At 38.0% G+C, this 72,089-nt stretch overlaps 4 protein-coding genes across 4 annotated transcripts in view; all 4 read right to left on the reverse strand.

Moving 5' to 3' along the window:
- The window catches only part of LOC137745215 (GTP-binding protein BRASSINAZOLE INSENSITIVE PALE GREEN 2, chloroplastic), a 5,000-nt gene extending 166 nt beyond the window's left edge, over window positions 1–4,834 (reverse strand). The window contains exons 1-4 of the mRNA XM_068485130.1: window positions 4,638–4,834; window positions 3,177–4,532; window positions 2,342–2,505; window positions 1–391 (exon numbers count right to left, since the gene is read on the reverse strand). The exon at window positions 1–391 is cut by the window's left edge and continues 166 nt beyond it. Of these exons, the coding sequence (XP_068341231.1) occupies window positions 41–391; window positions 2,342–2,505; window positions 3,177–4,532; window positions 4,638–4,752 (1,986 nt within the window). The 5' untranslated portion in view covers window positions 4,753–4,834 and the 3' untranslated portion in view covers window positions 1–40. The remainder of the gene's footprint in view (window positions 392–2,341; window positions 2,506–3,176; window positions 4,533–4,637) is intronic.
- Window positions 4,835–27,103: 22,269 nt separating this feature from the next.
- LOC137745522 (glucan endo-1,3-beta-glucosidase-like) lies at window positions 27,104–29,120 on the reverse strand. The gene is made up of 2 exons (XM_068485484.1): window positions 28,984–29,120; window positions 27,104–28,168 (listed from the first exon to the last, which is right to left on the reverse strand). The coding sequence occupies exons 1-2, from the start codon at window positions 29,075–29,077 to the stop codon at window positions 27,222–27,224; spliced, it is 1,041 nt and encodes a 346-aa protein (XP_068341585.1). The 5' UTR covers window positions 29,078–29,120; the 3' UTR covers window positions 27,104–27,221.
- Window positions 29,121–35,797: 6,677 nt separating this feature from the next.
- LOC137744467 (uncharacterized) lies at window positions 35,798–39,576 on the reverse strand. Its single transcript, XM_068484273.1, has 8 exons — window positions 39,474–39,576; window positions 38,328–38,594; window positions 37,846–37,925; window positions 37,401–37,674; window positions 37,011–37,314; window positions 36,808–36,883; window positions 36,212–36,613; window positions 35,798–36,025 (listed from the first exon to the last, which is right to left on the reverse strand). Exons 1-8 carry the CDS (start codon window positions 39,574–39,576, stop codon window positions 35,798–35,800), a joined length of 1,734 nt encoding a protein of 577 aa, XP_068340374.1.
- Window positions 39,577–39,591: 15 nt separating this feature from the next.
- LOC137744468 (uncharacterized) lies at window positions 39,592–40,328 on the reverse strand. The gene is made up of 2 exons (XM_068484274.1): window positions 40,014–40,328; window positions 39,592–39,915 (listed from the first exon to the last, which is right to left on the reverse strand). Exons 1-2 carry the CDS (start codon window positions 40,326–40,328, stop codon window positions 39,592–39,594), a joined length of 639 nt encoding a protein of 212 aa, XP_068340375.1.
- Between the last annotated feature and the right edge of the window lie 31,761 nt (window positions 40,329–72,089).

Below are 72,089 nucleotides of genomic sequence, written 5' to 3' on the forward strand. Positions count from 1 at the left end.
GAAAATAAGGCAGAACAATCAAGCTTCTCTTTTCTTCTCTTCAAATGGATACCTCGGAAAGGGAATCTGCACTCTCCATTTGAAGCTTTTTCCTCTGAGCTTCAAGTTTACTCTGGTTACCAATTGCCTCAGATATTGCTTTCGGTAGCCAAAACCCGGGTCTCTCAAGAGATGGTGCCCGATCAAGAACTAACGGCTCTCTCAAAGTAATTTCAATGCCATCATATGTCCACAGCGTCAAGGTTGCTTCCCCCTTAAGACCTAAGGAAAACCAACCTAAACCAGCTACTGCAATATCGATGCTATTCACATCCCAACTTGCTCCAGACACTTTGATTTCCTTCTCTTCCCATTTTCCCATCTCAGCGGCACGGTCTGCGCCAATTGGAGGCTGCAAAAGTATAAGGCAAGGTCCAGTGAGTAAAAGTACAGTAAACCAAAGGAGCCGTTGCATTTTGCAAGAACATGAAACTTAGAGATTTCATTGTTTCTTGAACATTCAAGGGGAAAAAGAAACTGATTACTTAGATTAGGGTAACTAACAATAGTACTAACAGGGGCTTTTCAATTAATGATTACCAATTAGAGAAATAAATTTGATTATTAATTAATTGGTGGGTTTCTGAGGATGCTACTGTGCATTTAACCTTTCCATGATACCGGATGGTTGTTTTATAAAACTAATTATGTATTAACATAGCAACTCGCAAAAGTAAAACTGCAAAACCTTTCAAGAGACATTCCACATCAACAACAACAACAACAACAAAGCCTTATCCCACTAAGTGAGGTCGGATATATGAATCCTAGAACGCTATTGTCCTCGGTTTTGTGTCATGTCTTCCGTTAGATCCAAGTAGTCCAAATCTTTTACTAGAGTCTCTGTCCAAGCAGGCAAACTGCAAAGAGGTGTTGCAATTTTCTTCTTGCTTCAATGCCAATGTTAATCCAAGACAGTCAGACAGAAAACTCAACAGGAAATTAAATAAAAATCCCCTCACAAAACTTTTTTTTATTCAAAAACTCTTAGACGACTTTCTTTATCATTAAGGGCATCTTTTATTATTATTAAGGACATTTTTTTAATTTTAAAACCTCATGAAGTGCAACTCCCTTTTTGTTTTTTGTCCTTATAATATAAAAAGTGTCCTTAATAATAAGAAAAGTTGTCTAAAGTGTTTTTCGATGAAAAAAAGGTTCTGTGAGGGACCTTTTTTTAGTTATCCCAAAACTAAAACAATCATTTCTTCTTTATAGTCCTATACACAAAGAACGGTTGTGTTGTGAAATAAACTCGATCATACTGTTAATCCCGTAATGTAGTTGAAGTTCACCAAAACGTAATTACCAAGTGGAAACTGAAACTTTCTAGGCAAACATTGATGCATTGTATATGAAATGACAACAATGAAAGCCAAAAGAGACATGTTCATTTATCAACCTAAGTGAATTAAGAGGAATATTTAAAATCCTCAGAAACTAAAATGAACGCAACCTGCAAAGCTGACTGTTTTAGGCAAATCAATTGAAGTGACAAAGATAAAAACCTAACAATCCAGTCATTTATCAACCGAAGTAAATTATGACTTTACTATGTTCACACTCTCGCAAATATCAATATCACAGGAACAGATGGACTGCAATTACAAAATGTGGGGAAAATAAAAATCTTTGAATGTCAGTGTGATTACCACTTCAGGAGGGCTGTTTCGTGGCCTAATTCGTTAGGACAGCTAATAGAGGACACTCCTCTACAACTGTGGGAGAGCCTTGGAGTTGACAAAATTGCAAACATTTTTTGCATGCCTGGTTCAGCACAACTCAACAACCAAACCAACCTAATTTGGGAAAAAATTGGCTCTTATGCCAGGACAGGAATTGAAGTACAAACTTCCTAAGAACATACAGGAAGGCTTAGTTTCCAAACAATAATATTAATACATGTTCAATCAGATTCATGGTCAATGTTACATATCCAAGATGAGGAACCATTGATGACTACAGGGTAATCTAGAATCTTCAAAGGATTCAGAGCACCAGTCTATTCTGTGGAAATATGATTAATGCTACAACTCCTCACATCCAAAAAATCTGGTCAAACATCTTCTAGAGTAAAGACTAGTTCCTATAACTGCTGACCAAATTTTAAAGGATGAATCACACTCAATATTGTTCATACACAAAATGCATACATAAAATAAAATTTCAGTAAGGATCATTTTATATTACTGGCAGATATCAAGATGATATCATTAAAAATTTGGATCCAGAATCAAATCGAATTGAACTATGCGATAAAATGCAAAATCATGACAATTATCCAACTGGGATAAAGAATTACCTGCAACCTAATACCAACATGTTTCCTCCATGTCTCATCAGCATTTTCTGTCTTCCCCATATGTAAAGAAATATTTGGTGAAGCCCAAACTGTTAAATAAATTGTTTCAACAGAAGCTTGAACAAGATCTAGTCTCAGTAAACCACCAATATGTATGGTTTGTCCTGCCTGCAGATATCAAACATATGATTAGTAGCACTTAGATTTGATCATTAGTCCATTCTCATGAATCGAAAAACTACACATGTATGGATAGATTATAAGGGCTTTCTTTTCATTAAAAAAAAAAAAAACTTTAAAGTAGAATATAAATAGATTATTGAACTGATAACCTCCAACTGAGATTATAAGCTAGTATCTGTTGTAGAAGTAAACAAAAGATCCTGACATCGACTGAATTGTTAAAAATCCTTTTTGTGGAATTTGAGCCAAGAAATAAGCATGTTCTTCAAACTTGCATTTTAAGATAATTTGAGCAAAAAAAATCAAATGAGGCTCCACAAACCATTCATAATCTGCAACTATAACAAGAAACCTGAAAAAGTAAGTGCTTACGAATAAGGTCAAGTTTACATGTCCTTCGATTATTGCAGAAAATTGGTGACCTGTACCCAATAGGTTATTGAATATGTTCATTTGGTATTAAGTATAACCAATTATTAGACTTTCAACAAGATTTGCCTCAAAATCAATTCATAACACTTGCACGAGGTCTCAACATTTATCCTATAGTAGCTGTAGTCAAATATGTATAAACAAACAAATGCACATAACAAATACATGCGTATTTAAAAAAAAAAAAAATCCAGAATACAACAAAATGGAAAGAAAGAACTTGCCTTTATCCTATAAGTCCGAGGACGAAGCTCCTTCCGTATTTCAACCATTTTCTGTTCATCCCTATTCAATCTCATGGACACCAAATATGGATGCAGAAGTCCTGGAGTGTCAAACAACTTTGCCATAGCTGACAAGATCCCTCCAACTCTCAGGATCCCTAATGTTGTCCCAGGAACTGGAGCTTCCGTGAGCTTTGTGACTTTTGCCCCTTCTTTCCTTGCTAGTGCATTTATGAGAGTGGACTTGCCAGCATTTTGAGCCCCGATAACCCATACATTCCCTCGAGGGCCAGCCAATTCTTTGAGGAAGGATAACAGATTCCTGACATTCAAATCCTTATGAGAACTAACCATATACACCCCACTTAGTTTAGGTCCTCCTCCAGCCTTAGCACGATGGCGGACCCATCTATCCAATCTAGCAGGCGAAACTTGTGATGGGAGGAGATCAACCTTTGTGGCCACAAGAACAAGCTTTGGCAGTCTTTTCCTAAGCTTAGGATCATTTTCAGTTCCCTTTAATGCTGCAAACAATGACTTTGCTGCCCGTTTAGGAAATGATCCATCAAAATCAACACAATCAACAACCATAACCACAACAGGATTGGCACTCGCAGTAGGTTTAATCAGCCGGGTTGCGATCAACCTATCAAAATCAAAATCAGGCATTAAGTTTTCAGCTGCTTGGTTCTTCACCTGCCCATAATTTCTTAATGAATGACATCGGGCACACACCGTAACCTCTTCTTTCTCTTTCTGAGCCTCTCTAGCCATTCTCTTCTTTTCCGATTTTGGCACCTTCTTCTTCATCTTCTCTATAGTTTCCACTTTGATGTTACCGTACCCAACTCCCGCTGGAGTAAAACCATCCAAATCCAAATCATTTTCTTCCTCCCCCAACAACTTGGCTTCGAATTCATCGGAATCCCACTCAAACTCATCCCCCATTTCCAATTCACTATCTTCTTCACCACTTTCTACAAACTTTCCCTCGATTTCATCCACAAACTCCTCCTCCTCCTCCTCCTCCTCTTCTTCTTCGACATCGAAGTCTTCAAATTCACCCTCAACACCCTCCTCACCATCTGACAATTCTGACACATTAATCTTTCTTTTCTGATAAAACCCAGGAACATTTGGGTCCTTATCTTGCATAAACACCCCACACCCAGGGCAAAACGGTCCATTCCTCTCATCCTCATCCCTTCCCTCACTCAAAAATGGGTTCCCAATTCCACCACCTATCCTTGGTGTAATCTTCCCATTTACTTTCTGGGTCGTTTCAGTGCTCTCTTGCTTCTTTACAGCACAACTAATCAATGAAAATTTGTTGCCTTTATCTAAACTGAATCCTACCAAACCCGAAAACAAGATAAAAAGATTGTGTTATTTAAATTGTAGCTGGAAAAGGAGAAGTCGGAAGGGAAATGGAGAGGAAGGGTTTTGTTAGGGTTTACCTGCTGAGAGGTGAGAAGGTTTTGGATGGAGGTTGCCGCCATTGTTGAGATTGAGAAGCTTCAGGCTGAGCTTTGTTATTGAAGGAAGAGCTGCTGTAGATAACAGAGTCGTCATTTTGTTGAAGAGGAAGGAGGGAGGAGGGGAATTTGCTCAAAATTATCTTCAAGGAAGGACAACGCCGGGTTCAGATTGCCAAACGCTCCTACCGGGCCGGGTCGGCCATTTTCAAGTTGGGTTACTCATGTTATGTTAAATTGTCCTTACTAACATCTCCGGATCTCTTTCACTAAATCCACTAATTTTGAGGATTCAAGCCGTTGAAATTTAATCCAACGGCTACAAGCAGGAGGTCCCTTAGTCCCTTTAAAAGTTATAATAATTGTAACCGTTGGATTAAATTTCAACGGCCTGAATTTCCATACTTGGTAGATTTGGTGAAAGAGATTCGAAGAGGATCCCTTTCCTCTAAGGAGGACACCCATTTTTCTCAAATGAGAAATGCTAAAAGGAGACTTTGACTTTCAATGGGCTCTCTGCAACTACATGTTTTTAGCACAATATATTGTAATGGTGGCAATGGAATTAACGTTAAACTGTGAGGTGGTAGCGAGTCCATGGAGATTTTTTTGAGAGACTCCTTAGCATTTCTCTATTCAAATTGTTTGGACCCAAACCACAGGGCTTGGGCTGAACATAATTATGGGTTCAGCCCAGTGCAAAGATCTCGCCCCAGTTCATGTTTTTTAAGAAGTCCAACCCAGGGAATGGCCGAGTCCTAATAAGTGAAGGACTCTTTGGAAGCCAGTTTAGATTCAGATGAGTCCTAATAGTCCAGATAGGACTCTACTTTGACATAAGGAGATCAACATGAAAATCACCACTGTAAATAAGAGAGGTTCTGCAACATTCAGAGGACTTTCAACATGACAAACAAATCTGCCCTGTGCAATTTCTCACTTTACACGAAACTCTTTCATCTTTGAGAAAATACTAACCTTCCCAACTTCATCAAACACATCTTCAGTTTAGATCAACAACACTGTGGTTAACAACCGACGACATTTTCAGTTTGGATTAATAGCACTAGAGCACTAGAGTCTATTGAGGAGTACCTTCAATTTGGATTAACAGCATTACTTCAAGTTTGGTAGACTATTTATCCAATTCTCTATCAACAAGGAGTCTTTGAGTTCTTGTTGGAAGAGGTCAACTCATTAGCCTTTCGGCGAGTTGATATGTTACTGGGTTATGTTGTTTGGCACAATTGAAAACCAACCCATTTTATGATTCGATATACTTAAGTGCATTTTAGAGTTCGGTATTCTAATACGGAACCACATTTACAAGCAACACTCATCTCCTTTGAGTATTTGTGTTCATACAATCCGATACCGATTTGGTGCACTTATATTTTCACAAATATAATTGAAAAAGCCGAGCATGGTATAGACGATTCCTGAACTTTGCAGTGGCTGACATCCTTATCTTCGTACCCTAGTATCTAAAGGCTGATAGGAGTTCCTTCCTTGGCTATGTTCGTTTAGATATAGAAGTCAGCATTGCAATTGATACCACCACCACATTCATTTACTCACCAACTGAGCTTGGTCGACAAGTTGGCACGGCCACCATTCAACTGAATGATGTAGTTAGCTCATTAGCTATTCGGCAAGCGCGCCATGTAAGCTAAATAGTTTTTAAGGTCAACACAAATATATTACAGTCAAAGAAATCTTAACTTTTATAATTTTTCTTGTTAAAAATCATATTACTATTTTAAGTTATGCATGTCATAAGGAATATAACAGAAGCGTTGTGGGTTGAAGAAAAGCTTGTCTACCAAACTAACTTGCCACTCACTTTAAAATTTTATAATTATTTACTAATTTATGCATCTTTCAATCAGTTTTTAGTTTCGGATTGTATTATTCATAATTTTTATATAACCATACACTTACATACTAAAAGTACTATAAGTGCATTTTATCGACATACATATTATATTATTTTGTGTCTTGTCTCATGTATATATGTGCTATATAATTAAAAGCATACTATTGTTGTAATTAGTGTCTCTTCTTTTAATAGACTTATGGCATGTTTATGTATTCAGAATGGAGGTAGAAGAAAGGGAATCGAATTCTTCCGTAGGTGATTCTGGTGTTTACCAAATTTTTGGGATGCAAACAATTAGTGGGCTCCATCCAAAATTAGAAATCAAACTCCTGATATTCCTGGAATCGAACTCCTGACTTTGATGAGGTATTTGAATTCTGGAAGAAAGCCAACATTCGGAATCATAATTTCGACCGAAACTACTCTTTTAGATTCAACCCTTTTCATTTGCCTCCTGCAATTCAACCACCCAAAGCGCACCCATCCCCACTCCTAAACCAACGCATACCATCGCAACACCTCCCAGACTACCAATACCCATCACCAACCCACCCAAAAATTTTACCCAACAGACCCACGACAACCGATATATATATATATATATATATCTGTGTGTGTGTGTGCGCGCGCGCGTGCGTGTGTGTCTACACTCCAATTCTGATATGAGTCCAAAGGGGTATAATTTATGGGATTACCAGAAAGCTTAGGATGTAGTTTTATGTTTCCAAAACATCCGTTATTCTCACACTTGGTTCATCCAATTTCGTCTCAGAACTCTGAAAGAGATTCCTAACTGGTTTAGAACATGGTTTATTGTTTGGGGACCAAATTTGGATTATTTGCCCCAAGTAATTGTTGATTCTTTTCTAGACAATTTTAGTAAAGAAAACATGGATTATCCTAAAAAGAGAAAGTTGTTTCTCTGGTTCATGATATTTTATGAACTCCCTTGGATCTTGAAATGGGACTATGGTTTTGTTGACGATGATGATGGTGATTGAAATTTCGTTCCCCAGCTTAAAAGAAAGCTCTTTGTCTGTTGGTGAGATAAGTTTCACTAGGACCATCTTAAGCCAGACGTTTTTAAGGCCATAAGAATCTTGCCTGATGTGCAGTGTGCTATTGAACATTCTCAATCAACCCCTGAATCATCATCATCAAAGATTGAAAAACTTAAGTCTTTGATCGAGTCTAGGCCATCTTGTTCAAAGAAAGATCTAAAAGATAAAGTTCTCAAAATCCTTGAGCTGGACGGTCTAGATGACGAAGAGATGAGATCTGAAGCTGTGTCATCTCAACATAACATGGATGAAGACTACGGAGATGATAATGAGGACGTCTGCTACGGAATATATCTTCCTATCCATCCAAAGAAATAAAGCATGAAATGCTTTTCTCTGAATAAAGATAAGATAAGATGCTGTTTGAAATCTAGACATCAGCTTTTATTCCTTTTTGAATAGTTTTCCTATGGTTCCTGTAGCTGCTTGTTGATATGTGCTTTTTTTTCAAGAATCTTTCTAATGCTCCACATGAAGCCAAGTCATTGTCATTGCAAAAAGTGAAGATGTCGCTTATTATTGTAGGCTTCTTTTTTTATGCTTCACTACCTGTGCGACACCTGGCTTTTGAGTTTGCTTTTAGTTTTCTATTTATAGAGCCTCCGAGCTCAGTTGTAGGAGGACGAGAAAACTTTCACTTTGTAAACTATATTATTGAGTGTCTAAGTGTTTAAGTGTTGTCTCTATTTTCGACTTTGGTGCTTCCTTGTAAATCTCAAAAATTAATAAATTAATGCAAGTTTGCTTTTCACCTTATGCTTATTTTATCGTTTTTTATTTCAGTATGTACTTATCCTTTATTTTATCTTTATTTTAATAAATTAATATATATATATATATATATATATATATATATATATATATATATATATATTCTCTGTCTGTTTATAGACTTAATAATAAATTTAAACAAGATTAAACATTTTCAACTACTCTTATGTCTCTGGGCCATTTTTGGTATCAGAGCCAAAACTTGCTAGTTATAGGGCTCTTTTTTAAAGTTTCTAATTAACCTATACCATTAGATCAAGATACTCTGCAAAAACTTCTAACTAAGGTGGGAGGAAGTTGTCAGCAGGCCGGATCGCCGTGTGAAGCCGTAGTGAGGCGTAGGTAGTAAGTTTGTCAACACATCACCTAGGGAGCAGAGAAGTAGAGAAACTTTTTTCTAATGACTGGTTTACTTAGATCCTTGAGTAAGAGGACTGTAGGTAGCAGTAGTGGTTCTAATAGTAGTAATAGTTCGAGAATAATGAGGGTTAAAAATGTTGAAGAAGTAACCATCTTGAAAATAGAAAAGGATTTAGAAAATTGGAATATCCCTAAAGTCCCAACTTGTGATATTTATCAAAAGGGAAGATTTGAATTTAAATCAAACTATTTAAAACGGTTGAAAAACCCATTTCCTTCACTGATGCTAGTGCAAACTTCCAACTACTCTTTCAACACCAAATAGATCAACATATGCAAAAGGGTCACAACTATTTGCATATAGGTCTAATACAGGTTGCGGTGAAACCGTTAACTAGAACAAGATTAGATACCTCAATTCTACTTTGTTTAAGGGATAAACATCACAAATTTTTGTTAATTCCATGTTGGGATTAATAGAGTTTTCTTTAAGTGAGGGGCCAATTTACTTTAATTGTTACCCGAACTTCTCAGTGTTGTTATCCGACCCCGAAGTCTTAAAGACCTTTACCTTAAGTAGGGATACTCAAGGGTATGATATGGACCCTGATCACAGAATCTCGATGTGATTTATCAAATTTCATATAAGGTTATGAATACCATTGTACCGCGAGCCAAAGTCATGGATAGTAAAGGACAAAGCGTTTTGTTCCAAGCTAATTTAGAAAAGGCACATACTGTGGTACCCAAAATGATTAGGTGGAACGAAATTACTCTATCTGAAAGAGGGAGATTGCAGAACACAATTCCTCCTCAGCCCATCCAAAACAGATAACCTAGCCGTATTAACCAATATGATGATGGAGATGTAGAAATACATTTTAACAATGATAGGTTAACCAGGCTATGTTTAGGTCCTTGAAGAAGTGTTGATTCCCTTAGAAAAACATTTTAAAAACAAATTCCTTTAGGAAGACAACACTAAAAAAAAGCTCGTATGAGCAAGACCATGAAAGGACTTTCCTAGAAGGCCTTAGAAAAACCCAAGAACAAGTGCATTACCTTTTCTATAAGGTTGAAAATATTAGAGCCACAACTCCTTCTATGAACTCTAGAAATCTACACTTACAACCAAAATTTACATGGGACGATGTTGAATCAAACATTTGTGTAATAACAAAATTTGAACAAGATAGAGACTTCATTGAGAAATATTATCTTAGTAAAGAGAATACTCTAAAAAGAGAATGGCTAGAAAAAGCCTACAGCCCAGAAAGAAGAACTTTCCTGAAGAAACCTTATTATACTTTCATGATAGAAAAAGGGATTAATACAAGATTTTTTCCTTGGTATGAATTGTGTGCTAAGAAATACAACTTTCCTGAATACACTCAATGTATAAGCACTTTAGAAAATCCATTTAAGAAAGAGAAGGAAAAGAAGAAAGAGCGATACATCCACTAGAAAAGTCCATCCAGATCAATTCTAAAGGAACAATTGCCTCTCCTTATAGAGAGTCTCTTGATAGAGGTCATGAAGCCTCTTTAAAAAATGGAGTTGCTGCTATGATACAGCAAAACAATTATACTGACCTGTTCCTTCAATCTTTAGGATAACAAGCCTCTAGAATAAAGAATTCACTAAAGACAAATGATTATCTCGAATCTAGAATTTGGAACCCTAGAGAACCATGAACATCTTCCAATTCTTTTGAAGGAAAGAAGAAGGTTGACCAACCAATGTTTAAACCAGCTCCCGAACTTAAATATTACACGCTTGGAAACAATGATAATTTTATTGATGCTCTGGTAAAGAGGTTAAGTTCAATAAAATTATCAAAGCCAAATGTCTTAGTTATTACTGAAACCTAAATTGCTAATTTGTAAGAGCAATTTGACGAGTCAACCCTAGACCCACAAGTGAATAGGATAAGACAAGGACACAAGGTTATGAGAACACCTATCTTGAATAATTATTATCCTAAGCCAACCCTTATAGATCTCCAATTTGAAGATAATGATATGAGTGAAAATGTTCAGTATGATGGAAGATCAATTGTTGAATGGAACATTGATGGACAAACAGATTACCAAGTAAATTATACTATAAGACATATGATGATGTTCTCATTCGCTAGTAAATTACAAGGAAATTCTGATAGCATCATTGCACATGCAATACTAACAGGATTTATAGGTCAAGTGCGTGGATGGTGGGGTTTTCACCTAAGCAAAGAAGCAAAGAGACAAATCCTTGCTGCCACAAAGGTAGGAGAAATCAATGGGCAGATAGTAGCTCAAGAAGATGCGGTGAATACTTTAATTTACACCATTACCCTACATTTTGTTGGCTCTACTGAGCTACAACAAGATAGGTCTAGAGAACTCCTAATGAACTTAAAATGCCTGACTTTATCTTATTTTAGATGGTATAAAGATGTTTTCTATGCCAAGGTCTTTCTTAGATACAATTGTAATGCTAATTTATGAAAAGAAAAGTTTCTTTTTGGATTACCTGGATAAGAGAAAAATTTGGAAGAGTTATACCTTATGATAGGTATACCTATGGAAAACTTACCTCTGAAATATGTGTTGAAATATTAGCACTTTATAATGATATAAAGCTGAAAAGGCAACTTGATAAGCAAAGAACCTTAGGGTAAAAAGAAATGGGAGATTTCTGCGAACAATTTGGCTTTGAACCTAGAAGTCAATCTTCTTCAAAGAAACCCCTTAGGAAAACCAAAAAATTTCCCATAAAATACTCGGAAGAAAATCCCCATAAATCATCAAAACCTTATAGGTCATTTCGTAAGCAAAAATTCCAATCTCATAAACAAAAACAGGGGGAGAGAATGATTAGATATAAAAACCTTGTGTTTGCTATAAGTGTGGAAAAGTTGGACATATGATACCTTAATGCCGAATGAAAAAAAAACTTAATAATCTCAATCTAGATGAGGGTTGAAAGAAGCAATTATGCCAATTAATGATAAATACGACTAATTTTGAAGAAAGTGATAATTAAGTAGCAGTTCTTGAGGACGAATAGCTATTTACAGCATCAACGGATGAAAACAGCACGGAGTCAGAAGATGAATGTGCCTGCAAACTAAATCTATATGCTAACACCAAAGAAGAAAGTCTGATTCTGGACTTAATAGATAGGCTAGAAGATCTTTTAGAAAAAATAGAAGTTTTGGAAAAGTATTTAGATCTGGCAAAAGAAAAGAAAAAGCCTGAGCCAAGTGAGAGACAACCAATTGAAGCCTACAGCTTCAAAACAATTGTTGATAGAATAGTTGGAAAAAACAGCTAAGAAAGAACCCATATTAGCTTAAATGCAGCATGAAATTAATACTACAAAAGAATAAATTAAGGGATTAAAGCATATAATTCAAATTCTTGAACTCTATCATTTCTCGCCTCAAGAAGAGGTTCAGAGTAAAGGCAATGTGATTGAAACTGAAAGTGAGTTTCAACGTCTGATGGATGACTTCACAAAAAAGAAGAAAGATAAGCCACCAGAGTATGAACCAGAATTGTTGTTTACTAATCCGAACAACAGTGTCTCAACCCTGAAGTATGTTAGTAGCATATACAAGGTAGTTTTTTAAAAGTGGTATTCTATAATTACCTTTGTTCTTAATAAAACTTTCAGGTTTTCGATTGACACACTCATTGATTCAGGAGCAGATTTAAATTGTATAAATGAAGGAGTTGTACCTATATAGTACTTCTTAAAAACTTCTCAAGGTCTGAGAATGCAACTGATCAACTTGTGAAAATTCAGTATAGGGGTCAGATGTCGCGGTCATTCAAGATGAGATTTGTTTCGAAACCTCTTTTGTTATGGTTAAAGGACTAAGCCTTGCTGTGATTTTAGGGACTCCTTTTATCAACATGCGTTACCTGTTCAAAGTTTCAGAAGAAGGAATTGAAACTGAAGTAGAAGGAACAAAGGTAAAATTCATATTTTCTATGGAACATCAAATGTGGTATGTAAATGTCATACAAAAGAATATTCAAAACAAAGAAAATTTTCTTTGTTAAAAGAAGAAATGCATTTTAAGATGACTGATGAACAAGTCACTACGAAGATGGTGAAAGAAAAGATTAAGTCCATACAAAAGGAATTTGAAAAACAGGTCTATGCTGAAATTCCAATTGCTTTTTGGGATCGCAAAAGGCATATTGTCGAATTACAGTATGAGCCTGATTTTGATGAAAAAAAATTCCTATCAAGGCTCGACCCATTCAGATGAATAGCAAATTGATGGAGATTTGTAAGAAATAGATCAATGAACTTCTTGAAAAGAGGTTAATTCGAAAAAGCTACTCTCTTTGGAGTTGTTCAACATTCTATGTTAAAAATGCCGCTGAACTATAACGAGGAGCACCTAGGTTAGTTATCAATTACAAACCTTTGAATAAAGCTCTTAGATGGATTAGGTACCCTGTTCCAAATAAGAAGAATTTGTTAGATAAGCTAAATCAAGCGGTAATATTTTCAAAATTTGATATGAAATCTGGAGATTGGCAGGTTCAAATTGTTGAAAAAGGTAGGTATAAAACCACATTCGATGTCTCATTCGGACGCTACAAATGGAACGTAATGCCATTTGGATTAAAGAATGCTCCTTCAGAATTTCAAAATATAATGAAAGACATCTTTAATCCTTACTCTACTTTTACTATTGTTTATATTGATGATGTTTTGGTTTATTCTAATTCATTAGAACAACACTTTAAACATCTAAATATCCTTTTGAAAGTGGTGAAGAATGCATGTCTAGTAGTCTCAGCTCAAAATATGAAACTCTTTTAAACCAAGGTTCAATTTTTAGGGCATAATATTCATAAAGGAATAATTTTGCCTATTGTTAGGGCTATCAATTTTGCTGATAAATTTTTGGATGAAATTCTAGATAAAAACAATTGCAACATTTTTTGGATAGTCTAAATTACGTACGTGACTTTTACAAGTACTAGCTTAAGATAACAAGCTGCTTTATAAAAGGCTAAAGAAGAATCTTGTTCCCTGGACCGAGGAACAAACTCGAGCAGTATGACTTTTGAAGAAAAAGGTCAAAGAACTCCCATGCTTAGCTTTGGCAAATCTAGAAGCATTCAAAATAGTGGAAATCGACGCTTCTGATGAAGGTTATGGATGAGTTTTGAAACAAAAAAATGGCCTTTAGTTCACTTCAATTCTGGTGTCTGGAAACCAGCCCAGAAAAAACTATTCAACTGTTAAGAAGGAGCTTTTATCCATAGTCCATGCAGTTACTAAATTTGAAAGTGATCTTCTTAACAAGTGGTTCCTGATCAGGGTAGATTGTAAGGCTAGTAAAGTTATATTGTTGAAAGATATTAAAAATTTAGCATCAAAATAAATTTTTGCCAGGTGGCAAGGGATATTGTCAGCATTTGATTTTTTGATATTGAACATGTTAAGGGTGAACGTAACTCTTTGCCAGATTTCTTAACTCGTGAATTTTTCCAGGGCACATCAAAGAAAGAAGGAGCAGAATCTAGCTCTCGCTAAAATAGGCTCTACCTCAATCTAGAGAGGTTCTCGTTCGTCCTCCCAAAATCCAAACCCAATCTCATCTGCTCTCCTTTATAACGACGGCAGGAAAAAGGCTTTAGCTGACAATCTTATTAAATGGTCCATGGCGATTCCTCTAATGAACATAGAGGATTTTGATCTATTGTTATCTCCAAGACAGGTTGGTAAAAAATACCACTGAGATCATATTTGTCCATTTCTCAAGCCAAGATATTGGTACAAATGACTTCTAATAGAGACCAAATCAGCCGATGTTGTTCACATATACATGAGTGAAACAAACAACATGATTGCGTTTTCAAAAATCCTGATACTGAAAGTTATATTTTTAGAAGAACGAGGAAATAACCTTTATCATATGTGTCTACATTCCAACCCTAATATGAGTCCAACAGGGTATAATTTCTGGGATTACCAGAAAGCTTGGGATGTAGTTTTATGTTTCCAAAACATCTGTTATTCCCACACTTGGTTCATCCAGTTTCGTCTCAGAACTCTGAAAGAGATTCCTAACCAGTTTAGAACATGGTTTATTATTTGGGGATCAAATTTGGATTACTTGTCCCAAGTAATTGTTGATCATTTTCTAGACAATTTTAGTAAAGAAAATGATGATTATCTTGAAAAAGGAAGTTGTTTCTCTGGTTCATGATATTTTATGAACTCCCTTGGATCCTGAAATGGGACTATGGTTTTGTTGATGACGATGATGGTTCTTGGGATTTCACTCCCCAGCTTGAAAGAAAGCTATTTATCCGTTGGTGGGATAAGTTTCACTTGGACCATCTTAAGCCAGACGTTTTCAAGGCCAGAAGAATCTTGCCTGATAGGCAGCATGCTATTGAACCTTCCTGATCAACCCCTGAATCATTATCATCAAAGACTGAAAAACTTAAGTCTTTAATCGAGTCCAGCCTAAATTGTTCAAAGAAAGATCTAAAAGATAAAGTTCTCAAAATCCTTAAGCTGGATAGTCTAGATGACGTAAAGATGAGATCTGAAGCTGTGCCGTCTTAGCATAACATGGATGAGGATTATGGAGATGATAATGAGGACAATTGTTATGGAATATGTCCTTTTATCCATCCAAAGAAATAAAGCATGAAATGCTTTTCTCTGAATAAAAAGAAGATAAGATGTTGTCTGAAATCTAAACATCAGCTTGTATTCCTTTTTGAATAATTGTCCTATGGTTCCTGTAGCTGCTTGTTGGTATGTGCTTTTTTCATGAGTCTTTCTGATGTTCCACAAGAAGCCAAGTTAGTGCCATTGCAAAAAGTGAAGATGCCGCTCATTATTGTAGGCTTCTTTTTGATGCTCCGCTGCCTGTGTGACACCTAGCTTTTGAGTTTGCTTTTAGTTTTCTATTTGTAGAGCCTCCGAGCTCAGTTGTAAGAGGACGAGAAAACTTTCACTTTGTAAACTATATTATTGAGTGTCTGAGTGTTTGAGTGTTGTCTCTCTTTTCAACTTTGGTGCTTCCTTATAAATCTCAAAAATTAATAAATTAATGTGAGTTTGCTTTCCACATTATGCCTATTTTACCTTTTTTTTATTTCTGTCTATACTTATCATTTACTTCATCTTTGTTTATAATTCATAATTATTGTGTTGTTATCTTTATATATATATATATATATATATATATATATATGTTGTAAAATCGGCGGTGTGTGCAGTGAAATAAATAAAATAAGACACAAAATTACGAGGTTCCTCTACAGTTAGTGTGACTGGAGTACGTCTTAGAAGCAGCAATGGAGCTTTAATTATAATTTGGAATAATAAGAGTACAAAGATAACTCTCTTTATTCTCTCATCTATTTTCCCTCTCTCTGCTATGATCCTTGTGGCTTATATATATTTGCTCTCATCCTCAACATTCCTTTTTATAGGCATATATTTAAGAAAATGATAATGCTTGCTGCTTTGCTACCAGCCAAGCTACAGCTCATCTAAGTGGTTGATTTAGTCATCCATTATATAATTTAGTGGTCAGCCACCAATGTTAATAACACTCCCCCTTGGATGACCACAAGTCTTCGATTGACTTGTTAAAATCTTGATTTGTTTTGGATGCTCCCCTAATTTCAAATCCTTTAGGCTGATGTTTCCCCCCAAGATGATATACCTTTTCACTTGCCTTATCTATAGTTTTGAGATTGGTGAAATATGGTACAAACCATATAATGGGAGTCCTTCCAAGTCTCTGAGCAAGGAGAGTTGCCTAAAGAGGTGCTTTACTTGTTGTTGACTTTCCACAGGCTTGGTCTTGAACTGGGTTGGAGGTTTCTTGAAGGGTCGGCGAGGCTTGGTCTTGAATGAAATGGACCACGAATGGTTTCACGTGGTGGATGATCTTCCAAAACATCACTTCTTGGTGACTCAACCATGCTTCGCAGCTTCAGTGTAAAGAGCCAACATCATATCAACTGTTCTGAGGTATTTGTTGAGGAAATTTGTGACCTAACAACAGTTGAAGATGAGTACTCGAGAGTAATGCTAGGTAAGCAATCAGGTAAAGGTTCCACGTAATTAGTTCTAGGTCGGAAGTTTGATTTTAGGTTTCAACTAATTGCTCTCTTTCTCTTTGTCTTATAGATAAGAGCATGGGTAATAGAAAAGACAGGGAAAAAACATGATATGAAATACTCTTGCTCTCAACCCTGATGATATATGATACTTTTGCTTTTGAAGGAAAAAATATAAGATTTTGATGCTGGTGTAAACCTTTTCAATCGAAAGGGGTTTCTTGCTGAGGAAATAAGTTTGGCATTTTTGGGGGACTTGGTTGAAGAGGCATCCTAAGAGAGAATGAAGACTGAATATGTTGAAAGGTTTTATTGCAGATGCATTCTCGGCAAGGAAGATGAGCTAGGCGTTTTTGGAGGTGTGCCTTGCCATGGAGGATGAAGGTTGACATATATAGGGGTTTCCCAATACCAGGTAGTGGTGCGGATGTGGCCTTGTTACCCACGCTTGTCAGCAACAGTGATGTAGTTGGAATAGTGAACTTTACACATTTTAACTTTGCCAGAGATATTTTGATAGAGTTGTCCTTGATATCTGGAAAGTTGAGATTGCGTCTGAGAAATGTTGACAAACTTTATTCAGGAAAATCTGGCTTTTGAAATTAGGGGAGTGGTGTCTCTTCGATTTTTGAACAAGTGGCCTTGTTGCTGCTACCTGTATAATTTTTCCCTTCTTGCACTTTTGAGATTTTATCTAACCTCATTTTTCCTTCATCATTTCTGAAAATGGCTTGCCCACTTGATCGTCATTTTGATTTGAATGTTGTGGAAGATGCAGACATGTCTTCTCAAGACAACATATGGCACCCATCCTTCTTATCTGCTAATGGTCTTCTTACGGTTGGGGGCTCAATGATGAAGAATGACATAACCGCTATAGTGATAGCTAGGAATCTTCTCACTCCCAAGGATAACATAATACTTTCAAAATGTTCGATGAATTGGATGTTCAAGACTCTCTACTTTCAGTGTTCAATGTGTGGGCTCTGTTTCCAATTTGGGCCAACACCTACTTGCTCGAACTCGCCAAGTTGAATCATTCATGGCTGAGGTGGAAAGTCTTAGACAAGAGATCAGAGGGCTCAAGCATGAGAATAGAGAGTTGCACATGCTTGCAAATAATTACTTAACGAGCATGAAAAGCTTGACCAGTTGCAAGAATCCGAAAGTCGGATTCAAAGTGACCATTAGAGGTTTGTGGCTTTATTCCAAAGGCACCTATTTCCTTCGCCATCTGGAGTTTTACCAAGTATTGAGGCTCCAAATAATTAACCTCTTGTTTGTTTGTTTTAACTGATGTGTATGCACATGTCTGTAATTTCTTGGAGATGTCAATAGATAAGCTTCATTTCATTCAGTGTATTGTGTTAAATACAATAAAGCATATATTTCACTAAGATGTGGAACTTCTGGGTATTGTGTTAAATGATCTTTCTTAGTGTCTAAATATTGGTTAATCATTTGAGTATTCAACTCATAATCTTCAATCCATATAGTTTTTTAATATCATAAACATCATGGATAAGATTCGTGTTGGCATGTTATTCGATTTGCAGCTCGAGATAATATTTCTCTCAACACTTTATAATTTTTCTAGACTCTTTAGGAGTCCTAATAATATCAACTCTTGCAAGAGATTTTAGTATGTTGCAACAATACCATAATGATAGTACTCACTATAGCAATTTATACCATCCATTGATATTGAGTACATAATTTACGTTTTACCATTTCGGGGCTTATTTCAAGCAATTTGAATCCTTCAGAAATTTTCTACACTTCATGACACATTACCCTTTTAGAACTTATACAGAGCAATTTGCTCTCATGTATACTTGAGGGATTTGACATATTCGCCATTCATATGAACTTATTTATAGGAGTATAATTTCAGGTGTCAATTAGTAACTTTGTGTCATATCATGTGAGTGTATTTCACTATATTACAAATGCCCATATGTAATCTCATTGGTTCAACACATCTTATTTATGAGGTTCCTTTACAGTTAATGTGACTAGAATACGTCATCGGAGCAGCAGTGGAGCTTTCATTATAATTTGAAATAATAAGGGTACAAAGATAACTAACTTTATTCTCTCCTTTATTTTTCCTCTCTCTGCTGTGAGCCTTGTGGCTTCTATATATTTGCTCTCATCCTCAACATTCCTTTTTATAGGCACATATTTAAGAAAATGATAGTGCTTGCTACTTTGTTGCCAGCCAAGCTACAGCTCATCTAAGTGATTGATATAGTCATCTATTACATCATTTAATGGTTAGCCACCAATGTTTACAACAATATATATATATATATATGTGTGTGTGTGTGTGTGTGTGTGTGTGTGTGTGTGTGTGTAGAGGGAGGTTGACGCTTCGGGAGTGGCAAGACTTGGCGTATGGGGATGATCAGAGAAACAAATTGTGGAGGATGCAGAGGGAAAGTATAGAAGGTTCTGGTGGAACTGTGGAGGTTCCAACAACTTACCTTGTTTTATTTTTTATGTTGAGTTTTTACTCTTTAAAAAATAAAAAGGATTCAAGTTCTATTAAAAATAAACATATGGAGTTAAAACTTTAAGTAAATTAAAACATATATACTAGTGTTGTTTTAAAAGTTTAAAATTTGTCTATTATTTAAATTAAGGGTATTTTAGTAATCATACAAATTTTCATTCCGATTTGGGTGAATGAGTAAATAATTTATATCATTCCAACTCTAATTCTAAAACATTATAGTAAACAACTTTGACAGGAATTCTATTCTAACTTCTTCTCATTCCAATTCTTCCTTAGTTTCGTCCCTCTCGTTCTGATTATGGATTAATAAACGAGCCCTTAGACTTCTTCTTGGTCATCTAGCAAAGAAGAAGCCCAATGAATATTGCTCTTTCCACTAGTGCACTAGCCACACCACTCGAAACAGTAATTAAGTTCTGATGATAAGGGAGGAAACTAATAATAATGTTTTATTTCTTCTGATGTTGTGAGAATTTTATAAAGCAATGGAGGGAGGTAGCAGCAGCTCAAACAACCACCCCAATATCTTTGTTTAGTACCTATGGTACCTTCTTTTCTGTAGCTCTCTAATTTTTACTTATGTTCAACTAAAATAATTTTTTCAGTTAAAAGCAGTGTTTGAAAAATTAAAAAGGGCGCGTAGGCTAATTGTTGTTGTTGTCTAGGAATTTTTTTTGATGATAATCAATATAATAATTGCCTACTTAGACTAATGGTTCTACTGTAAAATAAGCCCTATGTTGAATTTTAGAGCTTGAAGAATGCAAGAAAATCTTTGATTCAGAATAGAAGAAAACAACTTATAATTCCATATCAGATTGTGCATGTTAGAAGCACAAGACTCTTAGAAATGTTGAATCATGTAAAATTAGCAAATGTAATTTAAATATGTAGAAAGAAATAAAAGAACATTGACACATACATTATACTACACTTGAAAACAGTTAACCCACTGGTTACATCTTTTCTCTTCCGATCATCGAAGCTAATTTCGTACTTGGGTTGCTTATTAGGAAAGAATAAACCAAAATGCCTTTGAGTTTCTGCAAAACCCTTTCGGGTTTCGTTAAACATGGCAAACAAATAAGTTTCCACAGGTTGTCTAGACCTCTTTGGTGTCCCTCGCGTCACAGTTCTTGCATTTTCAACCGCTACAGAATCCCCTCCATCAGACGGCTAACCAGTCTCCCATACAACCACCATCACATTCAGTCTCGAAGGACATGGTCTTTGGATAAGTATCCATTGATAGGATTTTTAGTACCTGCGCAAATAAGGTTAAAATCACTAAAAATACTTGCAAGAATACAAGGTAATTGTAATATAAATGCTCATGCAAGGTCGTTGTCCCCAAGGATTGTTTGACTAATTTGTAATTAAATCAACTCTTAATTAACTATTAAAACAGATTTTTATCAAAGATTTGAGATTTATGAATTTGAAAAGATTAAATTAACAATAAAAGAAATATAACAATTTGGAAATAATGGCAGCAAGGAAGAAAAACGTTTTTAAAATCAACAATTTATAGAAATCTAGGGTTCAGCCGTCACCGTCACAATCCTATGCAAATCTATCAATTACTTATGAATTTCCACATATATGCTTTGAAGGTTGGGTTTTCCTAATGCATATTTTCCTTGTGATGTTCAAGTGAAAACGTATATCTAACATGCAATCTGTCTCGATGTTCAGATCAAATATAAACATGCAAGACTCATTAAGTTTTGTGAAAACCCTCTGAAAAACCATGCAACCCTTAAGAGCGTGATGTTCGCCTTAAGTGAACTTACAATTACTAATCACAAGAAGCCCTCCTCAATTTCAGGGTGATGTTCCAACAGAAATTGCATCAAATTACTTATCTAAATATTCTAATGGTGATCATTTATTAAAATAAATAGATAGTTTTAATCGCGGTGATTAATAATTCAAAGCAAGCATGCACCCATTCATAAGCAAATTGATAAAATCACAAATTCATGCTAAGGCTTATGGCCTAACCCTAGCAAAGGAATTAGTTACGCATACTCATAATAAAAATCAAAGAAAATATTATTAAGAAGAAAAGGAATGAAAACACCTTAAAGTAGAAAATCTTCAAGAACCCTAGCAAAGTGTGAAGTTGAATAATAATCAGCTCCCCCTAGACTAGAACCGGCCAAACCCTTTTAATATCCCCCTAAAGCCAGCGCACAAACCTTAACAACCAAGTGTTTCATTCCCACCAAGAAACTAAATAATAATAGAATAAAATAGAAAATAAAGTTCTAATTAAACTAGGAGAATCTGCCAAGCACTTGTCCAACCACGTTTTAGCCTTAGATATCCTCCAAATCCAGCCCATAATAGCTTGTTTTGACGATAGGACATTCAAAACACATCTCTAGAAGGCCATGAACCCATCCGAGGTCACCTTGGGCTCCAAAAATGCAATTCAAGCCCAAAACGTCACTATTCCAGCACCGCACACTGCTCATTTATTTCATTGCCAGAAAATCGCTGCTTGGTGGAAAATCTGATATTTTGATACGATCAAGCCAAGTGACTCACGAACATCCTCCAACTAGAATTACTCCAAAATTCATCCATTTGGTCCGGTTTTGCTCCAGAGGAAGTTGAAAGTCCTATATCAAAAATACAATTCAAAGTATCAAAATTCTTCCAAAATATTAACCAAAATATACTAAGAATATAGTTAAATATATAATATAAAATCCACTCATCATCCATCCTGAAGGGAAACAATTTCCTTTTAGATACATAGTTAGGTGCAATTGCGGGATGGTAACCAAACTTCCAAATTCACACTTAAATAAATTTAAAAAAATTATTTTATAAACCCAAACACAAATTGCAAAAATTTCTCTCTCTACACCCATTTTTTAAAATCCGGTGAACCTATCCCTGACGCAACCCTTCTCCAAAATCGTCGACACCCACCATCCCCTTACACTCTTTTTTCCTATTGTTACTAGCATATGCCCCACCCTTCGTGTGTGAAACTATTTTTTTTTTTAAATGGGAATGAGAGAGGGAGAAAAAGAGGAAGGTGGAATTGGAGAGGGAGGTTTTCATTTTTATTTTTTATTTTTTAAATTAGAGGATGTTAGGATTACCCTTGGGTGAGGCTTTGAAAAAGAACTGTAAAATTTAGTTTGTGCTTATTTACTTTATTGCTCATGATTTTATTATGTGGTAGAAGACTAAATTGTCTTTTTTCCTCTTTTGGTTAACAAAGAAAGTTTTATTAATAAGTAGTTTGGATTTTGTGGTAGAAGACTAAATTATCTTTTTCCTCTTTTGGTTGACAACTAAGATTTTATTAATATGTAGTTTGGATTATATGATGAAGAAAGTATTGGCGTGATTAATCTTGAGGGAAATAGGAATGTAAATATTGTGTAATTATTAGAGTCCTTTATTAGGAAGGATATTTCTTTGTGTCTTTTTTGTTTCCTTGGAGAACAAGGATTGTATGTACTATATATCAAATTATGCAATACATGAAAATTAAGCCATAAAATTCTATTTGGCATCAAGAGCTTGGTTTTGATCCAAATTCTATACACGTATTGTGTCTTTGTTGTTGTATTCATTGCAGCAAGTGTGCCGTGTATTATGTATTGTATTGTGCCTCATGGGAATATTGCTATGCTGCTTCTGCAATCTGCTTGTTGTCTAGTAGGTGTCCACTTGTTGTCCGTGTGCCCGTTTGCAGCCTTGCCTTGAGTGGCAACTGCAGTTCTTCCACGGGTAATTGCTGCATAATTGCAACCTATTTTTTCTTGTGCCGTGGATAACTATTGTAAAGGATTGCAACATGTAGTTGTTTGCTGCAACACCTTTTCCTTTTTGAGCGACTTGGTTGCTATGAGGACAGAAGGAAAAGGAGAACCAAAAAAGAAAAAAAAAAGAAAAAAAAAAAAGGAAAAGTTAGAAAAGGAAAAATTGGTTAGGTTTTGAGGCCCACACGGGCAAGGAGAAAAGATTGGTTTTTACTTTGAAGTCTTTAAGGCTTTTTTGTCTATACCTCAAGTCACTGAATAATTGGATTGTGTTGTACTAATGTATCCTTCATTTTGCTTGCTTCAGGATATTTAGACAAACGAGATCATTAGGTGTGGTACTAAGAGAGAGGGGCTATATTATGTGGATGACGTGGTTCTGGGAAAAGCTAATTTGATTTGTGTCTCACGTAATAGTAATCTACAGAAGGTATTGTTATTGCATCGTCATTTGGGGCATGCATCATTTGGTTATTTGAAACATATATTACCTGATTTGTTCAGTAGTATTGAAGACTCAGAATTGCAATGTGAAGTATGTATTTTAGCCAAAAGTCATCGTGCTTCATTCCCTCCAAGTATGAATAGAAGATCTTCTCCATTTGCGCTAGTACACTTTGATGTATAGGGGCCTTCCCCTATTAATACTACTTTAGGAATTAGGTGGTTTGTTACCTTCATGGATGATTGCACTCGTATGACGTGGTTGTATGTGTTGAAAAGTAAAAGTGAGGTTTGTGATGTGTTTCGTCTGTTTCGACATATGATTAAAACTCAGTATTCCTATGATGTTAAATTTTTGTGTTTTGACAATGGTGGAGAGTACATAAATTATGAGTTATCTCGGTTTCTACAAGATTGGGGAATTATTCATCAAACTATTTGTCCACATACTTCGCAACAAAATGGGGTTGTTGAGAGAAAAAATCGTCATATCTTGGAAACTGCTCGTGCCTTGCTTATTAGTGCGTTCATGCCTAAATGTTTTTGGACTCAAGTCGTTACCATGTTGTGTATGTGATTAACCGTATGCCATCTCGAGTTGGGGACTTCCGTACACTTCTTCAAGTATTGACAGAACATGTTCCCGTAGTATCCACCAATACCCTAACTCCTCGTGTGTTTATATGTGTAGCGTATGTTCATATTCACAAGATTCATCATAGTAAATTGGATCCATGTGCTCTTTGGTGTGTCTTTATTGGATTTGCATCCCAACAAAAAGGTTATAAATGCTACCACCCTGAAACCTAACATATGTATGTGCCAATGAATGTTACCTTTTTTGATTCGGAATATTTTATACTCTGGTATCATCACCTTCATATCACAATGGGAAAATGCTAGTATTTGTGATCTTAATGGTGATTTTGGGTTGTTAGATGTCCAGGATGACATGATAATCGCTTTAGGGGGAGTAAACCATGACAAACTTGTGCAAACTGGTGTAACAGAGCCTCGGTTCATTCCCGCCGAGACTGCTGCAGGTGTTCAGCAACTATCTGCCGAGACTGCTGCATATTTAACAGCTGTCTGCCAATGAAGAATGTGTTGGCATTCAACTAGCTTGTGCTGAAGAGGAAACAACTCCACATCAGGTTGTTGCCAAGCCTAGTACTAGTATTACCGAAACTCTTGCCAAGCCTGTGTTCCCCTCTCCCTCTAGCTCAATAGTGTTGTCGTCCAATACGTCTTCTCTGAATGTCCCTGAGGTAAGTACTATTGATGCCTATGTAACTAATGATGCTATAAGTACATATAAGTTGCCACCAAGGTAAAATCGTGGTGTACCCCCTGACAGGTTTTCTCTGGAAGGAAAAGTAAATTATCCAATAGCCAATTATGTGTCATGTAAAAATCTTTCACCTGAACGTCAAGCTTGGGTGATCAATGTGGAGACAATTCAAATACCAACTCAAGTGGAGGATGCTTTGAAGAATAAAAAATGGGCTGAAGCAATGCATGAAGAGATGATGGCACTACAGAAAAATAATACATGGGAAGTAGTGGAACTGCCGAATGGAAAAAAAAAAAAAAAACCAATTAGGTGCCGATGGGTTTATACAGTTAAATACAAGGCTGACGGATCACTGAACAGGTACAAAGCAAGGTTGGTAGCAAAAGGATATACTCAAACGTATGGTATTGATTATCAAGAAACTTTTTATTCGGTGGCCAAGATGAATACGATATGAGTTCTTATCTTATTAGCTGCAAATCTGGATTGGCCGTTAAAATAGTTTGATGTAAAAAATGCTTTTCTTCATGGACATTTGGAGGAAGAAGTGTATATGGATTTTCCTCTGCGGTATAATGTTGGGGGGGGGGGGGTGAAACTGGAGTGTGCCGATTGTGAAACTCGCTTTATGGACTTAAGCAGTCACCTCGTGCATGGTTTGGAAGATTCATTCAGGCCATGAGAAAGAATGGGTATTATCAAAGTCATTCTGATCATACGCTATTTGTGAAATGGAGAAACAGTAAAGTAACATCCTTAATTATTTATGTGGATGATATGATAATAACAGGTGATGATTCAGATGAGATTGTCAAACAGGAAAAAAAAAACCTTACTGTCGAGTTTGAGATGAAGAATTTAGGTGATTTAAAATATTTTCTTGGAGTCGAGGTTGCTTGTTCGTCCAAAGGTATTTTCTTGTCTTAACAAAAATATGTTCTAGATTTGTTAAAGAAAACAGGTATGCTTGGGTGTAAGCCTGTGGATACTCCTATTGTGGAGAAACATCACTTGGGAATTTATCCAGATCAAGAACCAGTGGATAAAGGCAAATATCATAGATTGGTAGGGTGACTAATTTATTTAGCTCACACTCGTCCAGATATAGCCTATGCAGTTAGTGTGGTGAGTCAATTTATGCACTCACCGAGTGTGGATCATATGGCTGCGGTTATGCGAATTTTAGCATATTTAAAGTTTTGCTCCAAGGAAGGGAATTTTGTATAAGAATCATGGTCATCTAAGAATTGAGGGGTTTGTTGATGCTGATTAGGCAGGTGATGTGATTGATAGGCGTTCTACATCTGGATACTTTACGTTTGTTGGAGGAAATTTAGTTACTTGGAGGAGTAAGAAACAAAAGGTGGTGTCTAGGTCTTCTGCGGAGGTCGGGTTTAGAGGCATGATGCATGGAGTGTGTGAAGTCCTTTGGTTGCGTAAGTTGCTTTAGGGTCTTGGTTTCAAACAAAAAGAGGCAACAAATTTGTATTGTGACAATAAGTCAGCAAGAGAGATCGCAGAGAATCCGGTACAGTATGACAGAACGAAGCATGTGGAGGTCGATCGACACTTCATTATGGAAAAACTGGAGAAGAAAATTGTGTCAATAATGTTTGTGAACTCGGAAGAACAACTTGCAGATATTCTCACTTATTTCGTGTGTAGTAGGTGTTTTTAGTAACTCACTTATCAAGTTGGGCATGTGTGACATCTATGCTCCAACTTGAGAGGGAGTATTGGCGTGAGTAATCTTTAGGGAAATAGGAATGTAAATATTGTGTAATTATTAGAGTCCTTTATTAGGAAGGATATTTCTTTGTGTCCTTTTTTGTTTCCTTGGAGAACAAGACTGTATGTACTATATATCAAATTATGCAATACATCAAAATTAAGCCGTAAAATTCTATTGAAAGTACCTTCTTTTTTTCATTTAATTGGGTTATTTTTGCAAGCACATATTGGGTGGTGTTGTTTTATTATTTTTAAGCGGAAATTAAACAAGTACATTTGTTTTTCTTGTTAGATCTCTGTTTTTCCTCTAACAGTTAAAAATTTCTGTCTTTTTCAATTTGGTTTTAGTTCACAAATATAGAATACATTCTTCTCTCTCTGATCTTATCTTCTTCCTCCTTCAAACTCTTAACCAAATTGAGAAATTCCAGAAATTAGCAAAATGGCAATCAAATCCCAACAATAATATCATCAAAAACAACTTCATCAACATTCGAATCCATGATAACCATGTGTATTCTTTTTATTGTATTGCATATATATGGGGTGAGATAACCGGGCACAAGGCACCCTTATTCAACTCTAACTTACATACTCAGAGACATGATTCTGTGACTCCTATCCAAATGTGAGTTGGTACTTGGGTTGTTTGTTAGGGGAGAAAACTCCAAAGTGTTTCTCAACTGGTTTACCGTCCTTGAGATTTTCATCAAACATTGCAAAAAGATAAGTCTCTATAGCTTTACCACGCCTCTTTGGAGTCCCAGTAGTACTCGTCACATGGTTGATCAAATTCTGGTAGAATGTGGCTGCGTTCTCAGGGGTTGCTTGATCACCACCTTCAGAAGGCCAACCGCTCTCCGATACGACTATCTCCATATTTGGTGCACCAGCTTTTTCAAGAGCTGCGTACTGAGCGTCCAGAAGAGCATCAAAGAGGCTAGGGTATCGAGTCCCATCCGGCACTACAACCCCTTGCGAAGTGAATAAGGCATAGGCAAGGTCTATGTTAGGGTTATCAGTGTAGCTGAAGTAAGGGTACACATTCACAAGGAGTGGGGCCCCACTGCTGACGAGGAAGTCGATGACTGGTTGTATGAATTGATTTGCAGCGTCATATACTCCATCGGAGGGAGGGAAGGGATTGGCCACAAGAGTTGTGTCAATTGCTGTAGAGACTTTGATTTGGCCTTGCAGATTGGCTGCTACAATTGCACTGTGGATGTTTTTGATGGCAGGCAGGAGAGACCCAACCTCTGCAGAATCGCGGTGTATTTCGTTTCCAACAGCGATGTATTTGAATCGAACATCAGCTGAATAGGGTTGTACGTTCTTCTGGACCCAGGCAGTTGCAGCAGTTGCATCATTGAGGGCTGGAAGCTCGCTGTTGAGGATGGTGATTGTGAGTTCTATGTTGGAACCCCTAAGGGCTTGCAAGGTTGCTTCATTTGGTTCATAGATCCTCATCCGTCCGATGCCATTGCTTTTGTACAAGTCGACCACTTCTCCTTCAGCTGGTAAATTGTTGCCGTTTCGTCCATAACAAACACCAACAGATTGTGCACCTGAAATAAGTAGATGATTTGATCCAAAATGTGGTGAGTTTTGGGTTGCGGGAGAGAAAAAGGTAGAATTTCCCGTAAGAAATGTTTGAAAGGATCAAACTTCTAGTTAAATACTCCATAGCTACAATTTCATCTAATTAAGATATTTGACAGTTGGAGCAACACTATAGAAAGAGCAACCAAACGAGACTTTTTTCTTTCGCTGCGTGGATTTTCAATTATTTGTAGAAATTAAATTACCTAGTTTTTATTTTTCATGCTTGAGTTATGAGAAACGTATATAGTGAAAATGATGAATGAAGAAGAGTGGGTGAAGGTTGGTATAAGAGAGAGATGTAAAATAATGCTCCAATAAGAAAAATAAACTTAAAATTTTGACAAAATTAAAATTTATAAATTGACATGTACCAATTTCTTTGTAGGAATTCATAGATATAAAAATTTAAAATTTTATTTCTAACCTAGCTTAGAAAACAGTTTTGATAATTATAAGGGCACACAAAAAGAAAACAAGAATAATATTCGTCCCTCCTCTATTTTATACTTTCATTCATATCTATGCACAAAAAATAATAATTAAATATCAATAACTATATAATTATCAAACGGACTTTTAACTAAAACATGTAAATATACAGAAACAACGGTTGAAGAAAAATCCTCACGTCAGTCTAATCAATTAAGCTAGAAAACAGTTTTAATTAATTATATTCTAAAGGCCATAATTAAAAAAACTTAAAAACAAATATATATGTATGTGGTGTTTATGTCATGAAAATGCAAACTACAGACAGAGGCATGAAAGTAAGACAGACCTGTTATTTGCAGGGCTGGCATCAAGACTACAAGTAGTAGTAATATGGAAGCCATGAGAGCTCTTCCAGTTTTATATATGTTGGAAAAATGCATGAAGCTATTGGAGACATATATAACTTAACTAACATATATTGATTATATACATAGGCGGCTGCCTTGGTAATGTAGAGTTTTTTTCCACAAACCATTAAGAATTAGGCAACGACTAATTCACCGCGTGGACTAAGGATGACAACGACTACCTGCAGTTCATCGAAAATATGATAACATCATGAATACCTGCCACATCCGTAGTTAGGAAGAGGAGTTTTCAAGTGAAATTGATTAACCTAAATAAATAAACAAAATTGTGGTCAATTTTCACAATTCATCTATCTATGTGGTTTGACGTCCATCACAGTTTGGTCCATGTCTTTGAAACAAAAACCATAAATTTATCAATGTTACATTGACATTCGCGGCCTAGGATAATTCTTGTCACGTTGCGTGAATCATTGATTTTTTAGAAAATTTATCGAAATTAGTCATTTTACAAATTTTAATTGTTGAACCGATTAAAATCACATATATATGGTCAAATAATTTTTTCCTCATGAGAAATAAGTTAGGGCTCATTTGGAAGTATTTGTAAGATGATTGAAAGTGTTTTTGGTGAAATTGATTTTGAGGTCCAAAAGCATTTTAAGTGCTTTTTGGCAAAAACAACAATTATGTGCTTTTTGTAGGAAGCACTTAAAGTACTTTTTTCATAATCTACTTGAATTTTTACTAGGGATTGGTTTTAAAAATATTTTCATCAAAAACGTTTTCAATTGATTTAAAATCACTTTAAAACGAGCCCTTAATTTCTCAAGAGTGGTTTTCATTGTGGCAGCTACGCACCCATGGTTCTTGTGTAAGTATTATTGTGTTTTGTAGTGGTGGTTATGTAGGGAATTTATTATTGTGTTTTGTTGTGCGTATTAAAGATTTGATCACTGTAGAAAGATGCACCAAGTCAGCACCCCTCTTGTAGTCATCGTCGGCATTTCCAATTTCCTTGAAAAGTCATTGAGATCAATTATACTCCAAAACAGCTGGGGTTCCATATTTCAAAGTCTAGAATCCGCGTACAAAATGACAATTCAACTAGACAGTGATTTGAACAACGACAAGTGTTGGAAAATTCAAATTCAAGGTGGCTTAATTTCAAGACTAGACTAGTATATGCAACTTTTCATACGTCTTGGGCTGAAACATTTTCATTTATACTTGTTTCATACGTGGATATGACCATAGCATGTATATATAATGTAACGACCTGTTCCTAAAAATTATGGTTTTTATAAATTTAAAAGTGAATTTACGAAAATACCTTCGAGGTAAATGCATTGACCTTGTTTGAGCCTTCGTGTCACGTAAGATCTATTTTCTTGGCGTATCATCGTAGTATTCGTCGCTACGAATACGTAGGCGCAAACCGTTCGTGAAACGGAGTTATAACCAAGGCGGTATTAATGATCGAAGTTAGGGTTAAAATGGTAATTTTGTTTTATTTGGCGGAAGGCTCCAGAAATTTGGGAGCCTTCCCATCACATTTTAAGCCATGTGGAGGGCTGTATCGGGGCAAGAAGGAAACTACCCAATCAGAAACAGAAGAAAGGAGGGAAAATGAGAGAAGAGAGAAGAAGGGGATTATCCCCAACCCGTTTTCCTTTTTGTCAGCTCAACCCTAGTTCGAGTTATCCGGAGCCGATTCCGGCGTTTTCCCGACGATCTGGGCATTGCCACCGCCACCAAACAAACCAGCATGGACCTAGCTTCCATTTCCAACCCAGCTTGACGGCTGTGGGTGGCTATTTCACGACGACAAAAGTCGTCTTCTCTTGCCAGTCCGAGAGCACCCACGGCGGAATTTCGTCATTTTTGAAGCTACCACCATGGGTCGACTCCCCTCAACCCCAGGAACAAACCCCAAAAAGGTTTGGGGGCGGTGGAGCTTTGAATTTGACGAATCGAGGTTCACCTACTTTCGGGATTTTCGGTGGATTTGTGGCAAATTGGAGCTTTTCCCGGCCAAATTAGCCTTGGCCACAGGTATGAAACTTACTTTACTCATTGAGATCTTCATTCTGCTAAAATTTGAGAATTTTTGGAAATAGTTGAATTTTTCCAGCGAGTTGGAGCGGCCGACCGTCACCCACGGCAGCGCATGGCCAGAATGCCGTCAACGCTATTTTTAGGCTAAATTAGATGCCTTGAGTTTAGTTCTGATAATCGTATGACGTAGGTTGATTGTTGGAACCTAAATTCTCTACGATATGTTAATAGGTCATCATATAAATCGACGATCCAACCGTTGGATCGCCATCAAACTGTAATAGGTTATTATTCGTAATATTTAAGGACTGTAGGAACTTACAGATTGGGAATCCGACATATGGATCTTCACAAATTGGATTTGTACGTTCATAAAATAAAATGTTAATCACCACTTGAATTTGCAATTGGCAAAGATCCAGCCGTTGGATCGTAATGAAACTTTAGTATGTTGTTCTAGAAGCATAATGTGGATCTTTGGAAGTTACAGATTGGAAATCTGAGATGCGGATCTTCCGGATCGAGTTACATAGGGTTGTGGACCCTACCGGCAATCTTTGACCGACGGTTGACTTGTGGTCAATGGGTCTCAAATTATTCTAGAACGTCCTTGGGGATGTGTTTTATGTAAATTACGTGTTTTATCAGTAAGGATTATGAGATGTGGTTTGATATTTGTTCTAGGCGACGATCGTTGGAGACATTTCGATATTCGTGCTAGGGAGTGGAGCGTGGACCTTAGGTGAGTGGGCTTTTTGGTTTTCTATATATATAAATATACACACACACACACACACGTATATATGCTTTACAAGTTCCCAAAACTATGTTAAATGGATTTACATTTTTAAATGCTATGTCAATTACATTACATGTTAGTATACGCATTAGTATGCATATGCATAACATTTGTTGCTGCTAAGGAGGCCAGGTAAGTTTCAGGTGAGTATATCATGATGATAATGAGTATGGTTATGATTAGTTGTATTTAGTGCTCATTACTCTACACCTCGGTGTTAGTGCTCCTGCCTGTGGCCAGGGCACAGTCCTTCACGTGATGTTCACCTACAGCACCACACGTTCACCTTGGATCCAAGTTTGGTGCACAGTCCTGTCGTACAGACTACATTAGGTGGTTCCGACTCGTGTGCAAGAGTTGATTGATGAGTTATAGGTTCAGCCGTGCAGGTCACGTTGGGTAACTCTGGCTAACATGTCTTTTTGCATTAAATTATATCACCTGACATACATGATTACAGCTGAGGTACTTGACATGGCATAGACTCAATTTCCATTGTTTTCGAGAATGGTTTCTAATTACGTATGTAGTATTATTTTCTGGGAAACTATACGGGTTTTACGGTGAGGGGTTATTATGTTTAAAAAGAGAAATGTGTTTGCAAAAAGTTTGTTTTCGCCCACTCACATTTTCTGTTTTGCGCCCCTCCTGAAAGTTCGTATTGACGAGGATTCTTGGCAAGTCTCAGTATAGGTGGCTACCTCTGAGGGTATAATCCTTACCTACTCTACTGTACTTTACTTATACTCTTACGTCATATGTGAATGAGTTCATTCCCGCTCACTAGTGCACTCTAGTATTTAGACACTCTTAGGTTTAAATTTATCACACTTTTCACATCACCACACTTTATGGCTTTGTCACCTTCCAGGTGTCAACCAGCACAGCTCGATTCGGAGTCCTAGTGGACATCCCAGGTCGGGATGTGTCATATAATCAGTAGCTTTCGAGTACTAACCAGTTAGTATGTTAATAGGATATTAACCACTTTTGTTAAACAAAATTATTATGTTTTCCAAATTGAAAATCTCCATTTAATATAATTTAATCACCACAAGTTCAAAATTGTCTTTAAATTGATAACGAAATTAAAGACAATGACAAAATTGACAAAAACAAAATCGTTTTGACCTAAATTATTAAAATTGAGGCAAAATAGAGTGACCAAAAATCCATATTTTTAACCTCTTCTCATTGTTGGAGACGATATCACTAAGTCAGTCCTTTGGTACTCAGTGAAACCATATGGAACTCCAACTTGTTGAAGTGACATAATTTAGGCTTACATGTATACAAGGCTACCTCACATAACATAATTTAGGCCCCATTGGATGTCTAGGATTTAATTTAGATTGGAAGATGCACACTTCGAGATCAAAGAACTGCTGGATCAGGGACACTGCTAGGAGTTTGTAAGAGACAAAGCCATAATGGAAGAACATGTTGAAAAGATGGATCAAGGTAAGTCCAAAAGGTATGAATTTACCGACAAGGAGAAAGGCTGGCGGCAGGTGAAGAAGCCAACCCTTACCATCACTTAAATCTATGGAGAGCCAAAGCATCAAGGCATCACCAAAGTATTAGGAGGCAGAAGAACCTCCAACTTTGCACGTAGGGATGGAACTTTAATAAATTGGAAGCGAAATATCCCCAAGTCCCGCGACATTGCTAAAAAACTTCCAACGAACTACATGTGGTTTAATGCTTGATATGAGAGAAGATATGTAGGCTATCTGACACATCCCAACCTAATATCAAGGCGTGCTGGCTGTCACGTGAGGGTGACGTAACCATATGCACAGTGCGGAAGCAAAAAAATAATAGTACAAGTACGAATAAATAAAAACCAAACTACTAAACAATGTAGTTAACTTACAAGTGCAAGTGTAAGTGTGACAACAAAATTCAGAGCATAGAAAGCCTAATGCAGTCCAGAGGAACAAACACTAGCTAAACACACCCAAAGGTGGTCCTACACTGGATAAAATTTGTTAGATATGCCATGGATTCCTCGTAAGCCACCAAAAGAGCAACCCAAAGTAGAACCTGCAGGGGCGCAAAACAGAAAGTGTGAGTGGGCAAAAACAAAGCTTTTCAAAATCATTTCATTAACAAAAGTTCTAACCCCTAGCCATAAAACCTGTATAGTTTCCCAGAAAATAGAATATACACATATATCGAAAACATGCTCAGAAATATGCCATGTCGAATGCCTCTACATAAACTGTAAGTAACCCAGGGTAATGTTAATCAATGCAAGTAACATGTCAGCCGGAGTCACCTAACATGACATGTACGGCTGAATCTAGAGCTCAAATCTCCAACTCACTAACTATACCTGCACATGAGTCGGAACCACCTAAAGTGGTCTGTACGACAGGACTGGGTGTAAATAAATACGCTCAAGTGCTACGATCACGTGAAGACTGGGTGAATAATCATGGGTCACCTACGAGTCGGAACCACCTATAGTGGTCTGTACGACAGGACTGTGCACCTAACTTGGATCCAAGATGAGCGTGTGGTGCGGGAGGTGAACATCACGTGAAGGACTATGCCCTACTCTGGGCGGGAGCATTAACACTGGGGGTGCAGGTTATGACCTCTCTATGTATCTCATATAACCACTACGTCACAACTATAAACTATAACTTACCTGGCACTTACCTGTGCGTCCGCAGCACCAAACATACATATATGCAACCACTAATGCATAAATAAATAGGCAAACGTTATGCATGGCATTTAAAACATATAAACATTCCATATCATTTTCTGGGAAAAACCACAATATATAGGTTTATATGGAAAACCAAAAGCCCACTCACTGGTATGTGGAAGGGTCGTAACCCCTTGTCTCGAGTGACTGCGCTCGTCCTTGGGATAAGTCTCACCTATATGTGAAACAACTATAAAAACGTCAATTTAAAGCACATAACCACAACTAGGTAATAACTTCTCATACAATGCTCAAATGGGGTGTGTGAATAACCAACATGATCTACTCAACCTCACGAACATCCCCATATTTTAAAAATAATTTTTCAACCTCCCACGCGTAGGCCACACACGAGCACGTGCCTGGCACACGTGTGGCAACCCTAACAGCGTTAGGGAATATTCTGTTAAAACTAATAGATTCTGTTAAAGTTAACCTGATGCCGTTAAGAATATTCTGTCCAAAATGACGGAATATTCCATCTTCTTCTCCGGCACACCTTCGATGCCGTTGCCGTCGTCGAAAAACTGGAAAATTTTCAAACCTTCGTTTCTCGCTCGCTTTTCAACAAAATTTCATGAAATTTGCACCAAAATTAAGCTTACAACAAGTAGAACAAAACCTTACCATTTTCGAGCCCTGAAATTCACGGAATCTCGTTGTAGAAACTTCACAAAATCCGGCCAAACCTGCAACTCACAATCCCAACGTCCAAATCCTTCCAACAAACCACCCCAAGCTTCCTAAGGACCTCACTAAGCTTCCTACAAGCTTCAAATTCCCTGAAACACAACATTTCACGTGTGCATGAACAGTGACCAAAACGGAGATTCTTGGTTCGACGTGAAATCGAAGGATTTCCTACCTGAAATTGGTATGGTTGAACTCGTATGTCCTCACAAACACAAAGGTACAGTTTTCCACCTCGATCTGCAACTTTTTCACGGGATTTGGGTCTCGTCCATACAAAGAAAAAGAAGAGAAAGAGGGAGAGAAAGAGAGTTCGTAACAGAGAAGGATACGGGAAGGAGATGAGGATGAGAGTGTGTGTGTGGTCCAGATGCAGCCAACAAATCCACAAAACAATCACCCCAAAATGAAACTTAACCACTAGGGGCAAAATCATCATTTCACACATACGGTACAAATAATTCGGAATGGGTTGTCACAACCTACCTACCTTAATAAAATTTCGTCCCGAAATTCATAACAACCATTAGTGATCAAAGAACAATCGAGGATACAAATCTCTCATCCGATCTTCTGTCTCCCAAGTAGCCTCATCCGCTGAGTGATTCCTCCACAAAACTTTCACTAAACTCACAGTCTTCTTCCTCAGAACCTTTTCCTTCCAATCCATAATCGTTACTGGTTCCTCATCATAAGTCAAATCTAGATTAATTTCCAATGGTTGGGGAGGTATCACATGCGACAGATCCGCAACCTAATGACAAAGCATAGACACATGAAAAACATTATGCATTTTAGCCAGATCAGAAGGCAACTCAAGCCTGTAAGCCACTTCACCAACTCGCTCGATGATCATCTACGGTCCGATATACCTGGGACTTAGCTTACCTTTCTTTCCAAACCGTACTACAACTCTCCACGGTGAAAGCTTTAGAAATACCCAATCGCCCATTTCATACACTCTGTCAGTGGCATGCCGGTCCGCTAAGCTCTTTTGTCGATCCTGGGCCACCTTCATGTTAGACTTAATTACCTGAACATTTTGAGTAGTCTCCTTAACAATCTTGGGGCCCACCAAAACTCTTTCTTCGACCTCTGACCAACACAAGAGTGTTCGATAAGATTTACCATACAGTGCCTCAAATGGTGACATGCCGATACTCGAATGAAAGTTGTTGTTGTAGGCAAATTCCATTAAATCCAACTGCTTGTGCCAAGCATCGCCAAACTGCAACACTGAAGATCTCAACATATCCTCCAATGTCTGAATGGTCCTCTCTGACTGTCCGTCTGTCTGAGGATGATATGTCGTACTGTAGAGTAATCTCGTACCTAAAGCTTCCTGAAAAGCCACCCAAAATTTAGAAGTAAATATTGGGTCACGATCCGAGACAATACTCACTGGAACACCATGGTACTTCACGATCTTCGATATGAATAATTCAGCTAATCGGCCCAAAGAATACTTTTCCCTCACTGGAATAAAATGCGTTGACTTAGTAAGCCGATCAACTATCACCCAAATGCCATCAAAACCATTATGTGTATGAGGAAGCTTGTACACAAAATCCATTGTAATATTTTCCCATTTCCACTTTGGAACTGGAAGCGGCTGCAACAACCCAAACGGCTTATTCCTTTCAGCTTTAACTTGTTGGCAAATGGCACACCTACTCACATACTCAGCTATCTCTCTTTTCATACCCAGTTAATAATAAAATGGTCGAATGGTATGATACATTTTAGTAGCTCCTGGATGCATCGCATAAGCTGATATATGCGCTTCATCAAGAATCGCTTTCTTTAATTCCAAATTATTCGGCACAAACATTCTACTCTCCTGCATAGGCATGCCATCCGATTCATGAACTCTAAGGTCTTTCCTTTTCCCCTGATTCCTTGCTTGAATTATTTCCTGGGTCTCTTCATCAACCATTTGGGCTTCAAGTACACGATCAATTAAAATCGACCTAACTTGAAAATTAGCAAGTAAAGCTACCTCCTGATCTTTTACCTCTAACCTCACTCCAGTTGATCTCAAGTCTACCAGAAGAGGAACATGACTAACGTACAACGCATTAATACGGCCCTGTGATTTCCTGCTAAGTGCATCAGCACACATCCCAGACCAATTAAGGAAGCATCACTGTAGACTTCGAAATTACCACTATCATCCGTGAGTGCTAAAACAGGTGCATGAGTGAGATAATACTTCAATTGCTGAAAACTCCACTCACAATTATCATCCCACTCAAATTTAACATCATTCCTCATTAACCTCGTCAGTGGTAAAGCAATCACGGAAAAATCCTTTACAAACCGTCTGTAATAGCCTGCTAAGCCAAGAAAACTCCTCACCTTAGTGACGGTTCGTGGTTGCTCCCACTTCTCCACTGCTGCTACCTTTTGAGGATCCACCAAAATACCTTGAGTAGAAATGACATGTCCCAAAAATGCCACTTGATCTAGCCAAAATTGACACTTGCTAAACTTAGCATACAGTTGGTGTTCCCTCAACCTTTTCAACACCAAAGTAAGATGTCGAATATGCTCAGATTTAGACTTAGATTATACCAGGATATCGTCAATGAAGACGATGACAAACCTATCCAAATACGGCTGGAATACTCGGTTCATCAAATCCATGAAAGCTTCTGGTTTATTTGTCAATCCAAATGACATTACCAGAAACTCGTAATGACCATAATGAGTCCTGAAAGTTATCCTAGGGACATCCTCACTACTGATCTTCAACTGCTAATAACCAGACCTCAAATCAATCTTGGAAAATACATAAGCACCTCGAAGCTAATTAAACAAATCATTTATACGCGGCAATGGATAACGGTTTTTAATTGTTACCCGATTCAATTGCCGGTAATCAATGCATAGCCTCAAAGTCCCATTTTTTTTCCTTACAAACAACACTGGAGCTCCCCAGGGTGAAGTACTAGGCCGAATAAAACCTTTATCCACTAATTCCTGCAACTGGACTTTCAATTCCCTCAACTCAGCAGGAGCCATTCGATAAGGAGTCAAGGATATAGGATTAGTACCTGGAAGCAAATCAATGGTGAACTCTACATCTCGGTCTGGCGGCAATCCAGGTAAATCATCAGGGAAAACATTAAGAAAATGCTTGACTACCCTTACATCCTCCACGCTACTAGGAGCAATATTATTCAACACCACATGAGATAAGTATCCCTGGCAACCTTTTGATAACAACCTTTTTGCTCGCATAGCAGAACTAACACCATGTTTCACCCCACTCTGCTCACCCACAAAAGTAACCACAAGTAATCCAGGAGGGTGGAAGGTAACTATTTTCCCGTAACAATCAATATTAGCACGATTATGGTGCAACCAATCCGTGCCCAAAATCACATCAAAATCAACATTATCTTACGAGAAAAGGTCAGCTAGCATAACAACATCCTCCACCATCACTGGACATCCTGGATACACACAATCAACAATACATCTCTCTCCTCTAGGCATAGCAAACTCTAAATCATACCCTAGAGGTGTAGGGTGAGGTTGCGTCACTTGAGCAAATATATGAGAAATAACCAAATGTGTAGCACCACAGTCAATCAATACTCTAGCAAAATAACCAAGGATATTTAATGTACCCATGATCAAGTCTGGATTCTTCTGAGCATCCTGCAGAGAAATATTATGGATACGCCCCTGGGTCTGCTGTCGCCCACCATGACCTCTACTAGTTTAACCACTATCACTCTGCACATTACGCCCCTGACTAGGTTGACCAGACTGCCATGAAGATCTCGCACTACTAGCAGTAATCTCTCCCTTCTGAGGTTGTCCTCCCTAGTACCACTGAGATCTACCTGCCGGAATGGGAAGATACGGCATATAACCACCTGAAAACTATGGATAACCACTCTGAGAATAAGGATCTTGGGAATACGGATATTTTCCTGGAGCATAAGGAACGACATCACCCTGATAATAGTAGGCATCACCACGACCCGTCTGACCATAACTACCAGGGCCAGGGACCTACTGAATTGGCGCAAGTGGTGGCAAGAAAGACTGCTGGGGCCTCTGCTGACTCTAGGGACAATTTGCAGCTCGATGTCTCATCTGCCCACAAGTGAAACAACCACTGTTGCCTCTCCTGCACTCTCCAAAATGCTGATTATTACACCTGCGGCAAACTAGAGCCCTTCCTCTACCAGTATCACCCTGTCTCTGGCCTCTAGGACCCCCAGCAAATCTACCACCTCTTCCCTGACCAGTGAAACTAAAACCACCGCTAGAAGAACTGGAACTAGTCATACCTCGCTTAAAACTCTAGGTCTTTCGAGGTCCTAGAGATGTCTGACCTTTGCCTTTGTCGCATTTCCTCTGATTGCCATCTTTTTCTTCTTCCTCACTTTCGCTGGGAATGTTCTTGGAGTCCTCAATCCTGACCAGAATCTCATAGAACTCCTGATAAGATTCGCAAGGGGTAGTGGTCGTCATAGAACGCCACTTCTTCTTGGTACCCAATCGAAAACGACAAAGCATCTCACCCGGATTGGTAGCAACCTCCGGATAATAACGAGATAAATCAGTGAACCTCCGATAATACTCGTTCGCCGTTAACTTCCCTTGCCTCAACTCGATGAATTCTTGCTTTTTACATCAATGTACTTAGAAGGCACAAACCTTTTCTGAAACAAATGCTTCAACACTTCCCAGTCAGCCCTTTCTTCTAGAGTCAAACGACGGACCTCCTGTTCCCACCAGGATGATGATTCCTTACCCAAGAACCATGATGTCGTCTCAACCCACTTTTCAACAGGAAGATTCCCCTGATTATGCAACACTTGAAAAGTCTTTTCAATATGGTCTAGCCACCGCTCAGCTCCCTCAAAACCCTCGTGCCCCTCAAACTTATCCAGCTTCAAATTGTACATGGTTTCCAGAGGAGTCCTCTGGGGAGGGCGGAGCGCTGACTGAATAGTGGTAGCGATAGCTTCCCCCAATTGAGCTACATCGAGGAAACTAGGCTCAGCAGAGGGACGTGGTTCCTTACGAGGTGGCATAGTTCTGACAGAAGACACCAAAACAATTAGAACACTTACAAAAATATGCAGGACTGCCAAACTTATGCTCTGATACCAAACTAACGCACCTCAACCTAAAATTAAGGCATGCTGGCCGTCACATGAGGGTGACGTAACCATGTGCACAGTGCGGAAGCAAAAAAATAATAGTACAAGTACGAATAAATAAAAACCAAACTACTAAACAATGTAGTTAACTTACAAGTGCAAGTATAAGTGTGACAACAAAATTCAGAGGACAGAAAGCCTAATGCAATCCAGAGGAACAAACACTAGCTAAACACACTCAGAGGTGGTCCTACACTGGATAAAATCTGTCAAATATGCCATGGATTCCTCATAAGCCACCAAAAGAGCAACCCAAACTAGAACCTGGAGGGGCACAAAATAGAAAGTATGAGTGGGCAAAAACAAAGCTTTTCAAAATCATTTCATTAACAAAAGTTCTAACCCCTCGCCGTAAAACCTGTATAGTTTCCCAGAAAATAGAATATACACATATATCGAAAACATGCTCAGAAATATGCCATGTTGAATGCCTCTACATAAACTGTAAGTAACCCAGGTAATGTCAATCAATGCAAGTAACATGTCAGCCGGAGTCACCTAACATGACCTGTACGGCTAAATCTAGAGCTCAAATCTCCAAATCACTAACTATACATGCACACGAGTCGGAACCACCTAAAGTGGTCTGTACGACAGGACTGGGTGTAAATAAATATGCTCAAGTGCTACGATCACGTGAAGACTAGGTGAATAATCGTGGGTCACCTACGAGTCGGAACCACCTATAGTGGTCTGTACGACAGGACTGTGCACCTAACTTGGATCCAAGATGAGCATATGGTGCGGGAGGTGAACATCACGTGAATGACTGTGGCCTACTCTGTACGGGAGCACTAACACCGGGGGTGCAGGTTATGAGCACTTTATGTATCTCATATAACCACTACGTCACAACTATAAACTATAACTTACCTAGCACTTACATGTGCGTCCGCAACACTAAACATACATATATGCAACCACTAATGCATAAATAAATAGGCAAACTCTATGCATGGCATTTAAAATCTCACATCCTGGCCCGGGCCCCCACCACATCCCGGGCTCGACTCCACTGTAACACGATATTGTCCGCTTTGGGCCCCGACCACACCCTCACGCATTTGTTTTTGGGAACTCACACGAGAACTTCCCAGTGGGTCACCCATCCTGGGATTGCTCTCATGCGCTACTTGCTTAACTTCGGAGTTCCCATGGAACCGGAAGCGAGTGAGCTCCCAAAAGGCCTCGTGCTAGGGAGAGATGGGAATATACATATAAGGATCACTTCCCTGGGCGATGTGGGATGTCACATAAAACATATAAACATTCCATATCATTTTTTGGGAAAAACCACAATATATAGGTATATATGAAAAATCAAAAGCCCACTCACTAGTATGTGGAAGGGTCGTAACCCCCTTGCCTCGAGTGACTGCACTTGTCCTTGGGATAGGTCTCACCTATATGCGAAACAACTATAGAAACGTCAATTTAAAGCACATAACCAAAACTAGGTAATAACTTCTCATACAATGCTCAAATGGGGTGTGTGAATACACCAACATGATCTACTCAACCTCACGAACATCACCATATTTTTAAAATAATTTTCCGACCTCCCGCGCCCCGGCCAAGGCATGGCCAGACGCGCTGGCCACGTACGGGCACGTGCCTGGCGCATGTGTGGCAACCCTAACGGCGTTAGGGAATATTCCGTTAAAACTAACAGATTCCGTTAAAGTTAACCTGATGTCGTCAAGAATATTTTGTCCAAACTGACGGAATATTCCGTCTTCTTCTCCGACACACTTCTGGTGCCATCGCCATCGTCGGAAAATTGGAAAATTTTCAAACCTTCGTTTCTCACTCGTTTTTCAACCAAATTTCATGAAATTTGCACGAAAATGAAGCATACAATAAGTAGAACAAAACCTTACCACTTTCGAGCCCTGAAATTCACGGAATCTCGCCGTAGAAACTTCGTAAAATCTGGCCAAACCTGCAACTCACGATCCTGACGTCCAAATCATTCAAACGAACTACCCCAAGCTTCCTAAGGACCTCATTAAGCTTCCTACAAGCTTCAAATTCCCTGAAATACAACATTTCACGTGTGCATGAACAGTGACCAAAACGGAGATTCCTGGTTCGACATGAAATCGATGGATTTCCTACCTGAAGTTGGTATGGTTGAACTCGTATGGTCCTCACGAACACAAAGGTATAGTTTTCCACCTCGATCTGCAACATTTTCATGGGTTTTGGGTCTCGTCTGTACAAAGAAGAAGAAGAGAAAAAGGCAGAGAAAGAGAGGGAGTTCGTAACAGAGAGGGATACGGGAAGGAGATGAGGATGAGAGTGTGTGTGTGGTCCAGATACAGCTAACAAACCGACAAAACAATTACCCCAAAATGAAACATTACCACTAGGGGCAAAATAGTCATTTCACACCTACAGTACGAATGATTTAGGACGGGCTGTCACACTATCCATCACCGATTTAACTACAAAAAAAAAAAAAGTGAAACGCCCTCAGTCTATGCATAGACATAGAGAAGCGTCTCCAAAGTCTCATGTAGTCAAGGCACCTTCATCAAAGACAAATCCCTATGTAAACACATTATGTCATCTTTTCTTATAACTACACCTGTGATTTAGTTCTCCAAGTTCAAAGATATATAGGCAGTCTAATATGGAGTCAATAATATAAATTCAATCACACCCTTCCCATCAAACATCCATTCCTTAATAATAAGAATTTGGTTTGATTATAGCACAACTTATATTTGTTTGTTCCCTTTTTCTTTTTTCTTTTTTCTTTTTGCAGTATAGGAAATCCTTATTATCCCAAATATCACACAACTTTGAAACATTGCAAAAATGAAAAGTCTAAAATTTCAAAATAATAATGTTAAAGGAATCTCTTGTGATGGTCTCCCAGTTAGCAACTTAGGACACTCGAGCCATAATAAGCGTAGTTACTTTAGGCAGGCTACAAACATTGGAACATGTCCCCTTTGTCTAAAAGCCTCTAATGCACCATCCAGCTTTTGAAAAGTTTATGCAACCTAAAGCTTGTGGGGGTATACACTTAAACTCGAACTCAGGCCATTCAAGGGAATAATAAATAAAAAAGGCGAACCGAAAATTAGTCGAATAATGGCTCTGAACTTTGACCCGAAGTTCAATTACTTCTTTCTAAAACCAGTGTATTTAATCAAGTACGTTCTACAATAATTTTATGCCTAAAGCAAATTCAAAAGATGCATCCAACTTGGAAATCTTCAAGATGAAATTGTATTCCAATGGAGATCTGATTTGCGAAAGCAACTCAAAGTAAATGTAATTCGATCAGAAACACTCAGGCCCGATACATACATAATCTGACAAAGAAATTTCTAAGGTGTTTAGGCGATCAAATCCTTAACAAATATTTCGTTGAAGGTTCACTAGCAACAAAAATATAATTGTGTAAACTTACAGACTACCAATAGAATTTTGGAGACCAATCCACATAAACTCTGTGTTTTTGTGGAATAGTATAAATAAAGAACAAGGCCAAGAGTGAAAAGACAATTCTCATACACTGGGAATCTCTTTCCTGACCCTCTCTCTCACCCACTTACAAACTCAGTTTTACAACAACAATTTTATTTTGTGCCTTTTTTTTTTTTTTTTTTTTATAAAAACGATAGTGTTGCATTTGTTCAGGAAAAGATCAAAAGAAGTCTTAACCAAAGTACATAGGCCGGTTACATAGGGTCCTCAACAAGGAGGTCAATGATAAAACTAGGAGGTTGAGTAAACCACTCATATTGGCTGCCAACTTTCAAACCAAACCTAGCAAATCTATGTGCAACTGTGTCTTCTACTAACTACCTAATTGATGATGATATGTTAGTGGAGACATCACAAAAACCGTCACAATCTGAAGAGTCTCATTTCAATAAGAAATCTCTAAAACCCCGCGAGTCTGCCTAAACTGAACAAGCCCTTGTTGCCAAAGCTTCTACCTGCAAAGGAGAAAAAACATCTAGAAGTTCATGCATGACATAGCAACAAAGTTACCTCGGCCTTGTCATCCCTAACGACACACCCAAACCTCCTTGTAAAGAATCCTTACATATATTATAATTCATTTGACCTCTTTCTCCCACTGCAAATTAAGATGTGTGTTCCTAATGTTTCGACTTTTCAATGTTCATTTCTGGAAATGTAAAATTTCTAAGTATTGATATATGAATAACCCAAACTTGAATTGCAAGACATCATAGAATTTTGAACTTCATCCAAAAAAATATACAGAAGATCAAAATAAGATTTATGTTACTATTACAATGCAATACGGTCTTTTTCTAATACAATACTTTTGACCACATTGTTTGGATTGGTAGTTTATTCACGTCTACTATCCAATGTGATTCACTTACTTATATGATTACCTTGAACGTGATTTGGAACGACTTCCTAAATCTCATTCATACTCTGGCCAGAGATTCTTAATCATATCATAGAGTATTCTCCCTTAAATTGTTTGAAGGTTAGAGATCCCTTATTGCACATTCACTTGCCTCTATGGCTAAGTTGCTTAACCCCAACCATGTCGTGGAGACCCTCTAACAGAGTGACTTTGACATAGTCAAAGATCAATGACCTAACCACAAGACAAATATGATACCTCAAATCAAAGGACTATTTTGCATTATCCCAACGATATTTCTCATGTGACATGAGTATGAGAACTCTTTGTTGATCGCTTTCAGTGGACTCATTCTCTATTAAGCACCTACATGCTTGTCTTGGTGTCAGTCACACCAATGACTCGAGACCAGTTACTCTCCCTAAGAAAAGATATAGCACATACTAATCTTAATGGACTGTCAATGCCCAATTGGCAATCCTATGATCAGGAACGTTTAGGATATGTAGACGAAAAGGAATGGTCTCATGAATCTAACTTCTTTATATCATATTCTCCCAATTACATATTCATTGGACTTATCGTTTAAACATATAACATTTATATGAGGTGGCTTTAAATAATAATCTTAGCCCTTTATATTAAACTAGTTAGTTTAATATGTGAAATGTCCGTAAAGTATTATCATATGACTGGCTTTTAGGCACATTTCCAACATATATGAGCAATGTGTTAGACAGTTTTTGGAGATAAAAGGAATTGTACATCAAGTTTCTTGTCCTCATACACCTCAGCAAAATGGTCTTGCTGAAAGAAAACATAGACATTTGGTTGAGACAGCTATTAGTCTGTTATCAGATTCTCAAATATCTTCAATATTCTGGTATCATGCTTGTTCATATGCTGCATTTTTAGTTAATAGAATGCCTTCCAGGAATCTAAATATGTAGTCTCCTTATCAAGTTGTATTTGGTAGTATTCCTGAGATTCAACATCTTAAAGTCTTTGGCACTGCAGTGTATCCATTACTAAGACCATTCAACAAACATAAACTAGAACCAATATCTACTCAATGTGTATTCCTTGGTTTTGCCCATGGTTATAAAGGAGTCATCTGTTTTGATATTAAGACCAAAAAGTTCATCTTATCAAGGCATGTCATTCATGATGAAGATGTTTATCCCTTCAGACAACCTCAACCACATAAGGTCTCTTCGATTCAAGTGTTTGTAGGTCATCTCAGGCACCTATTGTCATTCAGGTACAGGTTCCAAGAGAAAGAGACATGTTTGTTTCACAATTACATACTGATTCACAAGTAATTAGTTCTGTGCATATATCAGAACATGATATTGGTTCAAATCCGTATACTCCTGGAAATGGTGACGGTGAAAATTCAATTGATAACTTGAATGTGTTCAATCCCAACAGGTCACAGAGACTTCAAAACAATGACAGTGGTGCAAGTTTGACTGCTGGTACTTCGTTATATGGGTCTCCAAGTTCAATACATCATCACTCTCCTACAAATCATCACTCTAGTACACAATCATTGTTGCATGTCCACTCAAATCATTAACTAGAGGTAATTCTTCCTGATTTATCTCCGTCTGATTTAAATTCAAATATTGTCCCATCTACACATTCAATGATAACTAGATTGAAAAGTGGAATAATTGAGAGAAGAAATTATGCTGCTTTAATAGCACATTGTCCTAAACTTCAGTCCCTTCAAATCATTGAGGAAAAGCCATTCACTAGTGGCTACTCCTTTATTTCTGAAATCACGGATGTCTCAGAACCTAAAACATTTAGGAAAGCTGCTACTATTCCACAGTGGCAAAAGGCAATGCAAGAGGAATATGATTCTTTTATAGCATAAGGGACTTGGATCTTGGTTCCATCTCCTCAAGATCGAGCAATAGTAAGAAGCAAGTGGGTATACAAAGTGAAGAAAAATCCAGATGGCAGTGTGTCCAGATACAAGGCAAGACTTGTAGCTCAAGGTTTCTCACAAGAACATAGGGTTGATTACTTGGATACATTTAGTCCGGTTGTAAGGCATACTACGGTCAGGATTATTTTAGCCTTAGCTGCTATGAATCATTGGAATCTCAGACAACTAGACATCAAGAATGCTTTCTTACATGGAGATTTACAAGAGGAAGTGTATATGAAGCAACCACAGGGGTTTATTGATCCATCCTATCCTTCTCATGTTTGTAAATTGATTAAGTCATTATATGACTTGAAACAGGCCTCAAGGTCTTGGAACTCAAAGTCTACAAGCTATTTGGCAGTTCTGGGATTTCATACTTCCGTTTCTAGTACAAGTCTGTTTGTGAAGAAGGATGAATCTAATATCATCATTTTATTACTGTATGTTGATGATATAATCTTAACTGGATCCAATGCTTTGAAGATACAACAAATGATTCACGAGCTTTCTGAGGTGTTTGAGTTAAAAGACGTGGGGCAGCTTACATACTTTCTGGGATTACAAGTTCAATATAAAGAGGATGGAGGAATCTTTGTTAGTCAATCAAATTATATTAAAGATTTGGTCCATAAAGTAGGAATGGATTTGTGCAAACCAGCAAATACCCTTTGTAAACCTCATAATCAACTGTTGCATTTATAAGGACAATTGTTGACAAATCCAACTACTTATCGAAGCATTGTGGGATCTTTACAATATATGACCTTTACTAGGCCAAATATCGCCTATGTTGGAACACAGTATGCCAGTTCATGTCTTCACCAACTGATGTTCATTTTGGAGTTGTCAAACGAATTATTTGCTATCTTCAAGGAACCATAAATGCTGGTATTACATTCTCTGCAAACACGATTTCACAGCTCACTGCCTTTTCTGATTCTGATTAGGCTGTAGATTTGAATACTCAAAGATTAATAACTGGTTATGTGGTGTACTGAGGGAAATATAAAGCCTTAGCGCATACTGCAACAGATATAGTTTGGATATGAAATGTATTGAAGGATTTATGAGTGTTCTTGGATGCTCCACCTACCATTCACTGTGACAATATGTCTGCAATTGTACTAAGTGCTAATCTTGTGTTTCACTCAAGAATAAAACACCTTAATACAAATTATCGTTTTGTGAGGGAGCGAGTGCAACAAGGCGATTTAAAGGTTGTGTACATCCCAACTGAAGAACAAACTTCGGATATTCTCACCAAAGGTCTTCACAGTCCATTATTTGTTAAACATTGTTACAATCTCAACTGGAAATCCCAGTTGAGATTGCGGGGGGATGTTGAAGGTATATGGCTATTGCCACATCATCAGTTGACTGCCACATCATTTGACACATCATCACAGATTACCACATCAACTATTGGAGTTAGTTAGTATGTTATCAGGTAGTTACGGTGATAGCGTAGCTGATAAGGCATATCTGCAGGCTATATAAATATGTACTCTGTGTGTGTGAGCATTGTATTGAATCTGTTGAGAAATAACAAAAGCTTTCATTCTTCTTCCTCTTTCTCTCGCTCTCGTCTTTCTATTTCTTTAGGCTTTGTTATTGTATGTTCTGCATACATACATTCATCTCTACATATCTGGATGAATGTTATCAAGTTTGAGGGTAGAAAGAGAAGGGAAATGGGAAGTGCAAATGGCCTGCCAATTGTGGTCGCAAGACAGAGAAATGAACCATGACTTGCAGACACAGGAGGATATGGCTAGGGATTTAGGGTCAAGGTGGTGAGAAACTAGGTCAAGGACTTCCCATGGAGCCATGGTGATGACTAAGGACAATGAAAATTAAAATGGCTCAAAAGTCCTGGGTTTTCTGTAAATTGCCAAATTTTGTTTAAAACCCAATGGGAGGGAGGTCCAAGAAATGAGTGGTTTAATAGTTGGCGGTGGTTATGAGTGGAGGGCAGTGGTGTTTTGGGGAGAGGCACGTGGAGTGAGACGGTGTTTTACATGGATAGAGTTGCCACGTAAGATTGCAGCTGGTGTGTATGAGGAATCTGCGTGCCGGTCATGAATGTAGTGTGCCATTCCCCTTTAATCTATTTACTCCATGCACAGTACTTTTTTGCTGGAACTCCATGCATAGTACTAAAGAGAGTAGTAGTTATTAAGTCGCATTCAATTATTTCGTTAAATTTACATGTGGCAACAATGAGATATGAAAATGAAAAATTAAATTAAATATGAAAAGTTCATCAATAAAATAATAAATATTGGAAAATTTCTTTAAAAAAAAAGGATAAAAATTCAAATAGAGTTTAAAGGAGGTAGTAAAGCTTCCCGTCCTTTTTGTAGATGATGAAGGTAGTTGAAGCTACGTCATGGTAATTCATACCATTTTAGCAACCTTCATGACCTTTTTTGGATGTTGGCAGCTTGAGTTACAGGGTGGGAGTTTGTGGTTATAGATTGGGTTTAGAGGTGACGGCCTAAAGGGCGGTTACTTGGTGGAAGCTATATGCTTTCATGACCTTCTATTGATGTTGGAGACAAAGTAAAACCTAGTTAATCTAACAGAAATTTAATTAGGGCTCAACGGATGTGACATTATCAATAGATTGAATACTTGTTTGGAATGTTTAAAAAGGTTGAGACAAATTTAGAATGACACAATTGATATCTTGTACTTCTAGTTATCAATTACCATTTCAACGATGTACTTCTTCCATAATGATATCTATCTACCTAGTACCGTCATAATATCAGCCAATTTCATTCTTTTAATTAACCGCGGAAGAATTTGCAAATTATAAAACCCGGCGGGTGGATTTTCCATCTCCAAGGAAAACCACTAAGATCCCCTATGAGGAAAATTTCCCAATTCTCCCTTTTAGGCTTCAACTCTCACATAAAATTCTTGTTCCGGCAATTCAAATATAGGAGACGGCTTTTTACTAATAAATCGATATTCAAAATTGTAGGATACCGTTGGTATGGAATTGGGTTAGTAAGTTATAAGGGAGTAACAACTTATAGGAACATTGTTGCTTGAAATTAATACATAAGGTGATAGAAGCAGCTTATGCTTTTCAATGTTTTTTACTTCAACGCAACCATTAGACTTTTGATACAAGCAGTACTATGGAAGGAGAAAACCGAATTTAAAACCTCAAATGCATAAGTAAATGTTCTTCACCCTTTAAGCTACAAACTCCTTATGACTATAAAACTTTTTAATGAATAGCTCTGAAACTTACATCAATGGACAACTATGAATCAATTAACAAGAAGGGCTTCCTGATAAGGATTTTTGGGTATTAAAAACAGCATTTATTTTTGTACCTGAGCTCCTATACTTCATACTATCCCCTCATACAATACAAGGAAGATAGCTACAACTAAAGGAAAAGAGTTTACCGACAATGGGATTATGGGTGTTCATTATTGACATGTTAAGTTGGGGCACTTAGCCGTTGACCCTCCTGAACTTGCATAATTAGGCAATTTCTCCTCTAAACTTTCACTTTAGTTGAGTACCCCCTAAAATTTTATAAATAGCCAATTTCCCTACTAGCTTTAGATTTTAAAATTTTCCCTCCAATTTTCCATTCTTTTTGCCCCAATACAACTGTCATATGTTGTCCGTGTGATCAAACTGAATGAAAATTTTTTAAATGTAGAGTCAAGAGGAGATTTGGCTATTTATAAAAGTTCAGGGGGTAATCGGCTAAAATTAATGTTCAAGGGGAAATTGGCTAATTATAAAAGTTAATGAGGGTAAATGGCTAAAATTAAATTTCAGAGAAAATTGACAGCTCTGTACAAGTTCAGGGGACAAAGTGACAAATATGCCATAATATTAACCCTCGTCTGTGCGGGTTCATCTACTCTTGTTTGTGAAGCATGTGAATATATCAACTACACAATAGGCGGTAAAGCCAAACATAGATGCCCTTACACAACAAAAATACGTAACCAAGTGTTATGACCCGAATCAACAATAAAACGAATGATTCTACAACTGCTTTCTCGATAAACAAAATCGTCTCCTAACAGAAGACCCGCAAGTAGCCTTCGACAAATTCTTTAAGCAGATAGTAGCCAAGATCGTCTCAAACCTCGAATGGTAGCCTCGGAAAGGAAAACTGCACTCTCCATTTGAAGCTTTTTCCTTGAGCTTCAAGTTACTCCGGTCGCCAACTGCCTCCGGTATCAAAACCCAGAATGGAGCCCGACCAATAACTAACGTTCTCCAAAAGTAATTTCAGCGCCATCCTGTGTCCACAATCCAAGGTTGCTTCCCCCTTTGAGACCTGACGAAAACCAACCTAAACCAACTACTACAATATCGATGCTATTCACATCCCTCTCTTCCCGTTTTTCCCACCTCTAAAGCACAGTCAACGTCAATTGGAAGTCTGCAAAAAGTGTTGGGCAAGAGATTTCACATTGTTTCATGAAACATCGAAAGAGAAAATGGAATGAATTACTATAGATTAGGATAACTAAACATAGTAGTAACAAGGGTATTTCAATTAATGATGATCAATTAGAGAGAGAAAATGAAAACAAATAATAATATTAATCACGGAAGTGAACCCCCCACAACTCTTTTCTCCACCTGAACCCCTCACTTATTTCTGCCGTCCCGGAACAGAAATATAGAGAGGCGTGCAAGAGGAGAAGGGGATGTGTAGAAATCACTTCCCACTCAAGTAAATTGGCAGGTTTCTGAGGATGTTACCGTCCATTTAACCTTCCCATGATGTGTTTAAACTGTGAAGTGCCTTCCAAGACAATCCTATAAAAGTATCAAATATTAAAATAGCTTACTTTGGAAGTTTAGTGTGCAAAGCAAGTTGCAAAAGCACGAAAATCCTTTCAAGACACATTTTCCACGGTAAATCACAAGAATGATACTTGTGTTCTAAGTTAAACCATTTTAGAGCAGGCAAATGCTCTAAAATATGTTACAATGCCAATGCTAATCCAAGACAGTCAGATAGACAACTCAAACCATCATTTCTTCATTATGTTTGAGCACTTGGCTTCATTTATAGTCCTAGACACAAAGTACGGCTGTGTCATGAAAATTAACTGAGTCATGGATAAATCAATGGCTGTGATTCACCATGATTCCCCAGCCTATTACTCCTGTTATATAGATGAAATTACCAAAATGTATATAAATAAGGGTATATTATCAATTTCCCCCCTGAACTTGTGACCATTGGCCAATTTCCCCCCTGAACTTTAATTTTGGCCAATTTCCCCCCTCAACTCTCATAATTAGTCAATTCCCCCCCCCCTGAACTTTAATTTGGCCAATTTCCCCCCTCAACTCTCAAAATTAGTCAATTTGCACCCTACTGTTAATTTTTTTTTTTATTTTAATTTTCCATCTATTCTTTTCTTAATTTTCAATCTTTCTAATAGCTTCCAACAAAGTACTAAAATTAACATAAACTCACCTGCATAATATAGGGTAAAATGTACAAAAACATAATACAGTTAGTATGTGACATGGGTTGATTATAAGAAAAAGTTATGAATCGGGTTTAAAGCATGTAGAAGAAGAAATAATAACAAAAAGAAATAATAATCCTAAACTCATGGATCAAACCTATTTCAATAAAATGGGTTATTCTTAATAAGGAGTCGAAAATTATGAATAGACTAGCCGTTTTTTTACTAAAGCTCGATTCTCCGCAATTTACTTGAACTTAGCTTTCACTTTTATAAAGAAAATTGTATTCACATACAAAAATTTACACATCAATCCTTTTTGTTATCAATTTTGTATAGTCAAAAATCAAATAAAATTACTCCATGATAAATTGTAAAATTCTAAATTTTAATCTATTTGTAATAGGATAAAGATATAGGAACATGATTAACATACATCTTATTTAGTTTCTTACACACACTTGTTTAATTATGATCAAATTAAAAATTTAACAGTAGGGTGCAAATTGACTAATTATAAGAGTTGAGGGGGGAAATTGGCTAAATTAAAGTTGAGGGGGGAAATTGACTAATCATGAGAGTTCGGGGGGGGAAATTGGCCAAAATTAAAGTTGAGGGGGGGAATTGGCTAATGGTCACAAGTTCAGGGGGGAAATTGATAATATACCCTATAAATAATGAAAAAACATTAAACAGCGAATTTTTTGCCATATTTCTTTACACTATGTTTGGATGAAGAGATTTAAGATTACTAAAGAATTTTAAAATGACGGAAATTGAAATGACAGGATTTTATTTTCTATAATTTGTGAATTTTCTTGTTTGGCTAACTTAAAGAACAATAGAATTGAATACGGAATTTGTTATTTTTAAACTCTCAATCATAGAAATTAGGAAATGACACCTATTCATATGGAATTTAAACTTGGGAATTAGAGGTCCTAAATTCCAAGTTCTTTTTCCATGCAGAAATTCTAAATTTCTATGTTTATGAATCCAAACAAGGGAATTGATGCATATCAATTTATAAATTCTGACTTTTATCTAAATTCCAAATTTATTTTCCACATCCAAACATAGTGTTAGGAAAAGTTCATTAAAGAAGAATTGAGTTAAAAATATATACTCAATGAATTTGTCCCTTTTATGCTGACAACTAAAGACCTCAAAAACAATACGAATGCAAACAGGCGAAAACTGAAACGTTTTAAGCGAACAACGATGCATGTATATAAAATAGCACAACTAAAAACCCCAAATGACATTATCAAAAAGTGAATTAAGAGGTCAATTCTTTGAAATCCTAAGAAAGCACAAAGAACGTTTCCAGCAACAATGACATGTTTAGGCAAATACTGATGCATTCATTTGAGTAACAAAAATAAAAACCTAAGAAGCCATAGTCATTTATCAACTACAGTGACTAAAGAGTTCACCATGTTCAAATCCTCTTAAAATCTATCATTTGATTATTCTGATGCTCCTTCATTGCTGAGACAAGAAAGTGTTAGACAAATAAGGAATATGGTTGGAGTCCTTGTGTAATTGTATATAATATTATTATTGGAAGAATAAGCCGTCTTACAACCGTCCTACAGCCGTCCTACCTTGTCCTACCTACACACTAGCCGTCCTACAGCCGTCCTACCTTGTCCTACAGCCGTCCTACCTTGTCCTACCTACACACTAGGACGGCTACCTTGTCCTCTACAGCCGTCCTACCTTGTCCTGCCTACACACTAGGACGACTACCTTGTCCTACCTACACATTTGTATCATGTATATATATCCTTGTAATCTTGTAGAGAAATAGAATGAAAAAATTAAGCATTCTCTTCCATTTGCATTCTCTTCCATAAGCATTCTCTTCCATTTGCATTCTCTTCCATTTTTCCACATTCACGTATCAATAACAAATATATTTTTTAGCCTACATACCTTTTTCTACATGGTATACAGAGCAGGTTTATAACCCTAGCCCTAATTTTTTTTTTTTTTTTCGGCAGCTTTCTCTGCCGTTCCCATGGCTGTTCGTGGCCCGTCCCGTCCCTCCTTTGCTCGTCCTCCCCTCCACTGCACCTACTGCAATTTTGATTATCATACCCGAGACACCTGCCATAAACTTCATGGCTATCCCGTTGGCCATCCCCTCCATGGCCAACCGTGGCGACCACCGCGCCGTGCCACTGCTTCCAGTTCTTCCCGCAGCCATGCACCTTCCAGTCCTCCCCGGCAGCCACGGTTTTCTGCTTCCCGGCCCCATAATTTCACCCAGGCCCATCACGTGCAAGGCACCCAGGCCCCCGCCTCCTCTTCTACTCCAGCGACCCACCAAGTGCACGAGACCCAGCCCACTTTGCATGACTTGCAGCTTGCCATGCCTGACCTCTCTGCCGGGCAGCACTCCCGTGTTCTAGCTGCTCTACGTGACACCACCACCCCTCCTCAGGCCAATGCCGTGCTCACTACTGATTTTGCCCAAGGTTTGTTACCTGTCACCTCTCGTCATGGTCAATGGATTCTTGACAGTGGTGCTACGGATCATATTACTTCTTCCGCTTCATGTTTGGTTAATCGTTCTCCTTCACATTTGCCGCCTGTTTCTTTGCCTAGTGGTGCTTCCGCTCCCATTACTTTTACCGACACTCTTCCTTTAAATTCCTCAGTTACTTTGAAGGATGTTTTATGTGTCCCTAATTTCCGAGTGGACCTTTTATTGGTTGGTAAACTTACAGATGGATTATCGTGTTCCATAACCTTCTTTCTTTCTTGGTGTGTTTTGCAAGACTTGGTTTCGAAGGCGATGATTGGTGTGGGTAAGCGACGTGGCGATCTGTATTACCTTGTGGCCCTTACCTCTTCTCTCCCCACCCGTCAACCTCTCTGCAACATCATTACCATCCCCTCCTCCCTCTGGCATAGGCGTCTAGGTCACCCCTCCTCCACTCGTTTGCAAGCTTTAGCATCTAGCTCTCTTAATTGTACTTTTGATTCTAGTCATATTTGTGATGTTTGTCCGTTGGCAAAACAAACTCGTCAACCTTTTCTTTTGAGTTCAATTTCATCAACTTTCCCTTTTGCTTTAATTCATTGTGATATTTGGGGCCCGAATCGTCAATCTTCTCTTTCTGGTGCTCATTATTTCTTAAGCATTGTGGATGATTTTTCTCGCTTTACGTGGGTCTTCCTCATGAAACATAAATCTGACACTCAACAATTAATTAAGGATTTTTTTGCTTATGTCACTACCCAATTCCGCACTACCATCCAATGCATTCGTACTGACAATGGTGGTGAATTTTTATCTCTTCGTAGTTTTTTCTCTGATCATGGGGTGCTTTTACAAACTTCTTGTGTTTATACCCCCCAACAAAATGGCGTTGTTGAAAGAAAACATCGTCATCTTCTTGAAACCGCTCGCGCCCTTCGTTTTCAATCCCATCTTCCTATCAAGTTTTGGGGGGAATGTGTTCTTACCGCTACTTATCTCATCAATCGTCTCCCTACCCGTCTTCTCCATCATAAATCCCCATTTGAGGTTCTCTTTTCGAAAACCCCATCTTATGACCACTTCCGCGTCTTTGGTTGTCTGGCATATGCCACCTCTGTCACTCCCACCACCAAATTTTCCCCTCGGTCTCATCGTTGCATTTTTCTCGGTTATCCTCATGGACAAAAGGCCTATACCCTTTACGATCTCGACAATCACCGCATTTTCACTAGTCGAGACGTCATCTTTCAAGAAACTACTTTCCCTTAAACCGTTTCTCACCCTCCTATCCCATCCTCTTCGCCTACCCTACCCATCCCACCCCCTCTGGACTTTACATATAACCCACCCCTTCCTGCCCCGACGCCTCACCCTCCTCCACCTTCCTCCCCTTCCACGCCTCCCACAGATTCCCTTGCTGCCCCATTACCCATTCCTCCCCATGCCTCTGCCCTCTCGGCATCCCCTCCTTCCCCCCCTCCCCCCCGCTACTTCCTTACCTTTCACCCTTTTACCCACGGACATCCCTACCCCCCCCTCCCACTACCTACCAATCCTCCCCTTCCCCGCACCTCTTCCCGTGCCCATAAACCTCCATCCTATTTAAAAGACTACGTTTGCTCGCAGGTGATTCTGCCATCCCACCCATCTTTGACTTCGCAACCCGGTTCTACACAAGGTACGCGATATCCACTTTGTAATTTTCTCTCTTATCACCGTTACTCTCCCAGGCATTTTTCTTACATTAACTCTGTCAGTCGGACTGTGGAGCCTTCCTCCTTTGCCGAGGCTGCCACTGACCCCAATTGGCAACGTGCTATGACTGAGGAGCTTCAAGCTTTACATGCTAATGGTACTTGGACTTTAACTTCCTTGCCCCCTGGCAAAATTCCCATTGGTTGTAAGTGGGTGTACAAACTCAAGCACAATTCTGACGGCTCTATTGACTGATAGGAGCATATTTATGCGACTTAAATGGCTTGTTCTCGTACATTTACGTTATGTTTCTTTAGTTATTTTAGTTCTTTATGCTTCTTTTGTGTGTTTTCAGGTTCTAAGGGCAAAGTATGCAAAAGGATGCCTTTTGGAGCCTTTTGGAGCAAATTAGAGATTGGAATGGATATCATATGCTTGGAGCCAAAAGGATGGACGAAATTGAAGACTTGAAGTAGGAAAGTTAAATCCTAAAAAGACCTCATGTTTGAGCATCATTGAAAACTCCTACGCATTTTAGAACACAAAAACAACATTCCTAGCAACCTTAGGACATTGTCGTGTGTTTCCTTGTGTCTCCCTTCCTTGCCATGCAAGGAAGGGCTTTGTTCCCTATTTTAAATACTTAAACACTACCACTTATCATTCACCACATATCATTCACCACTTATCATATCATACATTCATTTATCACTTATCATAATCATTCACTTATCACTTAACATATCATACACTTATCACTTATCACTCATAATCACCTACAACATCCACCTACTTCACCTACAACATCCACCTACTTCACCTAAAACATCCACCTACTTCACCTACAAATGACATAGCCATATGTTCCCTCCACTACTCCTATAAATACCCTTGCATTCATTCATTCATCTCACATCTCATTCACAACACAACACCCCTCAAACACTTCCATTATTCCCTAGCCGTGAGCTTCCCATCTTCCCCTTAGAATCCAAACCGTGAGTCCCCCTTCCACCATTCCTCATCCATTTCCATAATTCCCCAAACCTCACCTTAGACCTTGTGCTACAACAACGAGGAAGATAAGAGGGCCTAAACGTTCATACAATTCAAGTTTGAGTTGTTGGAATGTTTAGGTGTTTCTTTGATTTCAAAGTTTAAATTCAATTCTCTTTGTTTTGTACGTATGAGGAATGGAAGAGAAGAGTGCCTAAACGTTCATACAATTCAAGTTTGAGTTGTTGGAATGTTTAGGTGTTTCTTTGATTTCAAAGTTATGAGGAACTAAACCCCCTTTAGTTAGGGGGTGATTCGAAACTATGTTTATATTTGCAATATGAATTGATTAACTTTCGTTGGAATTTCATAAGTTGTGGATTCAATTTGTTTAACCGTTTGATTGATAACTTATTTATGAATGTTTATTAAGAATGCGCGCTTAATTTTCATGCATAAATATGACGCTAGAATATAAGTGAATTTCACCTAATCGTTATGAACTTATATTCACAAGTAGTGGAGGTTGCTTATAAACAATCGCGTTAAATGAATTATTGGCACGAGTTTCATGCTCATCATAGTAACGAATGCCTCGTCAACACTTATAGTTTTCATAATGCTTAATGATCTTTGATTGTATCTTTATTCTGCTGTTCACGTAAAGGACTTTTGGAGAATGTGGTGAATTGCGTTGCGCTAACCCATCCAATTCATTAACTTAAGGAAAACTTGACGGTTAATTTAAGCGGACCTAATTAACCCGGGGCGTTGAGTTTCATAATTTATCGAAAGATCAACTGAGAATCAATCTTGTATGCAAGTGTAACATGTGTGGAGAAGAACCCCTTAGCTATTCCATCATCCATATTTTATTCACATTCATATTTACATTCTGTTTTAATTGCAATTTGTTCATTTAGTTTAATTTTGTCAAAACCTAAATCCCCCTTTACTTTAATGTCAAATTAGTTAGAAATCAATTTAGTTTGTGTTTTTAAGAGTTTTGAGTCTTTTGAACTTGTTAGAATCTGTTTAGTTTATGTTTTAAAGTATTTTTTAATTCTTTGAGTCTAGTTTAGTGTTTTATATTGTTTTTACGTTTTTAAGTCAGTTTCCAAGAGATTAACAATCCCTCCTAATCCCCGGTCCAGAAAGATCCCTACTTGCACCTATACTACAATTTGACAAAAAGAGGGTTTAATTTGTGCGCGTATGAAACTCGCATCAAATTTTGGCGCCGTTGCCGGGGATTAGCAACTTTGCTAATCCCTTGGTTCTTTTCTTTTTTTTGGTTTAGTTGTTTTCGTTTTAGTTTCTAACTTAGTGTTGTTTTCTTTGTTTGTTGTTACTTTTGATATTTGATTTAGTTCTCTTTCTTTGATTTTAGGTACTAGAGAAGTAAGATATGGATTTTGCTAGCATTCAAGCTCAATTGGCAAATCTTACTTCTAAATTGTCGCCGTATGCCGAAAGGACCACAATGCAGAGTGTCCCTACATTTGGTGCTTCATATAGGCAAGGATTTCAAGCCAATCAATGTCCACAAAGAGATTGGACGGATCATTCAAACTCTATATGGTGGGAAGATCAACAAGTTCAACGTGAAGCATATTGGCAACCATATGAGGAGTTCTATTCAAGACCTATGCAGCCACCACAACTTCATATGCAATATGCTCAATTAAATTCAAGTTCGCCAATAGATTATAATCAAATTCTTAATGAAATAAATTCTTTGGCGCAGGGGTCACAAAATCAAGCCAAGGAGGCTCAACAAGAAGCATATTGGCAACCATATGAGGAGTTCAATACAACACCTATGCAGCCACCACAACCTCCCCCACAACAATTCCAATCAAGTTCAAGTATGTCCATGGATAATGATAAAAATTTTCAATTACTAACCTCTTTGACGCAGGACTAACAAAATCAAGACAAGAAGTTGGGTAAATTGGACGAGCAATTTGGGCAGATTATGGAGTTCATGAAACAAATTCAAGAGCAAAGTGAACTCTCCAACTCAACTATTGAAAACTCGAAGGAAGATTTTGAAATCCATAATGCTATCACTTTGGGAAGTGCTATGGAGGTTGGAGCTGACCTAAAAATGTCCAAACATAGCCTAGAAGTGGATGAAGAGCTGCTAATTGAGGAGGAGGAAGAAGACATGCACACGGCAAGGGTAGAACAACCCTTGCCGCAGCCCCCTAAGCCCTCTAAACCACCCACCACCAGTAAGGACGTCCCAATTCCATGTTATTCTGATGTTATTCCACCCAATGTCCCTTTTCCTAGCAGGTTTTTGATTCCCAACCAAGAAGAGAGTAAAAAGGACATCGTGGAAGCCTTCCCAAAGGTGCAAAATGCTATTCAAATTCTTGGTGCAACACAGCAAGTTTTAGATGGTGTTGAATTCTTCAAAGGACTTTGTACACCAAGAAGAATGATTCAAGAGAAGGTAGTGGCTGGAGAAGATGTAGAAGACATCAAAGAGGACATATTTGAAACCACAATTCCCAAGGAAGTTGGATTTTATGACACGGGACAAGTCATAACTTTCGAAGGGGTGTTTATTCTGGAGTTCATTTTGGAGCACACAGGTAAGCCGCCTCCCCGAATTTCAATTTTCTTTTATACTAACATGTGGTTAATGATTCAGGCACCCAATCTGGAATTTAAACTATTACCGGATCATTTCAAGTATCACCGCCCATTCAAAGATAAATTCCATGCCGTTTGATTTTATTTATGTAAAAAAAAAAAAAAAAAAAAAAAAAAAAAAAAAAAAAAAGATACTAAACATGGAGAAAGATGGAGCCTTCACAGAGGATGTTTACGTGAAGCCCCGCTACGAGGCGTCGAAGCAGAAGGAATAGAAGCGGAAGGCATAGGAACGGAAGGCGCAGAAGCGGGAGGCATCGGAGCGGAAGCCATCGGAGCTAGAGCATTCCAGGCCTCAATACTTGGCCAAGCGCTGGATGACCCAGGAAAAAGGTGCCTCTGGAGACAAGCCGCAAGCCTTTGACGGTCACTGTGAATTCGACCCTCAGATTCTTGCAGCTCATCAAGCTTTCTCTTCATGCCCGACGAATAGTTATTTGCAAGCACATGCAAACTTTTATTCTCGTACTTAAGCTGCTGGATCTCTTGCTTAAGACTCTCCACCTCTGTCATCAATGATTCCACCTGACGGGAGCGGGCAAGCAGGCGTTGGCCCATGTTGGACACAGAACTCGCACACTGAACACTAAGTGCGAGGGACTCTTGAACGGCCAACTCATCGGACCGTCCTGACAGCAGCCTACTATCTTTTGGAGTGAGGAGGTTCCTAGCTACTATTGTAGCTGTTGTGGCGTCCTGCATCACGGAGTCTTCACCTGTAAGAAGACCGTTAGAAGATAAGAAAGAAGGGCGCCATACGTTACCTTGACGCGGCGCGCCCGTATCACTGCTAAGGCTCAATTCCAAGCTAAGGTTCGATGAGTTTACCATTTTTCAAAAGTGTTCAAAGAAAAGGGATGGAGTTAAATTTCAAAGGGCCGGAGTCGATCTTCAAGAATGGGAAATCTTCAGAGAGTGTTTGTTGTGGTGATCGATAGCTCAATAAAAAAGCCAAGGCGACGCGTCCACCGATTCAAAAAGCCGGAATTTCCGGCGTAATTTTGGCGACGCTTTCTCGGCTTTTCAGAAGACGCGTTCAACTTTGTCAAAAGATTTCTTCTTTTCAGACAACACGTGGAGGCCATCACCGCAACTACATTTCTTTAGCCGACAAGCGCAAAGTTCGGCGACGCTTTCTCTGCTTTTCAGAAGACGCGTGCAGCTTTGTCAAAAGGAGCCGCATCTGCACTACCACGTGTCGTTCAGAAAGCGAAGGGGCGTCGTTCAGAAATCGAAGGGGCGCCTGCTCAGAAATCGAAGAGGCGTATTCAGAGATCGAAGAGGCACCACTATTTCAAAAAGCCGGAATTGCGGGATCAAAACGTTTGTCGACAAGGGTAAAAAGTACCAACACTTGATATTATCTCTATATATGTCGACCTTCGTCTTTTATGGCAGGGCAAACCTGAAGAAAATGCCCAACTCTCCCTCACCTCTGAGGGCGCACTCCCAGCAAAGCCTTTCGAAATACTAAATTTTTTTCTTCTTCCCCAAAGATGATACCAGATGCCTGGAGTAAAGATGACCCAGGAGGAAATATATGTGCTGATTCATGCACCGCTTCTTCAAAAGCAAAGGTATCTCATATCATCAAGGTCAAAAGCAAAAGTATCTCATATCATGCTCTTTCCCTGTCTTTTTCTTTGTCCTTGTTCTTACTCTCATGGCAAAGTAAAAGAAGCAATCAGCCGGCACTTGGAGTCAATCTTCCGATCTGGAGCCAACTGCCTGGAACCTATTCCTGATTGCTTACCTAGCGTTGCTCTCGAGTAGTCATCTTCAACGGTTGATACACTTCCGGAGAAGGGACCACTTCTGCAAAAGGGAGCGAGTAAGGCAAGTGAAAATGATACATTGAAGCATGTGGAGACAAACATAGGCTGAGTTATCCTCCAACCCTTTTCAATACGAATTGGAAAGATTGAACAAAGAAATAGATAAAAGGGATAAGCTCAGACCTTCGGGGGAGACCAAATGAACCATCATGCTGCCCAGTTCAAGAAGTAGCACAAAGGAAAATCAACGATGGGCGGAAACCAGTTCAAGAGTAAGCCTGTGGAATCACAAAGATCAAAGCCTCAATGCAATCACCAAGGAGAAGAGGGAATTTACACTCCATAACCAGATTTGCGTCCCTAAACTCTTCTCTTTGTTAATTACATTCTGCCATGTTTAGTATGTTTAAATGTTTTTTGTGTGTTTACTTATGTTTTGTGTGAACCATATGCTTAAAACATTGAGGACAATGTTTGATTTAAGTGTGGGGGGGGGGGGGGGGGGGGGGGGGTAACTAAGTTTATTTAATGCAAATTCGTGGGATTTTATCACCCATAACTTCAAATGTTGTTCCTTGCTGTTTTAAGGTGTTTTTAAGTTGTTTTAGAGTGTTTTAGTGTGTTTTGTTTTATAACTCCGAAAATCACATAAAATTTTGAAAAACTTGTTTTAAAAACCCTAAAAAGAGTGTTTTGAGTCGTTTTTGTGTGTTTGTGTCTTAGGGTACCTTCCAACACAATGATAAGGATTTGGTTTATAATTGCATGACGGTTAGAAAGAGTTATAAACATAGAGAAAAGTATGATTTACTCTTGGTATATGCTTGGTTATGGTTATAATGTATGACTTCACATGCAATCATAAAAGAAAAAAAATTCGTTTTTGTAACATGCTTGAAGGAAGGAACTCAAACAAACGCTACAACCCTGAGAGACTTGAGCCTATAATGTTCTTTGGAGAGTTTAATCTGTGATTTCTTGTTTTCTAAAGTCGTTGCATGATCTCATTATTCTTTGCTTGGTTACTACTTAGAAGGCGTTTCATCATATAGTTCCAAATGCTAGAACTCATGCCCATTTCATTCAAAGCATGTTATTGATTTGCATAACACATATTCAAGAAGAAGTTGTGTAGTGACCACCACCATAGCCAAATAGCCTTACTTCCCATACTTCGTATATGTTGTAAGTTTTAACCCCGTTGAGCCTTGTTTAGCCTTTATTCTTTGTTTACCCACATTTTCCTCACCTAGCCTAGTTTAGGACAATCCCCACCCTTGTTCTTAAAAGATAGTGAGCATGACTTAATTGAATTCCTTTTGAGTTACATTATGAAAGAAAATAAGTGTGGGGGAGAGAATGTTTAAGTGTTGATGTTTTGAGATTCAAAAGAAAAGAAAAAAAAAAAAAAAAAAAAAAAAAAAAAAAAAAAAAAAAAAAAAGAGAAAAGAAAAAAAAGAAAGAATAAGTGATTGAAGAAAGGTTCCAAAACACCAATTCTGGGTGTAAATTGTCTAAACTCTCCCTTTTTGTTCAAAAGTTGAGTTTTCATTCAAAAGTGAATTCTAAGTTGATTCAAATGCTTTGCTCACTATTTCTTTAAAAACCTTTGTTTTCCATATCCCTTCTTTGTTATCCACATACCCCAAGCCCCGTTACAACCCTTGACTTCTATCTTGAGTGTTGTGTATTTCAATTTGTGGAGTTTGAACTTGGTATGGGCTTATGGTGTCACTGGTTCTCGCGTCTAAGTAGTAGCATTCCATTCATGAGATCATATCTAAACATGCTTATTAACTCCAGAAAATGCTTTCCTTATTATAACATATGTGAGTGTTCGTCTACATGTTTACATCAATCTTCTCACATATACCTAGTGTAGGGTGTGTAGTCAGAAAATCTGTGTGGAAAACGAGAGTACATCTAGTAAGAAATTGAGGGAATTCTCTAAGGCATGTTACTACATTCAAAACATGGTTTTAAATGCTTAATTGTGAACTAGTATGTGGTGACTATGAGTAAGAATGTACTTAAGTGTAAAGATGGCTCAAATCTGTGAGAACAATGATTTTTAATTTGTCATGTGCATTGGAAGTCCCTGATACGATTGTTGGAAGGTGTAGGTTGTGTTTTGTTCTTTTTGTTTTGTTTTTCTGTTTTGCTCGAGGACTCGCAAAAGCTAAGTGTGGGGGTATTTGATAGGAGCATATTTATGCGACTTAAATGGCTTGTTCTCGTACATTTACGTTATGTTTCTTTAGTTATTTTAGTTCTTTATGCTTCTTTTGTGTGTTTTCAGGTTCTAAGGGCAAAGTATGCAAAAGGATGCCTTTTGGAGCCTTTTGGAGCAAATTAGAGATTGGAATGGATATCATATGCTTGGAGCCAAAAGGATGGACGAAATTGAAGACTTGAAGTAGGAAAGTTAAATCCTAAAAAGACCTCATGTTTGAGCATCATTGAAAACTCCTACGCATTTTAGAACACAAAAACAACATTCCTAGCAACCTTAGGACATTGTCGTGTGTTTCCTTGTGTCTCCCTTCCTTGCCATGCAAGGAAGGGCTTTGTTCCCTATTTTAAATACTTAAACACTACCACTTATCATTCACCACTTATCATATCATACATTCATTTATCACTTATCATAATCATTCACTTATCACTTAACATATCATACACTTATCACTTATCACTCATAATCACCTACAACATCCACCTACTTCACCTACAACATCCACCTACTTCACCTACAAATGACATAGCCATATGTTCCCTCCACTACTCCTATAAATACCCTTGCATTCATTCATTCATCTCACATCTCATTCACAACACAACACCCCTCAAACACTTCCATTATTCCCTAGCCGTGAGCTTCCCATCTTCCCCTTAGAATCCAAACCGTGAGTCCCCCTTCCACCATTCCTCATCCATTTCCATAATTCCCCAAACCTCACCTTAGACCTTGTGCTACAACAACGAGGAAGATAAGAGGGCCTAAACGTTCATACAATTCAAGTTTGAGTTGTTGGAATGTTTAGGTGTTTCTTTGATTTCAAAGTTTAAATTCAATTCTCTTTGTTTTGTACGTATGAGGAATGGAAGAGAAGAGTGCCTAAACGTTCATACAATTCAAGTTTGAGTTGTTGGAATGTTTAGGTGTTTCTTTGATTTCAAAGTTATGAGGAACTAAACCCCCTTTAGTTAGGGGGTGATTCGAAACTATGTTTATATTTGCAATATGAATTGATTAACTTTCGTTGGAATTTCATAAGTTGTGGATTCAATTTGTTTAACCGTTTGATTGATAACTTATTTATGAATGTTTATTAAGAATGCGCGCTTAATTTTCATGCATAAATATGACGCTAGAATATAAGTGAATTTCACCTAATCGTTATGAACTTATATTCACAAGTAGTGGAGGTTGCTTATAAACAATCGCGTTAAATGAATTCTTGGCACGAGTTTCATGCTCATCATAGTAACGAATGCCTCGTCAACACTTATAGTTTTCATAATGCTTAATGATCTTTGATTGTATCTTTATTGTGCTGTTCACGTAAAGGACTTTTGGAGAATGTGGTGAATTGCGTTGCGCTAACCCATCCAATTCATTAACTTAAGGAAAACTTGACGGTTAATTTAAGCGGACCTAATTAACCCGGGGCGTTGAGTTTCATAATTTATCGAAAGATCAACTGAGAATCAATCTTGTATGCAAGTGTAACATGTGTGGAGAAGAACCCCTTAGCTATTCCATCATCCATATTTTATTCACATTCATATTTACATTCTGTTTTAATTGCAATTTGTTCATTTAGTTTAATTTTGTCAAAACCTAAATCCCCCTTTACTTTAATGTCATTGACCGCTACAAAGCTCGTTTGGTTGCTAAAGGCTTCACTCAGGCTGAAGGTATTGATTATCATGACACTTTTTCTCCTACTGCTAAGATGATTACGGTGCGTTGTCTTCTTGCTCTTGCTACTAGTCAGTCTTGGTCTCTTCATCAGCTTGATGTTAATAATGCTTTCTTACATGGTGACTTACATGAAGAAATCTATATGTCTCCTCCTCCTGGTCTTCGGTGACAGGGGGAGAATCTTGTGTGTCGCCTTCACAAGTCACTTTATGGTCTTAAGCAGGCTTCTCGCCAATGGTTTGCCAAATTCACTAGTGCCATCATTTCTGCCGGTTTTCAACAATCCAAAGCTGACTATTCATTGTTCACTAAAAAATCTGGTATTTCTTTCACAGCTTTGCTCATTTATGTGGATGATATTGTGATTACAGGCAATGATGCTAGTGCCATTAATTCTCTGAAGTCTTTTCTCCGTGATCATTTTCGGATAAAAGACCTTGGTGATTTAAAATATTTTTTGGGTATTGAGGTTTCTCGTTCCAAACAAGGGATTTATATTTCTCAACGCAAGTATGCATTAGAGATTCTCAAGGACTATGGTTTTTTGGGAGCATGACCCATTGCTTTTCCTATGGATGACACAAAATTATCTGATAAAGGAGAACTTCTCAAGGATCCTGAAAAGTATCGACGATTAGTAGGTCGGTTAATATATCTCACTATCACTCGGCCGGATATCACCTATTCTGTGCATGTTCTAAGCCGTTTTATGCACGAGCCAAGGATATCTCATATGGATGCTGCGCTTCGTATTGTTCGTTATTTGAAAGCTACTCCAGGTCAAGGTTTATTATTTCGTTCTGACAACCAGACCAAGTTAACTGCGTTTTGTGATTCTGATTGGGCAGGTTTCCCTATCACTCGCCGTTCGACTACTGGGTATTGTGTATTCTTGGGCAATTCTTTGATTTCTTGGCGGACGAAACGACAGAAAACCGTTTCGCTCTCTTCAGCAGAGGCGGAATATAGGGCCATGGCAAGTGCTTGTTGCGAGATAGTTTGGCTTCGTTTTTTGTTGAAGGATTTGAACATTCCTTTGGATGGTCCTTCCATTTTATTTTGTGATAATCAAGCAGCGTTACATATAGCTGCCAATCCTGTTTTTCATGAACGAACTCGTCACATTGAGATGGATTGTCACTTTATACGAGATAAGATTGTAGATGGCACAATAGAGACCAAGCATGTGGGTACGGCACAACAGTTGGCAGACTTGTTTACCAAACCTCTTGGGAAAGAAAAGTTTTCAGGTATGTTACGCAAGTTGGGAGTTCTTGACATCCACTCTCCAACTTGAGGGGGAGTGTTAGACAAATAAGGAATATGGTTGGAGTCCTTGTGTAATTGTATATAATATTATTATTGGAAGAATAAGTCGTCCTACAGCCGTCAAGCCGTCCTACAGCCGTTCTACCTTGTCCTACCTACACACTAGCCGTCCTACAGCCGTCAAGCCGTCCTACAGCCGTCCTACCTTGTCCTACCTACACACTAGGACGGCTACCTTGTCCTACCTACACATTTGTATCATGTATATATATCCTTGTAATCTTGTAGAGAAATAGAATGAAAAAATTAAGCATTCTCTTCCATTTGCATTCTCTTCCATAAGCATTCTCTTCCATTTTTCCACATTCACGTATCAATAACAAATATATTTTTTAGCCTACATACCTTTTTCTACATAAAGCAATATAATAGGAACATACATGCTTCAATCACAAAATACAGGAAAATAATGGCAACTAGAATAAATTTCTTCAAACGGGCAAGTGTAGTCAACAGGGAGTCAGCGTTACCACTTCTGGAGGGATCCAAAAGAATGTCAGGCCATTTTGTGGTCTACTAAATAGGACAGCCTATAGATGACAATGGTAGAAGAGTTTGGAATTGACAAAACTGCACACATTATTCGTGTGCAGCTTAGTTTGTCAGAAATCAATAAAAACCCAACCTAATTTGGAATCATTTCATTCTCAAGGATGAACAGAAATCTACAAACTTTCTTAAGAACAAAGAAAGAATTTGCTGCCAAAAGTCTCATCCACATTCATGTTTATATGTTATATCATGATTATGATTCTTTTTTACCTTTGGATTACTTCACAATTAATGTCTATTTTCCGCAGCTTCTACAAATATGAAACTGCATTATAATTTAATCAGACCAGTTGAGTTTAATTCATATTTTTTTTATCTTCTTTCGTCTTCTCTTCTTCATATCACACCCATTTGTTATATAACTTCATGTTGTATTTTTGTCTGGTTAATGGTTATACATCAGTATGTTTGTGGAGTCCACTTCCTCTTAAAATACAAAGGCAGAGGAAAACTTATGACACATTAATGGTCAACATTACATGTACAAGAAGAGGTTTACCCATTGATGACTACAGGGTAAAGCTGGAATCTTCAAAGTATCTAGAGCATCAGTCTATTCTTCGGAAATATGATTAAAGCTGCAAGTCATCAGATCCAAAGAATCTGGTCAACCATTTAAATGAGGAATCCCACTCAATATTGGTGATAATATATATATATATATATATATATATATATATATATATATAATTAACTTCGGAATCAAGACTATGATATCCTTAAGAATTTGAATACAAAATCATACCGTACTCAGTTAGCTATGCTATAAATGCATGATGTATCCAACTGGGATAAAGAATTACCTGCAGCACACTATTGTTTCCTCCAAGTCTAATCAGCATTTTCTATCTTCCCCATATGTAAACGGCATATTTAGTGAAGCCCAAATTGTTGAAATAAATTGTTTTGACTGAAGCTTCTCACTAACTTTTATGGTTTGCCCTGCCTGCAGATAACAAACATGTGATCCAGTAGCACTTAGGTTTCATCAAACCTTCCCCTCCACAACTAGTCCACGCTCATGCATCAAAATTACATATAAAAGACAAGATTACAGGGGCTATTCTCATTGAAAAACTTAAAGTAGAACCTAAATAGATTATTGAACTGATAACCTGTTCCTCCCATATCAACTGGAATTATAAGTTCATATTGTTTGTTCAAGTAAACAACGACGTCTACTGAAGTTTTGAAACACCTCTGTTGCTGCTTAAGAACATAAGAATCGGAACATTTGAGCCAGGAAACAAGCATGTCCGTAAACACATCAACTAAGCTCCACAAATATTCGTATCAGCAACCTAAACTAAGTAACATGAAGCTCCACAAATACATTCAGGATAAATTCAGAGCTTCAAGACTTGGTGATTGCAGCCACTAAGTATGAGAAGTTGTTGCTTAAGGAGCAGCAACTAAAGCACTCCTCTAACGCACCATATTTCTACAAAAGTAAAGTTGTCATTCACCAAGTGGAATTTGAGGGAGAGCCAGAAAAAGATGATGGTCGAGGGAGAGAGGTAATGGACATGTGTGCAGCAGAGATGACCACTCCCTTTAAACCCTTAATAGCCAAGGGATTGGTTCAACCGGTCAAGGATCAGAAGATAGTAATGAACGATGGTGAATTCGTCCCCATGAAACCCCCAAAACACCAGAGTTATTCCTTCGACTTAACCAAGGCCGTAGAGATCTATGAAGAATTGGTGCAGGCAAGAGTGATTGTGCCCAACAACACCAAAAAACTGCCTAAGCCTGATGAATTAAGAGGAAAAAAGTATTGCAAGCTACACTACACCTTTAATCACTCCATCACTAATTGTGTCCAATTTAGAGATTAGATACAAGATCTCATCATTAAAGGGAAGTTGTTATTGGAAAAACCTCAGGCCAACATGATGATTGACACAGATCCCTTCCCAGAAACTCTTATAAACATGGTCAACCTAATGTGGTCCAAGAAAGAAATATGGAAAGCCACTTGGGAAGTAGGAGCAGAATGAAGGGTCCACAGAGGAAACTCTTAAAATACCTGAAAAATCCAAAGCAAGCCATACAAGAAAGACTTTTACTATTAAAAAGTTCAGAAAATGGAAATTCAAAGAAAAGAGATTTAATTCCATTTCATAAAAGGGCTACAGGGATCTTAGTCCAGTAACTTTACATCTTCAGCAAGACCAACTAATCTAGAGAAGTAAGTTTGCATGATGGTGAAAATCCACCCTACTTTTCCTAAATACATGTTGTTGTTCACAAGTTGAACGTTGGAATCCTCAACCTTCTGGGAAATCTTTTCCATCTCTTCTACTTTTTGGGAGAGGTGGTTAGTAAGGGTAACTTTCTTAGTTTTAAGAGAAGACAACTGTTCCTCCAAGCGCTGGATTTCAAAGTCAACCACTGCAATCCTTTCTTCCATCACTGACCCTTCATCCACCAATTGTCGAAGCACGGTTATACTCTTTACATGTTTTTTCTTGAAAACATTTCACTCGGTTTGCTGCCCGCTCCGCCTTTGATGTTGATCCCTTAATGCTCGCAAATTCTCAAAGAAACTCAGAAAAGATATATATTGAACCTGGTATAATAACTGAGCATGGTATAGCTCAATAAGATCTTTTCTGCGTCATAGAGGGTTTTAAGACTGAAGAGAGTTGTAAAGTCCTTTTTCATCCAATCCTTGAAGATATGACGAGCATGTTGAAAATTAGGAAACTCTGAGGATGTTGAGGGTGACTGCAGTTTGGTTTTGATTTGCTCGAACTTCTTTACCAAGGCTAGCAATGATGATGTTGGTGACTCAGAAGGTTCACTTCTCGCACCTTTAACCGTAATAGAAGGGGCAACATCAACTAGAGAAATAGGAAGGATCGCAGGCGCAAGAGCAGGAGTAGAAACAGGTGCAGGAATGGAAGTGGTCGCTGCAGTAGTCTTGGCTTGTTTTTTAGACCCAGGGTGAAGGCCCTTGTACCCCTAGAAGCTGGAGAAGAACGTGGAAGATCTCTTTTACGTACCAAAAATGGTGGAGAGTTGCCCGAGCCTTCTTTAGAACCCTGTTGCAACCAAAACAGATGTGTTAAAAAGAAGCATTTGCAAGACATAAGAGGACAAGGTAAATCTACCTGAGTTAAGTCCGAAGCCTTGGAAGAAGGATGAGTTACTTCAGTTAATTGCTGGGGAAGATTGTCATAACTGACTAAAGAAGGAGAAGCTGTGCTCGAACTTTCAACAAAAACGTACAAATAACAGAAGCAGGAAAAAAGTTAATAATATGTTTTGAAGAAGAAAAGCAGAAAGTCTAAATAATAATATACCTGAGGAAGGACCTGAGGTTGGGGAACAGACACTTCAAAGACTTCGGGTACATTAGTAGGAGTTGCCCACGAGACTTACAGATTAGCCATCCCTGAAACCACGGGAATCTTAGGGACTATGGGCTCCCCAAAAATAGAAACTGGTGTTTGATGAAGCTCTTGTACTCAAGAAGGCTAGGAAAGATAAAAGATAATGAGTACAAAGAAGAATGATTCTTGGTATGAAAATATTAGGAGAAAGCACTTGCCAAGTCACTGTCGTCTTCCACATAATGCGTCACCTTCCCAGTGAAGCGATCAAAATGGGAAATTGGAGTCACCTCCAAGGGAATAGATTTTGCTCGAAAATGAGGAATTTGCTTCGATTAAGGGAGAAAAAGCATCGAACGGTGAAATCTTTTCTACTCGAATCCCCTGTTATGGATGATCAGACATAAAGTTACAAAAGGAGGAAAGGGAAAATGGAGAAATTCTATGAAATAAGCGGGCTATACCTTTAACTCTTTAAGGATAACATCTTGTTGTTCTCTGGCCCTTCGCTGCATTTCCATGCCCAAATGCTTATCCCTCAAGACAAAAGAAGGTTTTTTGGATGTCGTTGGTCCTACGATGCAAGAAAATTGAGTTGATAACTCTTAGGCATAAAATACAAACGGAAGATTGGGGCAAAGAGCACTTACTGAAGGCTTTCTGTTTCTACCTACCCCTTACGGGAACAGCAATAGTAGAAGGATTTGCAGCAGAATTAGCTTTTATGGACTTGGAAGTGTGAGCCTTTGTACTCTTCCTGGTTGGGGTTGCCCGCTTGGGTTTAGGCTGTTTTTTAGGCTCAGAGTTCGAAGTTTCTACCACAATTGTCTGTGCCCGTTTGGGTGCTCGAATATTTACTTCAAGCTCCCCTTCAACCTCTGAGTCTCCAAATAGCTCAGAGATATCTCCATCTTTTCCAGCTTTTCGCCGTTTAGCCTCATCTGTAGTTTCTTGAAGGATCAAGGCATCGGCTAATTCTTCCTCTGACCCAACGTCTACTATTTCTGTAGTCCCTTGGGCTACAAATATTAGAAAGAATGAAAGAATAAAAGGTTAAGGAAAGATAGACTCACAAGATTTTCATAGAA

This window comes from Pyrus communis, chromosome 9 (assembly GCF_963583255.1).
Source record: "Pyrus communis chromosome 9, drPyrComm1.1, whole genome shotgun sequence".
NCBI lineage: Eukaryota > Viridiplantae > Streptophyta > Magnoliopsida > Rosales > Rosaceae > Pyrus > Pyrus communis.

Bases quoted from the DNA above. Each gene is read 5' to 3' on its own strand.
- LOC137744468 (XM_068484274.1), bottom strand. From the start codon at position 40,328: ATGCCACCTCGTAAGGAACCACGTCCCTCTGCTGAGCCTAGTTTCCTC. The intron at 39,916-40,013 runs GTCCGTCGTTTG...TGATGTAAAAAG, and splicing joins CATCCTGGTGGGAACAGGAG to CAAGAATTCATCGAGTTGAG.
- LOC137744467 (XM_068484273.1), bottom strand. From the start codon at position 39,576: ATGACTAGTTCCAGTTCTTCTAGCGGTGGTTTTAGTTTCACTGGTCAG. The intron at 36,614-36,807 runs GTTTTGATGGCA...GTGGCTTTTCAG, and splicing joins GCTTCCTCATACACATAATG to GAAGCTTTAGGTACGAGATT. The intron at 36,026-36,211 runs GTATTTCTAAAG...CTTTGTCATTAG, and splicing joins TGTATGAAATGGGCGATTGG to GTTGCGGATCTGTCGCATGT.
- LOC137745522 (XM_068485484.1), bottom strand. From the start codon at position 29,077: ATGCATTTTTCCAACATATATAAAACTGGAAGAGCTCTCATGGCTTCC. The intron at 28,169-28,983 runs GTCTGTCTTACT...TACTTATTTCAG, and splicing joins GCCAGCCCTGCAAATAACAG to GTGCACAATCTGTTGGTGTT.